Here is a 72,089-nt window from a genome sequence, read left to right as displayed (position 1 = left end):
TAATTCAGTCTGTGACTGAATCCGAGTTTTCCTTTTTCTCAAATGCACATTTAACGTCATACTTTCCTGACATAACCCATTGTATTTCTGCCCCCCATCTGAGACTGCAGCTAGTTCCCTCCTCCCACAGCGCTTTAGGAGAACGGCTTTGTTGCAGAGTCAGGCATCTTCTGAAAGGGCTGCCTGGATGCTGAGGGTAACAGCTCAATGAAGATACTTCGTGCCAGATTAGATCATCTCTATTTCATTTAGATATATGGTGCATTTGAGATGTGTTTTGCTGGCTTGTTATGCCTTCGAGTTAAGGCAGATCTTTTTGAGCACAAACAAGTCACTAACATGTTCTGAAAATAAACCCAACGTGGGCTCATCCTCCATTCAGCAGCACACTCCACAGACTTCTGTCTGGGTCATCTGAGGACTGCAGCATCTTCTTCTGAGCTGGTCTCTAGTATGAGGCATGGCCTCCATCCGAAGCAGGGCAAGGGGAGCTTTCTTGGTGGCTCCTCTTTGAGGCAAAGTGGTTGTTGTGCTGGGCCCAAGTTGAAGTTTTCACGTGCCATCAACCTCCTGGAGTGACAACTAGAGGGGTCCCTAGGAGCGCTTATTTATGTGGGAACAAAAGGTTCAGTTTTCTTATCTGGAGAAGCTCAAAGAAAGCATTTCTTGCTATTGCTGCTGTCTAGGAATCTGGGATGATGAATTCACTGAGCCCAGGAGACACTATAAACCTTAATGTACAGTTGATAAAAGGAAGAGGCAGAGCCAAGAATGACTTCTCAGAGTGTTTTCCTATTACATCCTATCACTTCTTGTCTGGCTTTATTAAGAACCAGCTGCTTTTAATTTAAGTGCTGATTTCACAGGTTTGCAAGAACATCGTCATGCCTGCTGAAAAAGGTAATAGAATGAAACATTATCAACATATCAACCCTTTTGGATATTTCCTAGCTTTTGCACCCTCAAGACTGTGGGTGGGCAGTGCTTCCCTGGATTGCCATATGCAAAAATCCCATGGCATATCAGACCTGTCATTTGAATCCTAGTGATTCCAAGAGTCTCCTGCTTGGTTCAGTACTTTGAACCAACAGACATAGCATGTGTTGGGTCCATGCAAAGTCTGCAGTTTGAAAATTTCATTTTTAGGGTAAATGATACAAGAGAAAGAAAGGATCTTATTTACAGTTGATTTCAGGAATGACTTGAAATCTGAGATCTCTGACTTCCTGTCTACCTTTCAATGCAGTAGCTGGACTCTGTTCAATAGCAAGGCTTAGAAATGTTTCAAAACCTTCTTTGTCAGGGGAAAAAGTCCAAAAACAGGAAAGACCTGTTTCAGGAAAGACTGTTGTATCACTGTAAATGGCCTCACAGAGCACCTGACCCTGACATACACTTATTTATGATAAATAATTTCCATGGCATCACTTTAACAAACATAAAAGGTCATGAACTCCTGCATTTGAAGCAAATGTGTTTGACATCTGGAATCTGGCAGAAGTTCTTCCTGTGGGATAGATTGTTTGTACAGAGCTTTATTGAATAATAATATTAAGAATGACTTACGAAATATTAGTGTAGCCTAGTAAGAAATTATTGTATTTTACAAGCCAGAGACATAATAGATCTCACAGAACTATTTTAGTTCATCTGATTCAAAAGCATGTCAAGGAACAATTGCAGTTACCAAATAAAAGTGAAAAATCTGTGTTTCAGCACTGCAGTTAGGAATAGGCTGGAAACAGAGCTCCAAATCCGTTTGGTTCATCCGAATGAAGAACGTTTATCCATTTCTGCTGCACCCCTGCTCTGATCAGGACAGGATCCTCCCCACAGAGCCGGGGCTGTATGAGATGCCCGGCCACACCAGGAGCCCTTTCCCTGCCTAAGCCCAAGCACCGCTGTCCTGCCCTGTATTTTTACCTCATCATCTCTCTGGGGGTCTCTTCAGGGTCTCAGAGCTGCCCTGTCCTGCAAAAAGATACAGAGGCCTCAGGATGAGCAGATGTTCTTCTCCCCAGGACGCAGGGGCCAGCCAGGTGTCACTCGCATGTTGGAGCAAGGGCAATATTCAAAAGGTCCTTCCTGAGAGGCACTGAGCCCAGAAATGGGGACACATTGTGAAGTGCAAAAATAATTTGTTGTTGCCAGGTGTTAAACTTTTTCCTCTATTTCCAAGTGTATCAGACTTTATTCACCTCACTTAAAGGAGCTGTGGGCAAGAAGCCATCTCACAAGTCACAACACCTGCAGACTGCCTGTCTCATGCATATGAAGAAGCCAGAAAGAATTGGTAGAAAGAGCAAATCTACAGGTTGGTAACAGACCATCTACAGAAACTGGAAGGCTGTTCTTCCATCTAAAATTACCCAGTTCAAAGTAAAAGCACTGAACTTCTAGCTGGAGCCTTGGACACATCACTCAGAGAAAGGCAAGTAGATAAAAAACAGGCCAGTGTGGCATGACACTTTAAAACATTTGAGAAATAAATAATGCTTCTGTAATATCAAGTTATGTCTGCAGAAATAACACAACTAGAAATAGAGGTTACTAGTCCACCCAGCCAATGCCTTCAATCCAGCTGCAGAGCACTTGGTGATGTTCCCAGGAAAACATGCCAGTAAATGAGACATGAAATTGGGCAAAGTCAACCTGCTGCCTGGTCCTCAGTTTGCAGCATTGGCTGCCCCACTTCCAGGGCACTCAGAATCACCGAGACATAAAGATGCTGCAGCCAAAATCAATGCTGGCATCACTGGAGACCGTAGAGAAGGGAGACACTCAGGATTAGGCATATTTAGTTTGTGCTTGGTTGTATGCATAAATGTTCAGTGAGATGAGAACATGCAGTCCCTCAGAGATCACATCCATGAACAGAATGATCTTACAACTTGATCTTACCTGAGCTGCATGGCACAGGTGTCACAGAGCCCTATTTTGAATGACAGTTTAATAGCTGCAAGCCACAGAACCTTTATTCTTCACCATATTGTCTCAACAAGTTATTTTGGGGAAACACGATTCCTGAGTCAGCAGTAACAACCGTACGTGCAAATATTTATTTGCAGGACACAGTAGCTATGCTATGTTATTTGTCCGTGTTCCCCAAGTCAAAAAGCATTTACAGTTATGATTAAGCTTTGCTTTCCATGGTGAACAAATAGCCAGGCACCTAAAGTATTTTCAGCTGTCACTATTGCTTTAACTTTTAACTCCGTAAGAACTAGATCATATGGTAGCAAGGAATTCAAGGGTGAAGGGTTAATCATTTCACAGCAACCCAGGGATTAACTTCACATTAAAAACATGTGCATTTGTGTCCAAGTGACATAATGAAGAATGTGGTGAGAGCTGCAAGGTGCACTCACTCAAGCAAGCTGGGATTTATTGAACTAGTTCCTCAAGACCTTAGTAAACGGAACAGAACATTTCTCAGGCAATGCACTGGTTGCTCCCTAAGTGCTCTCTGCTAAACTGATGTGGTGACCCTGTGAAGGAGAAAGCTTTGCATCAGCAGGCAGCTGGAAGCTCCGTGGCAGCCCTGGATTTTAGAGGGCCTTGGCAATCACTCTTCAGTGGTACATTGCAAGAAGCCTCGAAAGGAGAAATAGTGCCACTAGAGAAATGGAGATGCAAAAGTGACGGTCGCTTTGTGTTTGCATATGAGCTTTCCCTTGGGATGGTGCTTACAAAGTGCAGACCATGGGTCCTGGTGCAGTGAGAGAGCTGCAGTTCCCATGTTCCTCCCAATCAATTATCCACATGAGAAAGATGCACCTGTGTGTGGCTGGGAGCTGCCAGGTGCCTCCCTGCACAGCCCTCTGGCCCTGGCCCTGTGCAGATGGGCACAGGGTATGGTTCCACAGGGATCAGCAGCAGCACCTGCAGGCCCTGGGGCTGAGGAGCAACCAGTGCCACCGAAACAGGGCAGGAGAAGGAGAGAGTTCTGGGACACAGTTTCCCTGAGGACTGCTCAAGGAAACACAATTACTACACCAGTCTTAAGGGAAGTGCCAAGGGCCATCTCTCTGGCCACAAAATGTCCTCTTCCAGCTGTGACAGCAGTGACAGAAGAGCAAATGCAACCTCCTCCTTCTGTCTGCACTTGAAAGTCTTCTCCAAACATACCCCCGCCTCACCTACACAGCTTTCCTTTGCACCAGCTGGTGCTGAATGGAGACATCCCTGGGCATCCTGGTGTAGAAATGGATTATTCCAGTATCATGACACAAGCAAAAAGGGAAGGAGTGACCCTGTTCTGTCCTACGTGCATATCAGCACATGCCTATCACCTAAGACAAATGTGCCATATATAATAACAGCAACTCCAAAAGCCACTGCCAACAGCTAGAGGAAGAAGAATGCAGTTGGTCAAGTCTGGAACCCTCAAACTAGACCTCTAGAGCTGGATGCCAAAAGCTAAACATGAATACATTTTATTTCTTAAAACATCCATTTCCCACCGCAGTGGATGGGCAGCCCAGCAGTTCCCCAGCATCCTTGGTCAGGTCACTCATAGCAAGGCTCACCACGGGGGACTGAAGAACCAGGAGTTTTTGGTCATGGATCACAGTTCCTTTCACAGTTTTTGTGAGCAGTTCTAGAGGTTCGTTGGCTTCTGATTTTTTTAAGCTCAGCATTCCTGCCCTCAGCCACTCGTCATTGCCTTGCATGCATGCCTGCCTCATCTCAGGGATAATTTTCATTGAGCATGTGATTCAGAATTAATGCATTTGCAACACAGTGAACTGAAGCATCCTTGTGACACTGTAAATGAACAGCAGCAGTTCATTTAAGTTCAAAACAGCTATAAAATTCTTTATAAACTTTCTGAGTGGCTTGCAAATCTTAACAGAGCCAGTAAATAGCATGTTACCCACCTCTGCAGTGACTTCTTCAAGTGGTGAAATGGAGAGAAAGCAGCAGCAGGACATAAGTTCATTCACTTCCCACAAAGTGACCCAGATCCAAGCCCAGCTGCCTCTGCAATTTGCTTAAATAGGAACATTCCACCTGCAGACGGCAGAAACACCAGCACCCCATTAGGCACAGGTCATTGCCTATCGTGGGGGGTGGAAAAACCTCTCTAGTACTAAAATCACAAACTATGCCATACAGGTGGGAGTGAGAACTAGCGCCTAGTTAATGATTTATGTCCCCAGAAACCAGTTCAGTCTAAATTAGACTGTATTAACACTGCTGTGTAGCTTATTCTACAGAGCTAAGCCAAATTCTGCCCACATCCACCTGTTGGGCCTTGTCATGAACACACCTGCTGGTAAAGCAGGGTAAAACAAATGGGTGCACCCCGTGACTATGGACAAGGTTACAAGAACATTAAAGCTATGAAAGAAAACTAACATCTTCCAGCGTCTTTAGAATTAATTTTAATGTTTCTTTGAAGTTTACTGCACTACTGTATAAATTAGAGCAGTTAATGTCAATATATATAACCATATTACTGATGGTCATTAAACTTGCTTTGGAAAGGCTTATGTGACTTTGGCATGAATGCTTGCAGTGACGCTCTGATCACTGCTAAACCAGACAACAGTCAAAACAAGCTACAGTTCAATTATAATTGTTGTTGGCAATATGCTTTTCATTTTTAAAAATCTTTACAATAATCCCTACTGGCATAGTCTATGTATATTGTTCACAATTTCCAAATTGCAGAAAAATTATAAACTTATTTTCTGCTACAAATGAAGTAATGGTTGTGGGTTAAAGAGGCAGGATGAGGAGCATTGAAAACATCCATTTTAAATTGCAGTATCCCTCTTCTGATAAGAACTAAGATGACAAAATATAGTATGTTTAGCAATCCAGACAGCCTGCAAGTAAGGATTAGAGAAATAACTATTTAAATGGAAGCAGGAGGTCTGTGGAGCATCTGTCAAGCCAGGCAGTGAATCCTTGTGCCTACAACTGCACTGGTTACATGAGAAACTCACTGTATAAGGTGGGGTAAGAGAAAATGCCATACTGAATATTGATTGTTACCCAGTATCTAACACATCTGCTTGGGTAACAGCTTGGTCAGGGCAGTGGGATAAGCATAGGTTTTTGGGGAAAATGATGCTGAATGCAAATGCATAAATGCTGTTCTTCCCCCACCTGCCTTTTTTTTTTTTTTTTTACTGCAGTGACTACTAGCACTTTTCAGTGTGCCAAGCAAAGCTGAAGGTCCTGCATGCTGCAGACATTCCCTAATGGTTTTACAGTGTCCTCGTTGGTCCTTCCCTCTGGTTGCACCGGCCGTCTCCGTGGCCCTTCTGTCCACACTCCAGCGGTTCAGCTGCAGTTAGCCCTAGCAGGAAGACAAGGACGTCTGGATGTCAAGGAGTTAATCTTCACATTCCAGACTCTGTGTGGGATAGCTTCATTCCAGAGCTATTTATAGGCTACACAGGCATTTATCTTTCTAAGGAGATAATCTCCTTTATAATAGTTTGTGTTTCTGGTTGATTATTTTTGGCAATAGTGATGACATCATAACAAAAGCACTGTAGATTAATTAAATACCAAGCTCTCCTTTATTTACGTTCTGGTTCAGCTGCAATTGTTATCCATTAGAATTTCACTCCTTTAGTCTATGGATCTGACTTTGGGCAGAGCACCCACTTTGGGGTGGTAAGGCACCCTAGCCCAGAGTGCGTGCCTCTAACTGAGCCCAAATCAGAATGGCCCAGCAATTTGCAATTTTCCACATTTATGTATTTATAAGCACATCAGGAAATATTATACATATTATGAAGAAAATCCCCATTTGGCCTCATTAAGAAGTCAGTGAAGATCCCTGTCCTCCAGCTGAAGACCTGGCTCCAGGAGGTTCCCAACCGCAAGGGTGCAGGCTTGGGCTGAGCAGGCAGGCTCTGCCTGATAGCAGGAGGAGCCCAGGGGGTTCTGCAGAGCAGCTGCAGAATTGCAGCTTCAATATTTTGAAAGTTGCCCATTTTTCTGTCTCTCTTCTTTACCTGAATAGCATGGGCTGTCAAAGTACAAACGAACATTTTTAAATGATGACCTAGAGTTAGAGTTTTTGGGTATGTTGATTTGAATAACAAATCTGTGTAGTCCTGGCAGGTGTTCTGCCTCTCTGTTTGCATTTCACACTACAAAATGAGCACTTCGGCTGGAATATTTCTCAAAAACAGCTATTTCGTATGAATATTGGAGAACTGTAGAGCTGGACATTTGAATTGTGTTTGCATTACATATAGCCAGCCAGGACACACATAGCACCATCTGTTTTGAGGATTTTTGTCAAAATAACCTTTGTAGCTATGCTTTCACATATTGAATACAAAACATTTGCAGAAAGGTGCTGATGAGGTCTCCAGACATATGCACATGCATCATTTTGAACACTGGGGCGTCCTGAAGAAGGCAGCCTGATTCCTTACCTATTATAGCGATAACTCAAAGAACAGTTTCTATGATCAGTGCATTAGCCATGACTCTGAAGAACCTTGCACGTGGCCTGAGCTCCTTAAAGTGCCTGTGTTGGCCTTGGAGGAACAGGGGCATGGAATAATTCATGGAAACACACCAATGAATGGTCTGAAATACCTGAGAAAATCTTAAAAATACTGAAGTATCCAAAGATATTTTCCAGAGAAAAAGAGATGCTGCAATTGCACTACTGTTTATTGCTAGAAACTAGCTTTCAATTTTACAGCAAAAATAGTATGTCTGCTTATATTTATATCACTGACATGGGGATTCAAGTCCAGATCTGATGTGAAGTGGTTAGCAACCTCACTGACTGACATAGTGGTGACCACGTTGTACTGTCTGACTAGACTGATTACTGGGTTTGCAAACTAGAAAAACCCATTCCAAAGTGTGAGGAGACCAAGGGGGTATCACATAAGCACGTCCTGCCCAAAAAGCCCGGGGCCCTGTACCCAGTTGCAGGAGAAAAGTGATTCACCAGACCCTGAAACAGCATTTGTTACCTTCAAAATCAGAGGGCAATGGAGAGAGAAATGTGAGAAAACACTATCGAAGAAGAGCTAGGCCAGCATGTGGATGCTGTGCATGACCTTAATGAGATCATCTGACCAGGATGACCTCAATAGGCAGAATGAGAGATTTCTGAAGTGCAGGAGGGAGTTGAAAGAGATTGAAGCCTCCAAGGGATATAATAATTAAATGACATAATGACATGAAGATAAGGACTGGGCATATTTGGTAGGTGAGAGTAAGTGTTTTCTAAAAATCCCCTGGGTTCTCAACTAGGTTCCCCAACTCTTTCATCAATGTTACTGTGTCAGTATTCACTTATCTGCCTGCCACCCAAACTCTCCTTCATGTGATCTCAACAGTATTAGTTAAGTTACACAGGGGATCAGTCTGGCCAGAGGAATGCGAGATCTCATTAACCACACAAACATGTGCAGAATTTGAACTAATGAAGTCCAAAATAGATGTGACTTCTCCCTGTGCTATGAGCACTTACAAATACCATGTGCATTCCACACAAAATCATGTGAGGAAAGAGACAACCGCTGGATCAGAGATGTCCATGATGCACGTATCTCTGGACCATTGCGTTCCCCAAGACTCTGACCCCACAGCACAGGTCCTTTTGTGGGGGTAGGTTTTCTAGAGCATCCTAGAAAGCCCAGGTAAGAGCATCAGCCTGAACCTTCAAGCAGTTCACAAACTGTTTGGCACCTACTTTTGTGTTGAAGCAGTCCCAATTTGTTCAAAAATAAAAGCCGGCAAAATGTAAAGGCACCATTGTACTATTCAATTTACACTAGGTTCTAGCACAACTACTTACTATAGAAAAGATTCAGTGACATGTTTTGTGAATATGTTCGATTAGAGAATCTGAGGAACCAGAAAATTTATTGATTATATTGGCTCTGGTTGTTCTGGTCAGAGAAAAATAAGGAACTTGTGCTGATGCTAATACTGTGCTCATGAGGTGACTCTCACATGCAGTCTGGAATGAGGAGTCACGGGTAGAAGACTAAATTTTGTAAAGATTGAGCCAATAAAAGACAAATATAAGAGCAGCCTTTGATAAGGAAACAGTTCAGCTTTACATACTAAATGGATACTACACTTTTAGCGATGGGGAGCCACCAGACCCTCAGAGAAGTTTAGTTATCGCAGCCAAGCTGTTGTCAGAGAAGCATAGGTGGAAAAATGTGGAACCCAACAAATTCTCATGGAAAGAACACTGTTATTTGTATTAAAAAAAATTGATTCCCTAAAAAATATTCCAAAATCAAAGAATCCGGGACAGGATCCATTCGAATCTACAGCACTGGATTGCTCATCTATTGCCACAGATGTGCTGTAGATCTCCCTGTGCCCCTTAACCTGAACAGCAGGAATCACTGAGCTCATTTATCAGAACAGCCTCTCCTTCCCAATCGCTGAGATCTGTATCAATGACTACTGTCATTTCTGCCTTTATTTGTATTTGCTGCAATTATGGCACTGGCAGCAGGTGCTGTACAAGCACATAGTGAGAGGCAATCTCCTTCCTGAGGAATTCACCTCCATAGGGCGGACAGCTGGCAGGTGGGCAGCAGGAGACCCGGCCCTCGGATCCTGCCAGGAATTGGCTTCGTAACCTTGAGTGAGGAGCAGGTCAGGACAGCCCTGCAGCAGAGCCAGAGAGAAGCCCTCATCTGGATTTCAACAGAATATTGTCTATATAATAAAACTCCTCATGTTAGAAAACCCTAAATATGTATACATAATAAGTTAGAAGAAGGAACAGTTTTCTGACCAGCTAAAGTTGGAAATCTCTCTTTTCCTAGGGATGGCTGGCCTCAGAAGGGAACACAGACACATACAGCAGTTGCATATTTGCATTTTTAAATTTTGTCATGTAAAGACCAGACCTGCATAGTCCTTCCTTTTATTTGGTGAGAACTGCTATAATATATAAGCCTGCAACGGTCTATTAGAAACAGATCTCAGAATAGGAAATGGAGAGTTTAGATATTATAAGCTGCTGCTAATTTATTATTTGGAGATTGGCATATATTTTGGCAAAGGTAAAGTTGGCTGGAGTGATAGTGAGTGATGAAAGATGTTATGGCGGTTGAGAAGTGGCTGAATTCCTTTGTTTCCAGACTTTTCTTTTTCTAAGGCGCAGAATGTTTATATAGAAAGCGTAATATTGTTTTATAAGTATTTGCTGGACCATGCTAAAACCAAGGATTCATGCTTTACTCTTTTAACAAAGTGTTTTGCTATGGAATTCCTCTGTTTTCGGATGCTTCTAGGTTAGGGTTAAACCAGGCTGCTATGTGGGGGCCATGGGAGAGCAGCCCAGAACTGAGGAACTGTCTCATATCTCACAGAGGGCTCTCCCTCTCCAGGAGATGATGTGATGGCAGGAAGAGAGCAGACTCCTCAGCTGGGCATGCAGAAGAGATAGAGGGGCACAAAACGGGGGAAAGAAGAGCTTCTAACCACAGGGAAATCTTTTAGCCTGTTGAAGAGCTTAATGCCTTCAAAGCAAGGCCCTGCCTCTCCCTTGTCTTCTTTCTGCTCCACCAGAGCCTCCTCATTCCCCTCACCTCCCCACCACCATTTGGTGTCCACAAGCCGTTTTGGGACCCTGGTTTTAGCAGTCACTCCTCCTTTCTGGTTATCTCCATTCTTCTCTCCAAGACATGGTCTGTGATGATCCTCTCAAGAGACACATTCCTGTTTCTGATATTTTTCTTCAGTTTTTCAGATGTTAGAGACCTGAGCTAAGCTACTCACAAGACCCTTTGGCTTCCTGCACCCTTCTTGGTCCATTAAAGCTTTGAGGCAGAAAACTGTGAATAATTAAGAAATGGAAACCACTAGAGCACACCTGAATCAGAAGAGAACATTGTGTTACTGTGGGCCAAAGTATCAGGGCTTCCTCCACGCTGAGTACAAGTACAAAGAGCCCCATTGCTACTAAATCTGGGAGAAAACCACCCCCGACTAACTCATGAAACTTAGTAAGAGCAAGAGAGTCAATCTTCTGATCATGTCAGGTGGTCTGCTAGGTGAGAAAACTTTGCATCTGTAATCTTCGATTTTAAACTCTCACTTTAATGAAGATCTCATGTAACACTCTGACTGCTTTCCAGTGTCTTTGCATTATAATCACAAATTTCCTTTTCCATACAACTTTAAGTTCTACCAGTTCCCCAATCCCCCAAAAGGCCAGCAAAGATGAATATTTCTAGTATTAGCCCTGGTCTATGGCAAACAAGCCAATAAGGAAAAAAGTGGAAAGGAATAGCAGAAGAGTCAGCATCAGGAACACTTAAAAGCTATATGAGAACCTGACCCTAAAATCAGAGACCAAGCTGCCTGTTCTTTCAACAAAGTGAGGAATATACCTCCAAACTGCATAATTACTGGTGTGTATTTTTTTTTCTAAAATCCTAAAATACACACACACACATACATATTTAGCTTAGCACTATGTGGCCTCAGCTGGAATGCTTTTCCCCCTTTTGGGCACTGCACTTCAACAGAGATGTGAACCAACTGGAGAGAATCCAGATGAAAGCAAGAAAAAAAAAAAAAAGAAAAAAAAAAAAAAAAAAAAAAAAAAGATTAAAGGTCCAGAAAATGTGATGTATGAGGAAAGACCAAAAGAATTGGGTTTGTTTAGACTAGAGAGGAACAGTCTGAGAGGAGACATGACAACAGTCTTCAGACATGTTAGAGACTGCTGCAAAGGGGAATATAATAAACTGTTCTCTCCTTCTACTAGGAGTGGGCCGAGGAGCAACAGACTTAAATTACAACAGGGGAGACCCAGTTTAGACTTTAATAAAAACTTTCTATTGGTCAGAGCAGTTATACCTGAGGAGACATGACCTATGGAAACTCTGGGAACTCCATCACTGGAGGTCTGGGCACTGGCACAGCTGGTTCTTGTGCCAGAAGCATGTGCTGTACAACTATTTCAAGTCCATTTCACCTTTTTTTTCCTCCAATGTTAGGAATGTATGAGACACTATATGTAAAGAGGTGTCCTTTTGTGTGTGTGTGTTTCATTTTTGTTTTTTTTTTCTCTGAAGAAATATGGACTCAGCTGAACTCAATGGTCTTTCAACAGATTTGTTGCTGTCATTATCTACAGTTAGTCCTACTACCTCTTAACCATTGCAAACTTACAGAGGGAAAAATCCTGATAAATAAATTTTGAACATCTGAAGTTCTATCTTCTGGTCTAAAGCCATTGGACATTATTCTGCCAGTGGAAACCTGTGTCGAAGAATCTAAGTGCAAATAAACATACCACCCTAAACATTGTAAAATATAACATCCAGTGATAGATTTCTAAGTTCTCTATTATATAGAAAGATTTAATACAGTAAAGAACCCAAACATGTGACACTTTTGTTAGAAAGTAGAAGATTACATAGTACAACATGTATTTTGGAATGAATTTACAATGAATTTTAGCTATAAAATAGAATGAAAGAAAAACAGATGAAACTAAGACAAATGCAAGATGAACTGAGACAAACTGCCTGACTGATAATTCCAGAGTTACTTGGGTATATAAGTTAGCACTTCTGAGATCCCTTGTTTCAAGAAGTGGCATTTTTCTTTTGGTTTCTGCTTGTCTGTCTGCTTTCCTTTTAAAGTGAAAAGAGTAAGATTGCAAAAGCCAGCTTTTTCCTCAGTTTCTTTGGTGCTTTTTGCTAAGCAGCCTTGGAGCTACAAAGGTTCACAGTCTTTCAAACATAGACTCATACTCTAGAAATGTTTACAATGGAGAAAAAAAAAAAAAGAGTTCTTAAAATATATAACCACAGAGAGAATCATATGGGATCTGCTGACAATACATCTTTGGATGTCTGTATCCTGGCAGAGGCTGTGCACGGAGAGGCCTCCCTCCTCAGACTGGCTTAGGTCACTGGATCTGTGGTAACACTGATCTGGTTTCGAGCTGCTATATGTACTGACAGAGTTCTGCACAGGAGGAGTTAGGTCTTTTCCAATGTTTCAAGGGCACAAACTCAAGGTTTAGAACGAGTACTGTGATACGTATATCCTCAGCCGGATGACGGAGCTTCCTCTGAAGTTGATGACGGTGTTAACGGTGATCATTTCCAAGTCCAGCTGAATAGTACGGGGTCCCTTCACGGGACGGGTCATCACCAGGGTAGCACTGATCGGTCCCGTTTGCTGTGCACAAAACAAGAGGAAGCAGGTAAGATTTTCAAAAACGACTCTTGAAAACTATGATCTCTGGTCCTAAAACAGCCAAAATCACGTTGTTTTGTGTTGCACTGTTAGAAGCTACTGTAAGCTACTGTACTGGAGAGAGCTTCACCTCAGCATTCAGCTCTATTTCAGTGTTTTCTGTGAACTATCACCTTCTATGATTTCTTCTTTCTCCCTTTGGGAGCACTGCACATGAAAGAAGATGTTGTATATATAAATCTGATTGGATTTAGGATATGCATGCAGATTTAGGATGTTATATATTATATATATATATATAGGCACAAATAATAACATTTTTGACGACGTATTTTGATGAGGTATTTTGATGATTTGACGAGGTATTTTGATGTACCAAACACTGTTACCTTGAAGTAGCAAATGCTAAGGAGAGTTTATGTGAGCAGATCTTTGAGCACAGATGTTCTTGTATATTTTTCTAATGTGAATGGAACCAGAGTTTGCCTTACATTTACATGTGTTAACATTGCAAAACCTTACCCTCTGAAAAGGTTTTTATACATTACGTTAAGGTGACGGTAGGTCAGATTTTCAGAAGAGTTCAGGACCTATAATCAAGCCAGGTGCTTGAGAGGATCTGGCTTCTAGCAAGTGGACGCTCAGCTTATAAATAAATGGCCAGACCAGTGAATTATGAGTATTTATATATCAGGAGTTGTGATGTTATGGTGAAGTGTAGTCTATTGTCCAGCAAAAACGCAGAGTGGGATCCGTGTTACCACAAGTCTGGCAGAAGTTTGAGGAGGCAGCGAGACCGGGCCTAGCTCAGGAGTGCTAGCTCCATCATGGGCCACCCTGCTCCTTCCCCAGGGCACCTTCCCCTCACGCTGCTCTCAGCACAATGACTAAGCTCCACCTGCTGGCTGCGGACTTGACATGGGAACACTTCGCAAAGGGCTGTCCTGGGGCTTTTAGAATCATGGAATCATGGTTGGAAAAGGCCTTTTGAGATAGAACATCAAGTCCAACTGTAACCCTTCAACACTATGCCTGCTAAACCGTGTCCCTGAGTGCCTCATCTACATGTTTCTTGAACACTGCCAGGGATGGTGACTCCCTAAGCACCACTTCCCTGGGCAGCCTGTTCCAGTGCTTGACTACTCTTTCTGTGTAGAAATTCCTTTCAATGTCTAACATGAACCTCCCCTGGAGCTACTTATGCTGTCCTATCCATAGTTATTCTGGAGAAGAGATTGACCTTGCCTCACTACAACCTCCTTTCAGGTAGTTGTAGAGAGCAATAAGGTTTCCCCTGAGCCTCCTCCAGACTAAATAACCCCAGCTCCTCCTCAAGAGGTCTGTGCTCCAGACCCTTCATAACCTTCATTGCCCTTCTCCGGACATGTTCCAGCACCTCAGTGTCTTATAGTGAGCCCAAAACTGAATACAGTATTCAAGGTGTGGACTCACCAGCACAAACAAACGAACAAGCAAAAAGAACCCTTGATGATGATATTTTTTATTGGAGTTTTAAAAAGTGACAGACTAACCTAGATTGCAGGAAAAGGGTCAGTGGGATCACTAATGACTTGTCAAGGGGAAAGATCTTGTGAGAGGTAATGGATCATTCCTGGGAGCACTTTTTTTCCCTCAATGTAAGAAGTGCCATGGAAAAGTCTGAGCGACAGGGATGTCTCTGAAAAAACTTCTGATGAAGGATATTTTGTTTTATAAAGCACAATCTATGTAAAGTGTGGATTCTCAGAGGACAAAAATACAACAAACAAAAACAAAATCCAAAAGGTCACCTCTAAACATAGTTTTGCCTACTTTTTTGGGTTTCAGATTTTTTAATTTCCAATGCAAAGTTAAAATAAAAAATTGAGGAAAGTTGAGCCTTCAGGTGGCAAGTTCTGCTTGTTTAGTAAATAAAACAGGGTTTCGCACAACAGTTTCTCCTGAGCATGGCAAACACGGTCTATTATTAAAAGGTATAAGGGCACAGATCTTGTGTTAAAGATGTAGCTCAAGCCGTCCGTGACAAAGTGCACGTGCTGTGGGTAGGTTTTCTTCCTGAAAATGCCAACAAACCCTGCACATCAGCAGACTGCTCTGTATGCCTGCATATAAAGATGGCATTTTGAATGTTTAAATGGTATTCATTAAAGGCAGAGTTCTGCTATCAAAAAGAAATACAACTAACAAGAGGATATACCAGGTTTCCTGCACAGGCATCACTCACCCGCATGTAGAATTCCCTGCCCTCGTTCCCTGATTTGATTTGGAAGATGTAATAGGCTCCAGGGTAGCGAGTTGTTGCTTGCATCTGAAAGATGTCAGAAGGCACAGACCGCCCGGACACCATCTCCATGACTCGGTACAAGATGGTGAAGGGCTGATCTCTGCAACCAGGGTTTTCAGCTGGGCACATACAGCGACTAATAGAGAAGATTATCATAAGCAGTTAGGAAAAAACTATAATATCTAAATCTTTATATGTTAATAAGGCTACAGAAATAAATAAAAGAATTTTATTTTCTATCAAAGTTAAAGAAACTTGCAACGAATTTGATCATTTTTAATATTATCTGTACTGCACTCTGGCATACCTATATCCCCACCTTATAGTCTTTGCTAAAATATTTTGGCATCTTTAGTCTCCTTAGATCACTAAAAATTCTCCACTTTCCTTAAAGGAGCTCTGCTGTGCAGATCAGCCTTCCAGTGTACATTTCCATTCTGATAGCATTTTAAAGTGCAGTGTGTTCAAAATTGTTCATTATTGGATCAGTTTGCTTACAGATATGTTGAACATAGTAGGTCTAGCTCAGAGCCTTGTTGAATTCCACTGCGAAAGTTGGCAATTTGATCCAATTTCTTCTCTTTAAGCTTTTTCTCCATTTGGCCCAGGGATTGGTCTCTTACTTAGGGCTGCTAAATCTCCTTACAAGTCTTATGGAGGGGATCTTGTTAAAAGCACTTAGGGCTGCTAAATCTCCTTACAAGTCTTATGGAGGGGATCTTGTTAAAAGCCTTTGGAACCCTAAGCAGACTCTATCAGTCCATGTCCCTAAACCACATGCTGTCCCTAAATTGCCTGCTTCAAAGAACTTCAGTAAAGTCGTGAGACAGGATGTCCATTTCTAAAAGTCATGTTAGGGAATTATAAGCAAAAGACATACTCTTTTGCAGTATTGTTCCACAACTTCCATTAATGACACCAATTTCAGACAGTTCCTCTGGTGAGTGCCCTATAAAAAGGTTCCTGGCATTGGAAAAACCCAATTCCTTCCACAGAGAACACAGATGCAGAGACTTCATTTGGCCTTTACACTGACCACTTCCAGATGTATACCACAAATTAAACACAGTCACATCCAGATGCAAGCCAAAGCCACCAAGCACAAAGCTTAGCAATCCAGAGCTTTGATGCAAGCTGATCTGTAAGGGCTCCAGAGATTGTCTCTGAGAAATTCAGACACAGAGGCTTAAGACATTTCGGCCTCTAGCTTAAGTCCCTACCAGCTCTAAGCCAGAGGCGGCCGAGGGTGCCCACTCCTCAGGTGGCCTCATCCAGAGGACAGTATGGACACACAAATAAAGCCCTGGGAGCTCTGGATTCTTCTTCTCTTGCTTTTCCATAAAATCTCTTATTTTACCAGGCAATCTCAAGCAACTTGCTTGATTGCAAATACTACAGATAAAAATCAGTGGACTGCAATGTATGGAGAACTCTCTGAGGTTTAAATAATTTGAGTACCAGAAAGGAACATACAAAATGCAGAAGAAATATGCAAATTTTAGAAATGTGGGGTTTTTTTCACTGCAAGAATCACTGACCAAATAATTCCAAATTTAGACCGTAACAATGCTAACAACCCCATTCAGACATATCCATTCTCAAGACAGTGCAAATCAGCCCGTAGCCTTTTCAACATAATTAACCTTTAAGCAGTAGGCAACTATTCTCATTCTGCAGTAACTAGCATCTAATGTTTATAGACTACTTCTCTCACATGACCTTGTTAATACTTACAGGAAACATTCATATTAACAAACATTACCAAACAAACTGCGTTTGAGCATATATGGAGTCAACTAAGTAATGCTACTATATGTCTTATTGCATTACAAACCTTGCTGTTTTCTGTACTCTGAGTTCCCACAGTCTGAGTTCCCACACACTTGAATATCATATCATATTGTGTCATATTTTATTCTGCCTGCTGGCTTGGTAAGGAATTGCAATCGGTTATTTTTTATAAAGCTTGCTAGTGGTAAATGCAGCAGCAGCAGGTATCTATAGCTCTTTTGACACATGTTGCAAAACTGCAGTTTTGTTTATCTTACTCTAAGTATTCTTCATGCAGGTAGAATTTACTCTTGTGGCTGTGGGTGCTACTTACTTCTCATTAATTTGGAGATAAGGTTCCTCACATCTGACTGGATCTAAACATTTGTAATCTCCTTGAATATTGAAACACGTTTGCTGTGAAGTGCAGGTGAAGTTTCTGTTTTCACATTCATTGATATCTAAAACACAAGAAACAAGAGAGAGGCGAATGTGGGGAAATCCGTGCAAGACATCACCCTTAAAAACACCTTCCATGTAAATGAATTGTCCCAAATTCCTTGCACCATGTGAAGTGGCATTCTGATAACTGCATCCTGCTTTAAGATCAGTCTTTACTACATTCATTTCTGCTTATGGGAGTGCTCCCAGGTACTGAGTGCCCCACAAGTAAAAAGAAATTTGCTGCTCAATGTCTCTGGCCTCAGAGCATTTGCTAACTGAAGAGACACGTGCAAAGCAGAGTGCATCTGTGGGGTTTGCTGTGTAGCTGTTTCTTAGTAATGTCTGTCTTACTCCAGTGCCCCAAGTGACCTCAGTGGATTTATTCATGTGATGATATTCTCAGCAGAATTGCATAACTGTCCCCTACAAGTATTTCATTATGCAATGCCAAGACCAAGCATCTTAGTCCTTGAAAGCCTCTTTCCAGGCACAGGGCCTGTTTGCCAGTCCCCTCCGCGCCGCCCGGGTTTTAATCAGGGCTGGAATGTTCTTACCTTGGCAGCTTCTGCTATCGTCCAGCAGAATATAGCCCGAAGGACAGACACAGTAGTAAGAACCAGGCTCATTCATACATTCATGCTGGCAAAGGAACTCGGAGAAGCTGCATTCGTCCATGTCTGCAGTGGTGAAACAAAGCTTAGAGTCTTTGGTGCTCCAGTCAATACAACAGCCCCCCAAGCAGATCTGGACTGGGCACCTATTACCCCGACGCCAGGTTGGTGCCCCCATTTCCTCAGAGCTTTTCCTAGTGAAATACTATTTAGCTCATTCTTTGTTAAACCCTTTCCTCCAAGGGAAACCCAGGCTGCTACTAGACACAATGTATGGCACTAACACTTATTTTTCTTTTCAGAATACCTGTCACCAGTTGGCCATGTTCTTAGTTCTGTTTTACATCGGAGTCAGGGCTGCTCAAGCAACAAAGCTGCAACTGTAACTTGTAAGTAGAGATTTTGTTGGATTTTTTTTCTCTATTTTTCTGGAGAAAAACCTTCCCTTTCCCAAAGACACATGTGTCCCAGCAGAACTCCTGCAGCCAACCCTGGCTGTTTTATGTTTCTCAGCCCTTAGTCAGTTATTTCCAATGCATTCCAATAAGACTTCAAGCTCATCTCAGCTTGCATTAGACCTACCAGAATGTCTAGTCATCTTCCAGATACCCAGGAAGCTAAGCCGCTTGGCAAAGCTCTGATTAAAAGCAGAAATCCTGCTTTCTCCTCCCACCCATTTACTCATGGCCTGACCAGCCATTGTATTCTGCAGAACTGTGTTCAAGTGAGAAGAACTTCAGAGCTGCACATGGAAGCATGGCTAACTGAGGGGAAAACACATGCAAAGGCGCTACACCGAGGGAGGCTGCTGTTAATCATTTCCTTATTTCCCTGTTCAGGGGAAGAAAGAAACAAAGGCCGAAGTCCTCGCCAGGAACTCCCAGGTTCTTATTCCCAGCTCTGACATATTGACTCTCCCAGGCAAATCACTTTTACTCTTCAAACTGAATTTCCCTTTCTTCTAAATTGGGCTCCGTCCATTTATCCACTGTTTTGTACAGATGTACTGGAAAGTATTTTAAGTAAAAATATATTCAAGTGACTTTATGTCCACAACCACATTATCAGGAGAGAGATGAAAGGAACTCTGCACCTACGTAGTCCTGTTATTGTTGTGACTTGCCCCAGTAAATTCTCCGAGGAAAAAAAACATATTATTGCCAAAACAAGGACCGAGGGCTGACTCCATAAAGAGATTGAGAAATCAAACTCCTTCTCTAGGTGACCCAGCACAATGCTCCAGCACCACCAGATTCATAAAACCAATGCTTAGAAGGCACTTAACATCCTGAGTGCCCTATATTTCATACAGAACAGATGCATCTTCACTATTCCTAGACCCTTTTGGGTTTTGACAACTATCTCACCACAGGGCACAAGACGGTAGGCACTGCAGAGCACATCTAATGCACGTGGAAGAGCTTTAGGACTAGGGAAAACCCTAGGAGAGCCAAGTTCAAATCTCTGCCTCTCTGAATTATGAGAACATATCCCATCTTTAAGGTAAAAAAATTGCAAGTCCATGGATTGATCCAACAGATTAGAGAGCCTCAGCTATCTCCAATGATTGCCTAGAAAGTGAAAGAAGCAGATCCAGAGAAATTTAACCTGCTCATGACGGACATCTGCTTGTGCAGAAGCATTCAGATCTCTGTTCCAGCTTAGGCAGAACAGACTTGAATTTGATTCTCCTATTCTTGTGCCTGGCACTCTAAGTCCTTCACAACACAGACTGACCTGCTAACATCAGCACAACCTCCTCCCACAAGTGACACGGCCAAGGTGCAGCTCTTGCCTCCCAGAAAGGGCTCTCCACCCCAGGGCTGAGTGGAGGCCCTGGTCTCCCCCAGGTCTCTGGGGGCTCTCAGGCAAATAGGAGTTTCAAGCACTACCCTCTTGTCACCGTTTCTTACTGCCAATGCTTATGTTGCACTGCACTCAACCTCCTTGCTTAGGCCCCTGATGGTCTCAGAAACATCTAAAAGACCCAGGAATCCACTCAGAAGCAGAAAATCCATTTGGAAACAGAAATCTTAAGTTAGGTTAACTTAAGCTCTGAATCTTTAAGACCCTTGAGAGATTTCAATCTTAATCCTTTTGCTTGTAATAAGGAGGTTTGCAGAGAATAGCTTTGTAAGCACTAATCTATACGCATGCTGCATATCACATGTCTTCTGTCTCAAAAACAGCATGTTACATCTGTTTACTGTAAATTAAAAAACAAATATTTTCCAGTGTGTTTTTCTTCCAAGAAATATTGGCTGGGTTCTCTCATTTTATCAGGCTGTGGGAACATTAAGCACAGAAACAACTTTAACTATTTGCCTTCAATTAAAATGAAGCCATAAAATAAAAACAAAAATAAGAGAAGAAAAATAGGGACATAAACACTGAATTATCTGCTATGTGCTGAATGGATCAGCAACAGTTATGCTAAGAAACCAGGTTTTGTTTCTGAAAGGTAGCCAGAGCCAGGCAGAGGAAACCAGAGAAGGTCTCAGGCAGAAGCATTCAAGCATTAGAGCAAGAGGAATACATACATTCAACAGTGTGCTCATGATAATTTCATTAATCATGGATGAATATTTTAGAAATATTCTTATTTTTATTGCTCCCACTTCAGTACTTGAAAGCCTTTACTTATCCTTTACCATTAACTTAGAGCTTACTAATATTTAACTTATTTCTTTTAAATAATTTGCAGCTTTCCTCCATGGTGCTTTCCTGGGATTTTGCTGTCTGCTTTAACTTGAAGAAAGATCAGATTATTTGGAGTTACCTGCTGCTAACCATAGCCCAGTGCAGAAGCCTTCTTTTAAAAGCATCTACAGAAGGATACATTGGAAATAAAAAACTTAACACAATTAAAGCAATGAGTAGCTGGAGATAGTTACCGCTGCAGTTAACTCCATCAGCTTCCAGTTCGTAGCCAGGTTCACAGCGGCACAGAAAAGAGCCGTAAGTATTGACGCAGGTCTGAGTGCAAGGGTTTTCACCCGTACATTCGTTCACATCTGTGGGAAAATTATACTCAGTGTATTAATGACTTCTCCCAAAACACCGTTTTCGATTCCTTTCTGTGAAGCATTTGAAAGAGATGAGCTGTGCAGGCAGAATGGTTTGGTCTAAAAAAATTTAGCCAAGTCATTATTTATTGGAATTCAGGATGATGACTGGAAAAGGCGTACTGGAAACACAAGATTGCCTGGAATCAAAGCATTTGGGAATGCCTACACTGTGCTGGTGTTTAAGCTGACTCTTTATTAATAAAACCAGCGAAGCTCAGCTCCGCTTTAACATGACTGTTGGCTCCTGATCTCATTTCTAATGGATGAAGATGGTTACTCACAACCGAAGCACCATAAAGAAAACACACATGCTCCGATTGTAGTTAAAAAACACGCAGAACATTTGGGTATTTACGACAAAAGCTTCTGTGTTTATCATGTTATTTTGAAGCTAGATTTTTATTTTAATTTTTGTTACAAAGATCTGGAACAAAATGCAGCAAGATACACCTGAGAAAAATAGTACAATGTGGATTGAGAAACTTGGGTCTAATTTCCTGATCTGTCTGGGATTTCCTGTCTCAGGAGTCTCATAGCTTCAAAGTACTTCACAGTGCTGGTTCTTGGTAATTTCAGTGCTCAGTTTCTACATTTTAGAGGGTTTGGGCCTCTGTGCATATTTCTACTGATATACTAATCATGCCACTCCTGTGTCCCTTCTAGGTGAAGGCAAACACTTAAGTTCACACGAGGGCTACAGAAGTATCCCAGACAGACAAAATTATAAGCACTTCAAATGCAACATTAGGAGGTCATTTGTATTCCAAAAATTAAGCATGTTTTTAAGGGTTGGGACCAAAACTTCCATTTGCGGTTGATCACAGACTATACCTTGGCAAGACCTTCCATCATCATTGAGGGTAAAGCCTGGATTGCACGTACAGGAATAGGAGCCGGGGACGTTGGCACACAGCTGCTGGCAGTAGCCATAGCGACATTCATCTATGTCTACAATGAAAAGACAAAAAATAGAGTGGTCTTCATTTTCACGTGCAGATACAAAGCAACACACACACACTGAATCAGCTATACAAGTTAACACAGAAATGAGCCAACCTATTATTCACAGATGGAACAGTCAAACTTCCAGTTCTAACACATCTCTACCCAAAAGAATTTAGCAGTGTATTTTTATACAGATCTGAGGTATATCAGTGCTTATGAATCGTCTGTCATGCACGTAACGTTCTGCTTAGTGCTATTTCATCAGAAAGCTCAGGGACTGTCCCTTTTATCGTGACTCTGAGGTGCACCTGGTAGCTTGGCTCAGCCCAAGCACAACCAGCATCGTACTGCAGTTTTGTCATAATCAGGACAGAAATTCTTTTTCACCTCTGCATTTACCAAAGCTGCTTACCTAGAAGAGCAAGAAATATTTGTCTCCAAGCACTACTTCTTTTTTTGACATGATATTCTTTAATGACTTTTTCCCCAATAGGCACATTACCATTTCCATTTTATATGAATCTTTAACCAACGAACTACATGAGATAAAATGTGAAAAACAAATTTGCTGCCAAAATTAAATAACAGTCTTGGCTGAATTGTAACATTAGAAATAGATATATTTGACTGTTATAAGCAAAATAAAATGCTGTAAAATAAACAGGGCTAATTTACTGAATGACAGTACCTTAAAAATCTTCCATGAACCCAATAAATCTGATAGTACGTGCTAGAAAATGCTTGTTCCTTGCCTAGGAACTGGAATGAAAGACCTGGTGCAGTTGTCTCTTCCAAAACTTTACATTTCCTTTGGTATCAACTGGCTTTTGAATTATGCAAGCTTCTTATGGCTGCCCACAAAGCTTTGCATCCTTCTAGTAAAGGTTCTGAATACAAAGTTCTCGTTCAGATTCTCCTTACGGTGAAATCAGATTTCAGAGCAAATATTACCAAGATTCAATATCCATCCCTGTGGATCTCATGAGCTATCGTATGACAGCAGAAGACAGAATGAGGGAATGACACCTGGCCTAATTTCCAGTGATGCTGAGAATCTGCAGTTTCTATCTAATTTATTGGAAATTATGAGTGCCCCTTACCCCAAGAATCAGCTCATAAACTTTCCAACAGAGAGCTGAATTATCTGAACTAGACCTATAATCTTTATACTCATCCTAGCAGACATACTATGTTTATTTTTCTGTTAAACCTCTTTCAAATCAGTTTAGTCTGAACCAGTTCTACTGGCATAAAGTTAAGTCAGTGCAATAGAAAACTAAGTTTATTATCTCCAGTTAGTCTGCCAGAGCGAGTAAAACCCGAAGACATAGCCTTGGATGAAGCAACTTCCATCGTAAGGTCCAACACATGCAAAAATCAGAATGGCAGTATTATCCGTTGGATACACACGCGTAGTTACCTACACAAATCTCAGCAGTTCATTATTTATTAGCTAAATTGTCAGCTTCCTGTTTTGGTGTTAAATATTAAGATGGCTTTGAGAAACTGAATTCTCGAATGACCTGAACATTTACATGATGTGGTAATATCATAAAAACAACAATGCTGTGAATTTGTTGTGTAAGTAGCTACATCCGGTAATTCAAGTCTAGGTCTTTGGCCTTATTGGGGAAATTTTGCCATAGAAAAGCTCAGGAAGTCATTCTGAAAATGTCAAAAGTCTTGGAAATATTCTCGCTATATAAAATACACAAGGACACTGACACTAAGTTTTACCCCTAGAAACTTTCATTTTCCACTTCAGTCTAAGTAGCAAGATAATCCGAAGGCCAGGGTCAGCTATGGAATGTACACAAGGGGCAGGCTTGGCCCAAATCCTGCAAAAAGTGACACTGGTTTTAAGCAAATTAATGTTCCATACATTGGCACAATGCACTAATTTTAATAAATGCTTTGTGTTTTGCAGGACTATATTTCAAGTCTGCTATGTTTTGAGGATAAGGACTTTTGCTTTACAAGGCTGCTTTCTGTGAGTGGTTCACGTGGGCACTGCTGCACCAGCTATTCTTGGGCTGAATTAATTTAGAATAGAGTCTATGAGTCTGTTCTAAACATGAATTAATTTAGAATAGAGTTGTAGCACAACTCTATTCTAAGCACAGCTTAGAAAAGCACAGCCTTTCTTAACTGTGATACTACCAGTGTAACAAGACAACTTGGCTCTGAAAACCCAGCCCAGGCCTTTGATTACATTGAATGGTCTTACATTGCTTAATGCCAGCAAAAAAAACACCTCTCCAAGCCAGTGGAAAGGCATGGAAAACTGAGACTGTTTTCAACACTTAGAGACAAATGTAGTGACTCTAAACACTCTTTGCTTTTACCCCTCTGCATTGCCTTGTAATACTTTACCTCCTAATTACTTACATCAAGCACTGGGATGTTCCTGCCTTTTTTAAATAGCATAACCAGATACTCAGTTCGGAGCGAAGCCACCACATCAGCTCTCTGCTATATCCATCAAGCAGCAAAGTGCTTTAAATCCATATCCAAACCCTGAGTGCTGCTCTCAGTCCCTAAATCTGTGCTGTAACGGGGAGAACTAAGTTGGTAGCAAAGTGGCCACCGAGGCTGCTTTGCCGCTCCGCGTTCCCTCCTTGGTGCCCTCACCGAGGGCGGGTGAGCGGTGCCGCAGCTCTTCCCTGTCCCGTGGGCCCGCTAAGTGAGGGAATGGCCTGGAATGTTTTCCTGTGCTGTTTGCGGAGGGATGTTTTTTTAAACAGGGCTGAGCTAAGGGGCTGACAAGACATTGCTGCAAGGAAAATAGCAAAAAAATAACAAAACCAAAACAAAACTGCTTGGAAGCTACAGAACAGCATCCACTTCAGAATTACTTTATTTATTTTTTTCTTGTCCCGAAGCAAAAGGGTTGGGTGAATCCAGGGATTTACTAGTCTGTTTCTTGGTATCAAATACAGATGTCTTTGGGGCTGTAACTCTGTGCAAAGGACATGTCAGTTTGGGGACAGATTGGACTTTTTGTACATTTACCTGGGATTCATCTCAATTGAAAGGGGATCCTTTCAGAGTGGGAATATGGAAATCCCATGTGTAACATGGACGCTCGTCATATGGCATTCACATCTGCATTTCTGTTCCACGAGGGAGCCTAAGTGCCAAGTACTGTTGGCACTGAACAGTATAAGGCAGACATGAGTTTCCACATAGCATCAGGTTGGCTGTGTACATGACAAAGGCGCTCAAGTAAAACTAGCCTAGCTGGTCACAGGCCCACGTCCCATATTGCAAGAGGTTTCCTATTTTTGCAGATAAACTGTGAAGATATGAACCTTGGTAAACTCTTAAATCAACAACACAGTCTTGGCAATGATAGGGCACCCTTGGCAATTGGAATGACAGAAGAGATATATATTTTGTTAAACTAGTATAATCAACCACCAAAGGGCTTTTAGAGCGCATTTCTGAAGAACATACCTAAACACTGGCCTTCTAAGAGCCAGTAGCCTTCAGTGCAGGAGCAGGTGTATCCCCCTTCAGTATTTATGCAGATCTGGGTGGGGTTACACTGGTGGGAGTCTGAAGCGCATTCATCAATATCTGCAACACAAAAGTATAACAAAAAATCAGAAATGTCAACAAGAAGAGATTCTGCATGTTAAGAGATGCACAGACAACTGTAATGAGGTTGCAACATATGTAAAATGTTCCCATTCCTACCAACACTGTTATTTTTACCAACAAAAAGTTCAACTAAAATGAACCTTTACCTGAGAGAAAAAAAAAAGTATACTTCACTAGAATCAATTTCCTGAAAATAAAACTCTTCTATATATGTATTTTTTACCATCCTTATTGGAACTGATGTCTTTGCCATGTTATTAAAATCCCTTAGGATGTTTTTGCTGTGGACTTTTCTTCTTTTTTTTTTCTTTCCCTTCTTTCTATCTTTTTTTTTTTTTTATTTGCGCAGAAGACGGCATACGAGCCTACATTTATATAAGCCAGGACACTGGAACCTAACTGATTAAAATGCCTTTCAGAGTCATAAGTTCAGCTTGAATCCCTCCTTGCTCAATCTCTTCCCTGATGTTTCTGGCAGCGTATTTGCCTCTAGATGTCAGATATGGAAATTGCAAAAGATAAATTGCTTCATTTTTTTTCAGCCAACTTAGATTTCTATGTTTTATTTATTGATACCTAAACTATTTTTTATTTCAGCATACTGCGCGCTGGCCTTTGCTGAAGTACTATGTCATCTGAGTAATGCTACTCCCTTGATCCCTCCCTGATTCTTATTAATCCAAACTTTGATGGATTGTGCTTTAAAGCATCTCACAAACACACTGGGTTGGAGCATGTGGAATGATGTCTCAGTATCTGCCTGCAAGGCACCTAGCACAGCCCATGGACTGTAAAATCCTAGAAGTCCTGGAATGACGGATCCAATCAGATCCATTCCAGTGGCCTGACATATATTAAAACATAAATACACACATTCACACACATATAAAAACACATTATACATACAGAGAAAGTCTAGACTTCTTATCTTGCCAGTATCTTGTATCAGAGCAATTTATGGTGAGAGACCAAGCTGGTGTGATAACAAGAGTGGCACAATGACAGGTAATCAGTTCTGCAGGAAATCTGTTCCCAAGAATTTACTGGCTAGGGAAAAGGCTGGCAAAATGATAGGGGAAGTTGGTAAAGGGGTAAAATAACAAGTCTAGACTATATAGATTACATAGATATGTTGGTCATTTCCTCTTGCTTTTCATTTGTTGCTTTTGAGACTAGGTTAAAAAATATGGATCCTCCCTTCATACAGCATATCTCACAAAATCAGTACTGTTGGAACACAGCTAACCATACATTTCATAAGAATGATATTAATGTTTTCTAAATGAAAAAGCTTTCTATTTGTTATGTTCTCCCATTATTTTAAAAGTGGGATCTAGCCAACCCTGCTCTTTCCAGCCCACCCTGACCTTGCAGAAGGAAATATCCACTTTCCATGGTCACTGTTTGGACTTGTATTAATTGATGAGGCCCATTGGGCTCCCAAGTGAGGGTCAGATCCTCCAACCTGCTGTGGTGCCTCTTTCTTGCAGGGGTAGAAGAGCCACCCCGCATTGGAAAACAATACTTGGCTGCAGGATCGGTTTTGGTGCTTGGTCGTCATTGTAGCAGTAGGATGAGAAGTAATAAAATCACTCAGGAAAAAGACACAGGTGCTCCTTCCTTTGCTAGCTACCAGACAGACTTCTTTGCTTACATTCACTCTTCAATCTTTTGCAGAGATAGTGCCGACAGATTTCCTTTGGAAACAAAATTTATTACAACTCTTTGGAGTTTCTGCAGCCACAGGAAAACCTGATCAGCCTGTGGCTACCCACACAGCACACCCAGACTCCCCTCCTTTTACACAGCATAATACCTCACTAGCTTGATTAAGGAAGCTTTATGCAATGGAGAGGTATAAACAGCATTACTAGAAATACTTTTTTTTTGCCTGGGCTTGAATTCATACAGCCATTGTATATACAATGGTGCATATACAGTCTCTGACTGTCTTTCTCTGACGTTGGGCCTTATCATCATGCACCTTTAAACTCTGCCAACACAACCAAATTTTTTAGCAAGCAGTCTTCTCAGTTCAAATATACCATATAATTCCAGCCTGCCTTCCGCTCATGAAATGAAAGATGATGTCTATATCCTGGAAAAAAGGTCTGAGCAACAATTTATACCATTAGATACTTTTCTGGAGAAAATCAATGCAAGGAGACAGATGCCCAATCTGTTTACACAAGGGGACATACAGCAAGAAGTAATGTGGTTGTTAAAGTCAAAATTAGATATTTAACAGAGAGAAAAAGTTATTTCAACAGGGGCACAAGCTAGCCATAAAACTCAGAGAGGTTGCTTATAATGAATTCCCTGGAATTAAGTGCCAGCACAGAAACTACATTAAAACTCTCTCAGGACATTTTTGGTTGAGTAGAAAATTACAAGTGGAACCAGCAAGTCGATAATGTGAAAATCACTTCTTATTCTGATGGCACATTTATTATGTCTGTCTCATTCAAACACAAATCCTAGATGTGCACATGCTGCAGAAGTATTACTTCAAAGCTCACCCTAGTGATGGGTGATATGTAATACCAGAGTAAAAGTGGGATCCTAAATGTAAATGATACTAAACAGCATAAGAATTGCCAATAATTTTGTAGTTTCAAAGAAAAATAGGTAAGTTCATGAAATAAAAATCCTTTGAGGATTATTTGATACGAGGATAGCATCTATGGCTAAAAAGTCCCTGAGATGCAATTCTCTGGACCCTGGAAGTGTGACCCATTCTAACTTGTGTCGCAGTTTCACTGTGGAAAATTCTACAATAATTTGTCTGAGTCCCAAAGTAAGATCTAGTCAGCTGGAAAGCAGAAGAGTGACTCAAGTTGATCAAGGGAGAAAGAAACCCTAAAAAGTAAAAAATCCCACAAACATTGAAAACCTTGATACCAGGACTAGGAGTTTAATAGATCATGGTATATGGTGATTTTGGCATCAGTACTGTGAATCACCTGATGTCATTTATTGCTATTTATTACCAAATAGGCTGGTACCTACTGTGCATACCTGCACCGTGCCAGCAACCACATAGCAGGTGATGTGCTGAGAACTTACCTAATGGTAACTTGTCCTTGTTCTTCATCATCCAGTGCCCCACTACTTATTTGATGTGGGTGGGATGATGTGGATAAGAAAATGTCTTTCAAAGTCGAGGCCCTTTCCCTGATTTGTACCTAGGACTCTGCAAGGAAAGGCCTGTACCCTTGTACACAAGACCAGTCCACAATCAGGCTATCTTTATTTGAAGCGCCTCAGTTCTAACATAAATCTAACTGCACAATGAAATCTTTCAATGTCCAATTTGACAATAATTAGCAGTGTCCCTAGACTGTAATGGGAGATTCAAGACTAAGAAGTTAAAGGACTAGCCTGTGATGAGTCAAGATAGAAAAAAGAAGAGGTCACAGAGATTTCTGACTTCTAGCCCATCACACAGTCAAATATAAAATGCCTTCTATTATATTAGCACATAAGTTAAATTTTCCAGAAATTTATTGCCCCCTCTGTATTGGCTACTGAGATCTAACAAAGGATTAACTCCCATTCTGAAAAAATTATGTTCTATAGTGGACTTAAGACTCACCTGAAGGCTCTTTCAGCTAAACATTTGCTTCTTCTATGCTACTGACAGTGCTACATCCTACCCTAATGATGCAGTGAAACTCAATGCATCCACTAGTTTATGAATCAGAAAGAACTACTGACCTGGCCAGCAGCAAATTGAAAGAGTTGTTTAGCTGCCACACCTTTTCTTACCTTTAGAGACAAGACTTACAGACAACTGTAGCTGTGAAATTATTTACAAAGACAAGATGATTTTAAAGATTGTCTTAATACCTAATCATTTTGTTTAAATCCAGATTTTCCCAAGCAACAAGCGACTCTGTTTAACTTCTTAAAGGTCTCTGATTTTGCAAAAGCAGCCGTTCAGGACTTAAAACCACTTCAGAGAACCAAAGCTAGTCAGAGTGGATACCTGTTTAAATCTTTCTTGCCTGGAGTGCTTTGCCAAAACTGGCCCTGGATGTCTCAGCTCTTGATTATGCTGCCAGGTACCATCAAATTATCACCCATCTACATTTTCTCATCTATCGCTATATTTTTTGTGTTCATATTACTGCTCCCACAGGTAGTTCCAAGGGCACAATTTCATGCAGGAGTCCAGGCAGAAATTACATTTGACCTGAAGTGGAAACTATTCACTTTGTTACTTCCCAAGTGAATACAGAGAGCAACCGCCCACCCACAACACCATTCCCCACCTCCTAAGAAATAAGACCTAGAATGAACAAGGGGCATACAGCTGAAAGTCAAAAGAGTTTTAAAGATCTGAGGAGACATGGACTTTGGTTTACTGACTGAACGGTAGATCAAATAGGAGGGCTCTCCAGACTGAGTTGTCAGAAGGCCTTTCTGCGAGAGCCTGGAAATGCCCAAACTGACCACATTCCTCTCTTAGCTGAGGCCATCTGCCTTGAAAATTTATGGCTGTGGTGATTTGGTCATAATCCGAGTCTAGCAACCTTAAGGTGTGATGTTCTTTTTATTTGACTTCTTGACAGAGGTGAGGTGGCTGAGGCAACAGGCTTTCCTGTGGGGATTGGAAGGGTGGAGAGAATGGATTTTATACTTCTGGCTGGCTGGCTGGCTGTCTTCTGCAAGATGTGATGTGCTGATAGTTGTTTTTATTGGTACAGATTGTATTTTTAACGGATGGCAGGATGCCTGGTGTCTGGATAGATATCATTTACACTATCAAAATAAATGAACTAATTGTGTTTAGCATGCAAATTACTGGCTTCATGTTTTGTTATTTGTAAGGGCAAGCAGTCATGTTCACAGATTCTTTAGAATTCAGCCACGTCATACAAAAATGAATGAAATTTTCAATTCATTGCCCAAAATTCAAAAAATATTAAACAATTTAAAAGCCATGCATACATAAAATGGAGCAGCATCTCAATATAGTGAGAAAGAAAACCTGGATGTCAAACTGGAGGATGTCACCACGTCTCAACAGGGAGGCTAATTCTCATCAGAACACATGATGATCTTTTACACTGACCCTTGTCCACAAGGAATGCACAACTGAGGCCCACAATCATTTGTATTAATAATATTACAAGAAAACACGGCATAGAAAGAAAAACAACACATTAATGCATTGAAATAAGACCAGATACAGTCAATACTGGCAATACCAACAAGAATGAAACTCGAAGACCAGACACTCCAAGACAGAATTTTAAATATGGAATCGTTCTGTGTGTGTACAAGATCCTGATCTCCTGATTTCTACATCTGGGATAAGATGCAGAAGATCAGAGCTAGTAGAGTTGAAATATAAAATAGGAACAGCACTCTTATTCAAAAGCTATTCAAGTGCATTTCAAGGCAGACAAATGCAAGGTTGTATATCAAGAGTAAAATAAAGTTAGTTACGAAAATAACTAAGGTCATAAGGTCATTGAAGAGAATCATCTGAACATGAACTTTTCCTCACACAGCATTACTGAAAGAGCAGAAGTGAATGTGAGAATGCTGAGTAGAAGTTGGAAATTGTTCTTACCACTTTATATTACATTTGTAAGGCAACTACTGAAACACATTTCTGGTGTCAACCATTACAACAGAGATATTGCAGAGAGAGGAGTAAAGCCCCAAAGAAAAATGCCGAGTCAAGAAAATTTGTGTCATAGCAAGGTACTGCTATGAAATGAGAAATGCAAAATATAAATAAAGCAAATAATTTATCAGTACTACTGATTAACAATTTGAAAAAGAGTAAGGCATATGGTAGATTCTCCATTACAGTATCTCTTCTTGAAGTATGCGCTAGTAAAAATCATGGGTTTACCAGTTGCTGTGTAGGGTTCTTTGGTCCATGTTATAAAGAAAGTCAGATTACATGGTCAAAGTGGTGTCTTACAGTGTTCATTAAATAATTATGATGAAGAGAACTGAGAGAAGAACTAAGATTGTTTGTAAATTCGGGTGGGTTGAAGAGAACTAAGAGAAGAACTAAGAGATTGTTTGTAAATCCGGGTGGGTTGAGGAGGCAGAAAGCCGGCAGAGAAAGGACAGGGAGCAGAGGTGCTGAGGACATAAGATTCACTGAAGAGAGTTTCAGAAACTGTAAGCAAAGAAACTATTTGACTTTATGTTTAGAAAAAGTGGACTTTGCTCATACTCAGCATTGCATCAAAGACTACAGCAGGAAACAAGGTCCTAAAGATTAGTTAAACAGTCTAGAGACAACAATATCAGTGCTCTTCAACAAAACACTTTCCTCACAAAAGGTTACTTTTAAAAGAAGCTGTTAATTATTAATTTCATTTTCATATTTACAAGCATGTGTTTATATACCACATGACAGAAACAACGCACATGGAAAGCTTACCCAAGCAGCTCCATTCCAAAGGGATGATTCACACCTGCCACTACAGGAGCAAGGGAAACCACTGCCTTGTTAAATCCAACCACGTGCTGAAGCAGCTGGGATTTGGGGCTACGCTCATTTCTCCTCAAGCGAGGTCTTTGCTCAAGGTGCTGTGACTCTTCCACTCCCTCTGCCACAGTTCCTGCTCCTGGCAAGGCTACAATAGCCCTAGCAGAGAGCAGTTATGGATAGCGACGGACTTACCATCTTGGAGCTAGAACCACATTCTTGGCCACTTTGGCTATGAGAAGAGAAACTTTGCTTGGACTCTGTATTGAAGAGGGAAGCCAATGTGGACAGCAGATCTCCCAGACGATATGTTTTTGGCAATGCATGCTGTTTCACAGATGGATTGTTACATTTTGTTCTATTTGGAACATATTTAGCATGCATGACTTCCTCTCTTAAGTAATGAATTCTGATCATCATGCCACAGATTTCTGTTGGTCATAGTAGCTCAGACAGAGTTCCGCTCTTATGACCAACGATTGACAGAAGTGCACATGTTTTTGCCCTCATGATTGTTTAAGAGCCATTTATAAACCATATTTAAGAGACTCAATGCACTGCGGCTGAAGATGAATCTGACAAGTGGGAGAGCCTACAGCCTGCAGAGCGATTATTGAATTTTCCAAAGAGACTTTTTTTCTCCTTTCTGATAAGAGGCATTTCCTTTTGGGGTTCTGCTTCTCCTGCGTCTACATTTTAGTCCCAGTGTGGTACCAAGAGAACCCCAGGAACTCGCACGTTCTCCACACACAGCGTTCCTCCTGCAAGCTCCTTCCAGAACCTCTGTCTGCTCAAACACTAAAGCCCATTCAGTCATTTACAACCCTCAGGGCTCCATTTTAGAATAATACAAAGATTGAATGTCTATTTTTTTATGGGAATAATTACAAGTCAGGACTAAACATACGAGCTTAGTAACATAGGTATCAGTTCCAAGATTACTTGGAACATAGCACTTTCCCCAAACTTCTCCCCCATTCCTTATTTGGATATTGAGAAATAATTTCCTCAGTAGTAGATTTTTACTCAGTGAAATCACATGTTTTCTCAGAAGCTTTTTTTCTCAGGATAATTACTTTTGATAAGAAAAGGGGAGAAATAACAATGCCACATTCCTGAAGTGCAGACTGTAGCCAAATTCAAACTGCTGCTGTGTGGGGTCAATACTTTTTTCCAAGGACAACTGTCCCAGCTGAGTTTGGACACTATCCAAGACCAACTCCCTAAACACCTGTTTAATTGCATATTTCAGTGTCTGAGGACTGGGCCTTGATTGCTGAATTCGTTTTCTATCTACATCCCATGTGCATTATGTTAATGCTTGATTGCTAAACAAGGATTAAAGTGTTTTTTCACGTAGACGGTCAGCCTGGAAGTAGATGCTAAGCAGTGCGAGCCATGAATCCGTAATGCTGCTCATTCTGCCTGCTATGAAAATTGCTCAATATGTGTCACAGGTTCTAGATCCCCTGCCAGCTATCTGAGCACTTCCTTAGCTAGCACACTTTTAATATTACTCAAAGATGATAAACAACAACTTAACTGTGAAAGAGCTTTGCTTTCTGACTTTAGTTCTGCTTTTGTGACTGAAATGTACAGGACAGTGACATAGATCACAATTTGCCATTAATGTACAGGCTAAGAGTGGTGGCAGCCTCTTCCTCTTATGCTCAGAATACGACCCTCCCCGGGACACATGTTCTTTGCATCATCTTGCCTGATGAGAGACCCTCCTTCCCACCAGGTCCTAGGCACAAGAACATACCTGGCACAAGAACATACCTGGTTGCTTGGATTATTCCCAGGGCCTTTTGAGTGCCTTTGCACAAATGCCCACTTAATGTGTCTTAATTCTGAGATGAGAAGTTAGACAAACTATTGATTTCAAATCATTACTTCCAAATGAGAGCTTCGCTTAAATGTGGAAAACTCCATGCCACGTTAGAATACATAGTTGTACTAACTGGATTGATAACTGTCTGATCCAGCTTTGGCACAATTTATAAGATCCACGGTCGGTGTGTAGGGCTTGGCAAACTTCGTTATTTCCTTGCTGCATATACATTATTCAAGCCACCGTGGCATGGCAGAACAGGAGTGACCTGCAGGCACGGCGTGAAGACCTGATAGCATCCTACTGACTCCACTGAATCTGCTGAAGTGGGGGATGCCAAGCAGCTGCTGCTTACACCACTGCGGTTCCATCTTCACCAGCAGCAACCGTACTTCTCAGCTGAACAAACACTGCTAATGGTGCACTATCCGCTTCTCCAGACGACCTCTTTCATGCACTCGCATGCTACACTGGGATCTCTTGGTGTGGGAGGAAGAGGAGCCAGCGAGCACTTACTGAGGCTACTCCCAGCTGCAAGGAGGTTATGTAAGTGACAGTATTGCAAGAGAAAAGAAAAAAGAATGCAGCTAGAGCCCAGAAACACAAAGGCAACTCAGATACCAGAACATACTTCTCGCTAAAGGTCCTTACAGTTCTTCCCTTGTTGTATGACATGAAATAGTTTCATGCAAGTGCCAAACTATGCACCTTTAGAGAAAGCTTAAAACACTTCAGAGAGGAGTAGAACTATTAATGCTACAGAAGTTAACTTTTCTAAGTTGAATTTAAAAAAAAAACTCATAAAAATAATATAATATATTAAAGATATAAGAATTTTGAGCACTGTTTACAAAGTACTAAACATTTCTGTGAAATACTATTGGCTTTTCCTCTATTGAAGTCTATCAAAGACTTTTCTGTTAAGGGAACAGAGTATGAGAGAATTAGAAGAGGAGAACTCCTATTCCTGCTTTCATTCCCCGGGGAGCTTTGAGAAATCACTAGCACAAATAGTCCAGCCAGCTGGTTTAGCCAATTGGTGGTCAGTTTACATTTCCTCTAATAAGTGAACTTCTTGACCGTACATTTTAACTGAGTCATTAAGAGCTCCTTTTCCAAGTGTTTTGGCAGGCTAAAGCGGACTGTGACTGTGAATAGACCACAATAACGAGTAACGAGAACAGCCCTACTTTTAACACAGCAGAAGAAATTAGAGAATCACAGGATAGCTGGGATTGGAAGGGGCCTCTGGATATCATCTGGTCCAACACCATCATTGATCCAAATGGATCCAGAAACTAAAGCCACAATGGAAACAAAGGGATACAAACATCCACCTGCAGGGTATAGCAGGACCTTTCATTAGAAGGTTTGCTTCTTTCAGTAAAATTCAGCTATTTCTGATGTGAGACATGACAAAATCTTCAATCTTTTGCTCAAGAGTATGGTACACACAACTATGGAAATTACATGTTGGTGCCTTGAAAATACAAGATAAATTCTAGGTAGGTAAAATGTACTTACTCATAGTGAGAATTCAATTTGGTTGCTAAAATTACTTTCATAGCTTACCTTAAAAACTTTAATATATATGAAAAAAGAGGATTTGTGCATATCCGTATGATGTGTGTATACATATATATATACACACACACACACACACACATATATAAACAAGGGATCTGCATTACAGCAAACTGGAATAGTGGTAAGAGTCATCACTAACTGATCTCTCACAAAATTTCTGCTATCATCAGAAACATCTCATCCAAAAACTGGCTACATCCAAGGCTGCTTGGCTTGGGAATACAAGGAAGCTCCAGGTGGAAGGACGATGGCTGCAGTTCACCTCAGAGTTACGGAAGCCAAGATCTCATGCAGTGGGAACTGCAATGTTTCATCTTCTTTCAGGAACATAAGGCACCTCCTTTGAACCTAGCTGATAAAAACATGGAAAATAAGCCAGACACATGTAGGGTGCTTGTAGAAATGTGTGTCTGAAGAACGGGAGTGGTTTGTCTTTGCTTTAGAGCCTCTGCAGCGCTGGCTGGTTTTACATGACCTGGTCGTCACATCTCCTCTCTGCCCAGACTCAACCACAAGCTCTGCAGGCAGTGGGAGCTACCAGCTGTGCCCCTCTCCTTCCACAGGGAGGGCTTCACATCCCTGCGCGGGCAGCAAGCGCTTGCCAGCCATGTGAGGAGCTGTCTCCATCACCTGTGTGTTATGGTTGGCCTTAAGGGATCTGGGAGGCTTATTGGGGAGAACATATTTTTTTATATTTCGTTTGAGTTTCAGATCTGTTCATGCGTTGGCATGCTCCACCATAATCTCAAAAGCATCATATACCCAAGGTAATTCTTGTATAACTGTTAGGGCATTCTGGGCTCTTTTGTAAGCAAAGAATGGGTAGTGGATATAAGCCAGTGGAGAAAAAAAATCCTTCAGAATTATCCTTCGCAAATACTGGCCTAGACAGCTGTGTCCTCATTACTGTTAACAGCAAAGAGCTATGCATGTTGGGCAACATTCCTCTTTCAGTGTATACATAGCAAGCCATCTATTTATTTACTTTTGTGGTGGTAATCATTGGAAAATGCCTATAATCCCTGCTCAAGTAACTGGCTTTAACTGAGATTTGGCATCCGCCAGTTTAGAGTGATTGAGCCGCATTTGCTTGGAATTCTTCCTTGCAATGTGCCAAATATTGCCGCTGGTCAACTGGGTTCCAAACCTTCCTGGATAAATGAAAATTGTGTGGATGGGAGATGTATCTTGTTCCATTTAGCGTATGATGTGCATGTCTACTGGCACTTCTCCTGCCCTCTTTCCTTGCTCTCAGTCTGTGACTCCCTGAAAGAAGAGATCTTTCATCTCAAATGCTTTTTTCACCCATCCCTCTCCTCCCCTTTGTTTTTAAAACCACTTAATTATCTTTGATACATAAATTCAGACAAACTTGCAAGCCCTCAAAGCACATGTGCCCAGGCTCTAGAGGCAGAGAGTAGTGAATCATTTAGCCCTGGGAACAGCCAGTTCTGAGCATGACCACGGGCAGGTTCTGGACAGTCATGAACCTCCCAGACAGGCCAAGATGTGAGCCTGAAATTGTGAAAAATGAGATGTCCGTCTAATGAAAGTTCCCTAACACAAACAGGAGTCCTGGCCTCCATCTGCCAATCAGTAATTCAATCAGCTAATGAATAAGAGCAAAACCTTCCTCCTCTCTACCAACCCTGCCATAAAACAGATGTACGGATCTGGGTGGCCTAGGCCAAATGTGCTGAGTGAAACTCAGGGTTCACTTCACTGGAAAGCTGATAATAAAATCCTTCATTATTGATTATTGTTACTACTTTCTTATATCAACTTCCATCCAAAGATCTTACAGCACCTTAAAACTAGTGCTAAAATTCAAAGTCTACATAAAAAAATAGATGGGAATCTGAGGTGCAGATAAATTCAAGGTTAGATCCTAAAGGACATAGGCACCTGCACTTTAAGCACCACAATCCCAGAATCCTTGAATACTAATAAAATAGATGCTCTTCTTTCCTTACCTTCCTGAACTAACTCATATATTCATAAAAGCACCTTTGTTTAGGTCATATTCTTTAATCTCAATGGAAGTATTATCTGTAGAAATCAGAACTCCACTGCAGTCTGATGTTAAAGCTGATTTTGGGCAAGCTTTTGTTCTAAGCAAATTCAAAAGAGAACTCTTGATTTAATCTGTTTTAGTATAACACTGTATTTAATTTAAAATGTTTGTACACACAGATTACTTGTTTAGTGGCAATATTTTGTGAAACATCTGCTTAACTTATTAGAAAGTTCATTTAGGTGAGAGAACCATTTCATCATATACCATACAAACACAGCTAGAACTAGTACTGTCCCACGTAAAGATCTTTATAATAAATTTAACTTGGAAAAAAAATCAACATTTTTTTTAGCCAAAGTTTCAAATTAAATCTATCTTTTCTTCCACAAGAAATCAGAAGTCTCCAGCCAGTGCTAAAGGCTGAACACTTGACCAGTCACATTCCAAATATCTAGGACATTTCTCCCAGCTCTCTGAGATCACAGAAAAGCTCAGAAAAAAGATGCTCACACCGAACTTTCCCAAGCCAAAATGGTTCAATTTCGGGTGGCCTGGCCTGAAAAAACACATTCTGTTTAGGCAATAAAAAATACAGTAAAGAAACAAACAAAAAGGCAATGTTCCCAACCAGCTGGAAGATTTAATGTCTGTGCTTATTCCTGGAGTAAATTCCTCCTCTTACTCTCCAGAAGGCACATCCCAGGAAGCCTTCCCCATGTGAGTCTGCTTTTGGGAAAAGGCCAAATAATATTTTTCCTTTATCACAGCACTTTCCTTTCAATAGTACCTTATGACAACAAGGACTGTAGTCATACTCATTCATGCAGAAGAGCAGACCCATTGTAGAACACACCATCTCCAGCACAGAAGTATACGTAGAAAATCCTCCTAATATTTCTAATTGCATCCAAGCAAATACTGCAGACTCTGCTTAATTCAGAGGGAATCTCTTCCCAGTTTAGAGGAAGTGAATCTGTCATGGAGCAGTATTGCTGAAGTCTTTTTATATCCCAACTTTCTAGATGGCAGTTTGAGATTTTGGTGGAGCTGAACACACAGATATTTTGAAGATATCCATCCTTTACCAGCTTCAGAATACACATGATTTGCTGAGATATTACTGGAGATATTACCAAATGTCAGCTGCTAACTAGATTTACAAGTGCTCTTCAGTCTGCATTGGCTGCTATGTGTCATAGTTATCTGGGTTCAAATTTCAGATTTTCAACAGATTTTTACACTCAGATTTTCAAAATTGCATGGGGAATGTGGAGATTAAAGTTTCACTGGTTTCAATTAAAATGGTAGGCAGTGTTGCAAGTCTTATGTATCATCCTATAAAAGTTTATTATCCTCTTATGCAACTTTTCATTTAAGAATAGCTAAACTTCTTGAAAATATCAGTAGACCCAACTGCAATATTTCAGACAAAAAAAAAAATCACTGAGAATTTTACACAAGAAATGCAGTGCACTAACTGAACAACATTACACAGCTTTGCCAAACCACACCTTCAAAAAGCTGTTTTTATGGGGAAAAGCATCTCCTTCCCAAAGCCAGAACACTGCAGTCTTTTGGGAAAACTGCACAAAATGAATTAATAACTATTAATACAAAATTTGTGGTTATACCATGGCAAAGTCAACCCTACCTTCAAGTGAAATAAATCCAACCTGCTTGTGGATTAAACTCCAAAAGCAATACTTAAGTGATTTGCAAACAACAAATATATATATTGCTGCACTCTGCCTCTGAAATAAATGAGCATGGTCTGAAGATTGCTCCAGCCAGTGGCTAGTTTGGGATTCCCCAGCAGTGATCAGGAAACGAGCAGCACACTGCGGCTTTCGCCCCACACCTCCCGTCTGGCCCTCTTCCTGCACCGGGAGCCAGGAGCGGCAGCCTGGATAAGGGTTATTTTTTGTTTTGTTCTCCTTTGTCCAACATTTTAAAAATGTTTCTCAACTGCTTTAAATCTTCCTAGACTGTTGCACCAGTATAATATTGCATTATGTCACATAAACTAACACTCTGTACAGTTATAAGGGCTCTTCTTATGTTAGGTCTGAAAGTAATTCTTCTTCATTTCAACTAACTGCACCCTATTCAGGAATAATCTTATTTTTCCACCACCCATCATAAACAATTTCCTAAACAATTTCCAATCCCTGTCATCTTAACCTAAACTTTACAATATACTTAAATCTTTTACTCAGTAAATCTTTTACTCAGCATCCAAATTGAGATTTCCATAAACTTACCTATATTTATCTGACAGTACTCATGCTGAATGTCATTTGTTTTGATCTATTCTTAGTAGAATCATATTGACACACTTTCTCTGCTGTTTTTTTGCAATGAGAAGTATAAGCAATACTGCAAGAAACTGCCTAACGCTGCCGTCAACATTACTACCTTCTACTGTTCCTCACCCATTATACAGCCATGGTTTAGGTTGTATTTCAACTTACTGATGAGTTTTCAGTTCATTAATTTTTCTGCTCACACAACAGTGTTGCCTTATACCACAGGGCAGCTGCAACCGTAAGCGATGGCTGGGATGAACTGTGAGCAGGGAGGGGTTTGCTGGTGTTAAAATTGAACATGGACTTCAGAGAGTCTCTTGTCCCACCCAGTGGGCAGCACATGTGAACCAGGAGGCAGAACACAAACTACTTTGTGACCAACCTAGTGATGTGCAACTCCCATTTATCTCCTGGTAGCTTTATTTTCTTTGAAAAACTCTTTTATCTCAGTGAAGTACTAAAAGAAGCCAGACGACTAGCAGATGATGGGGTCAGAGCACGTTAATTCCACACACCACCAGGCTGTGCTTATACATCTGCACGACAGCTCTGCCCTGGGTCTGGTGTCCTAGGGACAAGACACAAGATCAATGCCAACACATCACCTTTGCCTAGAGAGTCTGGCAAAACATACCAGCATCTGGTTGGGTTTTGCTGGTAAAGGAGCCAATTCATATTTTATATATATTTTGGCTTAACATCTTGGTTGTGACATATAATCATGGCCAATTTTAGGCTGGAACCAAATGAAACAAATCTGACCCAAAAAATATAAGAGAGAGGCCAAGGAAAACGGTGACTTAAGTCCCTGAGAACACTGCCCTCTCTAGACACTGCAGGTGCTGCAGACACATGCAATGATCACCACAGACCTGAGCAGGAGGCTGATGCTTTTAAGCACCTTGAGAATAAACTTTGCAGGTAAAGAAAGATACTTCATTATATTACAGACTGAACTGTGCATGTTATGTCCAGAAAGGTAGAGAGGGAACCAACATCCCCATGGCTCTCAGCAGAACATTGGGTAAGGGCTGTTATCCACAGCCAATGGAGAAGGGAGAGAAGAACATACTTGTGAAGCCCATCACCCTTCCAGCACCACTGAGTGACATATTAATAATATTTTTTAAGCACTGGAATTGTCTAGTTGGCAGGACTGATTTGCACAACAGCTATCCCACAAGGGATAGCTCACTCAAGCCACCCTGGAGCAGACAGAGCTAGTCAGTACCTATTGGTTTTAACTGATCTGGCACTGCTGCAATCCCTGGAAGTAAGACATAATAAAGGCAAAGCATCCACAAAGCCTCACATATTAAACTGCTTTTAGCAGCGAGTCTAAGGAATCATTCAGAGACTAACAGCGGGGGTCAGAATGCTGCCCTGGCCAACACATGCCTGAGGATATGGCAGGCTGGGCACGTTAGTGCTCCTCAGAGGTGAGTCACACACAACCTTCTGCCAACGAGCTCTTGCTGACAACTGAAGTCTATGTATTATCTGGCTCAGAGCCCAGCAACCCATAACCCCCAATTCAGGGACCAAGCTTAACTGAGGCCATTAAACCAACCAAAATGTGATGAGTTAAACTCATTGCCTCGCATAGGCTTTCGTTCACTCTGCAGTTTCAAAGTGAAAAATCCAGGGAGATGGGATTCCTGGGTTCTTGCCACTTCATGTACCAAAGTATCAGATAACTCCAAGGAAGCAGGAAAACTAAAATGCATGATGAAATAGAGAGGTCAGAGTCTACAGGCACGACAGCCTTCTTGCGACTGAGCTGCTGTCTGCACATCTAACTAGACACAGATGTTGTCCCTCCTGTGCTTACGCCCCTTCTCTGCATATGATCAAACTATATTTATAATTTGACACATTCCCGTTCAGCAGACCCCCTCCACATGCCGCTCTGCTTCCCTTCTGGCTTCGAGCCTCAGTACAGAAGAAACAACAGAACTTTTAATTACTCCCCAGTAAGCAGGTGATGGCATTTCTACAGACTGAATCAGCTTCGCTCCAATCTCAAATTTGAACCAAATTCAAACACTCCTGGCTGCCACCATCTTCCACCATAGAGGAAGATGATGTGCAGGACCAGCTGCCTGTTCCTCCTGCACGCTGCACAGAAAATCCTTACCATGGTATCAGGATTCCCACGCAAGAAAAGTAGGATACCAAACCCAAAGCTTTCCTGCTCATAAATCACTTCAGCCTATTCTGGGATGGGCTTAGGTTCCACATAGATTAATCTAAATCAAATAAATTCACTGAAAGAACTTTTGCTCCAAGATCCTAAAGTCTTTACAAAGTCAGTGGGTACTATAAGCACTGGTCTAAGAGGAGACTTTGATCTCCAGTTAACTATCCAGCTACCTATCTAGCATGACTGCGGCTCAGCCAAGCTCAGTGGTGGCTCTACTGCAATTGTATTTATTTTATTTTTCCTCTACATATCACTGCAGAGAATCATGGTCAGCCAGTGATGCTCAAAAGGCACTGAGGTGCAGAATGATGAACTTGCTCTTACTGCTACACTTTGCCATACCCCAGAGTCTGCTGTTTTTCACTCCACTACACGAAGATGCCAGTTTAAGATGCCAGGTTTCTTGGCTTGCATGTTGTATTTCTTGGTTCAGTTTTGCTCATTTCTGTAAGAGTAGTAGAAGCTCTACAAATAAATGAAACACTCGCCTGTGCTTTAACCACTAGAGCATACTACTTCCACACTGCACTTAGCGAAGAATGGAAGAAGCAGTAATCCAAGCCACAGAAGGCTCAAGTTTACCTTGGTACAGGCATACACACAGCAACCTCCTCTATCAAGCCAACTCTTGCACCACAAGCGGATTCACTTCAGTGAAAACCAACATTCCCACCCTCATACTCCTTGCCTTGGTGGACATGTTTCTATAGGAATTACCCTGCTGATGGAGACTGCTACAGAGACTAGCTGAATCTTGCCTTTCCTCAGCCCCTGCCCATCCTCTGTGCCAGTGCAATAGTTTCCTGAGGGAGGAAGTAGCTCTAAGTGTTTTCAGATGGACTCTTTTTTTTTAATTCATGAATATTTTACGATCAACTCACAATTACCTTTAGGAAGACTGTTGGGGCTGTGAATAGTTTAGATGATCAGATTCAGAAGGATCAAGGCTGGGTCCAGAAAAAATATAGTTATGTTTGTCTGGAGTACAATGTGGCTTTATTCAATGGGGCAGTATAGAGCTAGACATCCTTAGTATATTGTTCTACTAAGGATGTCTATGTCTGCAATTTTACCGACCCTTCTTCATCCCCTACCATATAGCCCTCTGTCTTAATACATATAAGCACACATTGTCCAGCTCTTATCTTGTCCCATCATTACATTAGATAATCAATGGAAAGCTATTTTGAATTTTGCTAAAACATGAAATAAGCACAGCAGAACTAGGTGGTGACTGAAAAAAAACAGGATCAAATAACCACTGAAAGCTTTTGCAGCACCAGCCTTCTTGAAATGCTGATCAAGTTCTAGGACTTCTCCCTTCTTCCAACCCATATAGAAACATGGACAAAAGCATCAATGATTTCCAATTTACTGTGAACTATTAACAGTTTATTTACTAGCACTAGGCTAGTGAATAATTTCCATATATACCTAATTTTGAGCTTCAGGGTTCTAGAATTTTAAAATCAGGCCTTTTTTTCTCTCCTGTTCTATCATCTTGAGAATTTATCTATGGTACAACCCAAGAAAATAATTATTATTTCAGTTTATGTAAAGTGACTTGGAGCCCCAAAATACCCAGCAGGTTTGTCAGTGGCAGAGTCAGGAACCAAACGCAAAATCTCCTAGCCTAAGCCTTAGCCACCAACTATGTCTTCTACTTGAGATGTTCCTCAAATGTTCTGTGAAATCAGTCTTCAACAACCTTTATTTTGGTGTCTCATTTATTTGGACAGATAGCAGTGTTGCCCCAACAGGAACTGGGCATAGCCTTCAGGAACCGGCCCTCGGAAATGGCAAGAGGAATTTCCTTACAGACCAAAAGGGAAAGAAATACAAAGAGCTGGAACAAACAGGATCAAACAGGATTTAAAAAAACAAAACTAAACCCACACAATGATGGGACTATATTGCATTTCTTTTTCTCTACACAAACTCCTCCAGGACACAATCTTCTTGCTACGTTTCCCTCCTTTTCCTTCTTCCATTTCTATATTCCCAAACAGGACACCAGAAAAGTCACTACTACAAAGCAGCTCAGTTGGCAAGACACTGGATAAAGAGTTCTGGCTTCTGTCCCAGCTCAGTCATGGGCTGCTGCATGACTTAGGGAACCCATTTCACTTCCTTATATCTCATTTGCCTCCCCTCTCCCCACACACAGACATCTGTTTTCTTTATTTTCCTTGAAAACTCATCTCAGCATAGACTGTTCTGAATAAGGTTGAGCACAGGTCAGTGTGATTCCAGGCTTGGATGTGGTTTTTAGGTATGCTCGCAATATAAATAACAATGATGTAAACTCCATCCGTGTAAACAAGGTTTTGAAGGAATAAGTTTCACCTCATGAATGTGGGAATGGGGATCTGTGAGTGGAGAACACAGGAGGGCCTGGCAGTCTCTGAGAAGTGAAGGAAAAGGGAAGCAATGATCACTACATAGATCAGGCCTTGAAAAACAGTTCTCATTTATGCTTGCACAGAACATCTTTCCATTTCCTTCTTTTTCTGCTTCTTACTTTCAGTTTGTTTTAAAGATGATGCCTTTCTTTATTACTCCCTCCTCTGACCTCTTCTCTTCTTTCTCTGTCTCCATATGCACTTTGTCTTAGGCCTATATCATTTCTAACATTCACTTACCTGTCTTTTCTGTCTGGAATTCCTCCTGTTTCTCCATTGAGCCCCCTTGAAACGCTTCTCCACCCACACCATCTCCTCACATAGTCCATGTGCATTAATGGTGGAAAAAGCCAAAACAAGCACCCGCCCTTAGCAGTTCTTTCCACAATGTCCAGAAGGACCTATGTTTGAAGCATGTGTTAAAGATCATTGTAAATCAGGAAATGGTGAGGTGGAGTGCAGGGAAATAGGAAAGAACCCTCAGCTTATGAATGTACAATATGGGAACATGGACTCAAGCTCCAGTCTAATATTTGCCAACTAGACCAAGTTTCTTGAACACTGTGTATTTTGAGAGCTGTATGGTTAGAAGACAAAAAGTTCCAGAAGAGCTCCTGAGCTAGATGTTCTTTGCTATAGCTTAGAGGTGGCCTTTTATTCCATCATTATAGCTGTAAAGGATTCCCAATCGGCTTTGGTAGGAATAGGCACATTATATGTGCAGTTTAAAATCAGTGTATTTCTAAATGCAAGATACAAAGTATTCAGCAACTAAAATAAATATAAAAAAAATACTAGGCATGAGGACTCATACACACACAAGATTTTTTTAAAAAGAATTATCATAAAAATATTTCTCTGCCTGTTGCTTTGTAACCTGCTGGGCTCACATTACTGACTCTCCTGTCCTGTTAAAGGGCAGAAACACTTTTTCAAATGAAAATTGACCCCCCTTTTTTTTTTTAATCTTGTGGTTCCAACAGCAAAATCAACTCAGATTTTGCACTATTGTATAAGTAGTCAAAATGAAGCCCCAAGCAAAATAAAATTTGTCTGACTTCACAGAAGCCAAATGAATTCCCTCACCATTAAGAGCAACAACCAATTAAAAGGAAAACATCTTTCTTTCTTGAAAGCTGACTTTCTCGCATACTTTTTTGCCTGTGTGAGGAGGCAATGTACAGGCCCCATTTAAAACTAGAAAAGGCCACAGCTGCTTCTGCATCATGCCAGGTACACAGGAGTGGGCAAGAAGGTCACTGAGGGGTGTCTTGCAGAGGCACTTGTGCTTTCATAAAAGAAGTGGTGAACAGGGTGGGAAGCAGAATTTACACTGAACCCCGGCCTTTGACTTCAGCTCAGAAAGGATCAAGTCCCCTTAGAAGGAGAAGAATTGCTCTCTTTGCTAGGCTGGAACAAATTAGTCCCCAAGATGGGGGATGTTGTTTGAACCACCTGGGATGCACATTCCTCTGAGAGGAGGGAACGTGGAGCCTTGGCAGACAAGCCAGATGCCAGGCTGGGACAGAGTGACCCTCGCGCAGCCGCCTTACATTTCTGTCAGCTCTAGCAATGTGAAAAAGGAAAAAGCTTGTTAAGGCTTGTATTACTTTCAGATCGAATTTTTATCCTGTTTCACTTTGGAAGTCTCTTGTTCAAGCTCAGTGTTTCAAAGCTGTGGCTGCAAATCTCCCAGGGAAGGTTCCTGTGTTTAATAAATTGTTTTGACTAGAATTCAAAGAGAAAGTACGTAAAATGCGGCCCAGACCTGCAGCCCCATGTCTGACCAGACAAAAATGTGTACTCTGTTAAAAACTGGAGAATTCTCAGGAACATTGGCATTAGAACAGCTTTGCTGCTCCTGAAGTCAATAGCATCATCGTCTTTAATGGAAATACCTGTGACTAATTTTATTTGGAAAGAAGGTAATGGAGGGAGTTGCCAGAACACCAATATAACAAACCTGTAACTTATATAGTGGCTCAGCTACTGGATAAAATATCTTCCCATTCATTCTATCCAGCCATTCCACAACAGCATTAACCCTTGAAATGCTTCATAAGCTAAACTCCTTGTGAATGCTGACTGAAATATCATTAACATTAGCAATGGTATTAGTTTAGAATAAGATGGAGTGGTGGCTTTTGTGGTTCGGACTTCTCTGAGTGACCTGGGGAAATTCCTGTGGCTGCTTGAGGACCCTGCCAAGGATCCTTGGTACCTCGTCTCTGAGATCTTCAAGCATGAGCTCACCAGTCCCATTAACTTCACCAGAAGTCCTAGAAACAAGGTATCAGGCCATTCTACCATCTCTGCAGTGAGAAATGTAGTGTTTCTCACTGTTTCTCTTGGTGGCTACCCTTCCCATGGCAGGGCATGCGGACACAAAAATAAGTGCTTAAAGATGGTGAACATCTCCTTAAGATTTCACTAATTGAAAAACTAGATCCAAACCCTGCAGAACCTTTGGCTTTGACCAGGTCTTGTTTCCTTTAAGTTCTGTTTTTCTTCCTTTTACACGAATGTGATCCATCCATCTACCCCCAAGTGAAACCTGAGGTAGAGTTCCAAAAACTGCTTCCAGCTAACTGTGATCCTCACACAGCACTCTGTCCTTTCCATCTACTCTTGTTAACGCCTCTATTCACCAAACCTTGCCTTTCAAATAAAGTCCCGTATTTGAAAATGACAGAAGCCCTACGAGACAAAAGCATTAGCCCTCACATTTCTGCCAGCCTGGGTAAGCAACATGTATGTCCTGCAGCAGGCTCAAAGTTCCACAGTAAACTTTCCAAAATCCCCATGCTTTGATATATATGGTTTGGGTACAGCAGGACAGACATAGCAAAATCTAGGGGTTTCTTTTCTCCTTTCATTCTAACACTTATTTTCTATTAACAGCACTGTTTCCTGATTCATCAACATCAAAGTTATCAAATGAAAACATACCTGGCAGCCTCCAAATCAATAAATGACTGAGACTGATTAATTCACTAAAATCAGAAGGACTAGTTGAAATTTTTAAAGAAATGAAGAGTGCCCATGCTGTTTTTTACAGTTAGCTCATCAGTTACTCAAGGATTTCAAAATCCCGCATAGATTTTTAAATTTTACTGTGGACATCAATACTAGTGTGCTGGTTAGAAACACTTCTACCCTCTTGGAGCGTAATAAGGGCAACAATCGAAATACAGGAAAGTTTGTCCAAAAGTGGCTGAATTTAAAATCTTGACTCCATATCCCACGATGCATAACAGTCTCCTCACTAAGGATCAAATGAAGTGCATCATCTGAAACAACGTCTTGCCAGAAATCCTAGCCAACAGGGCAGAATCAGCCCAAAAGACAACTTGGTTATAGCTCTAGTTTTGTGCTGCAGCAACACTCCATAAAAAAGGGTTTGAGTCAATGGAAAACTATAATTCTCCATGGAAAACACCTACCTTCTGAATTTTGGAACTTGGTTTTTTTTTTTTAAAGAACAGTTCATTATCAAGAAACATTTTAGTAAAAACAAGTTGGATAAATAAAATAACAGATAACATCTTTAGCATTAGGACAGCTGAGACCCCAAAATGAGCAGCGGTGATATATGCTCTCTGTGGACTCTATTTAAAGCTGTGAGGTCCATCTCCTGGATTTACTCTCAGCAGTCACCAGTTATTAGTTTGATTTTCTTCTTTTTATCCCAGTTTTGCCTCAAAATATTTATTTTGGACAGTAGAATTTCCATTAATTTATTTCAGAAGATTATTCCCCAGTTCTTCCTAGTCTGACATTATTAGAAGCCACTATCTATAGCTATTAAAGTAGATGGCGTGCTAAGAGCTGTGCCCTGTGCTCTAAAGAATTTACAGTCAAGAAGACAAAGCAAAGAAAGATTATTTCTTATTTCTTATTTATAAGAAAATTTACAAGAGGAAGATTGAAGTCCGGAAACCTGGACAAGGACATATAAAGCCAAGAACTTAGTTTAAGTTTCCATAATCCCAGACTAATACTTAAAGAGTAGGGCCATACTCTCTGTTATAAACATAAAAGACAGGTTTCTGATATCCTGATAGCCACCTGTTATCAGATGGTTATTTCATAAAAAGATGACTCTTCTCATATAGATAGGTTTCCTGATTAAATAAAGAGGCTAAAATGTATTTCAGCTTACACTGAAGAATATACGAAATGTACAACTCACATGCTTTAAAGAGGTGGACAATGTGGAACAATTGTCTCCACAATGTCACACAAGCTTTAATACAAACGAAAATCTAGATTTAAGCTTCCCAGCACTTACCAGCACACTGATTGTTTTCATCCACCCGGTAACCAAAGCGACAAACCAGAGGTCTTGTCACAGTAGGGTAGTTAGGAACTGCGCCTGGTGCTGGGGGCGGTGGATAAATATTTGAATAAGGATTCAGATACGGTGATCGATACACTGGGTTTGTTCGGGGTACGCATAAATAGCCACCATTCTGGTTGACACACACCATATCTCCTCTACAGGCCTCGGGAATGGTCCGACACTCGTCGATGTCTGGAAGGAGATTGCAAAAGTTAAATCAATGAGTGCTTCTTAATGCGACCAGCCAAATATCTTCTGTTTGGGACTTTGCTAAGAATCTGATACCATCTCGGATAAGAAAAGCTAATCTTTCCATATGAGTCTCACTTTGTAGTTAGATCATATCAAAAGAGGATAAATCCCATACATACAAGTCCTACATTCTACTTTTTTTACATCAGCGTTAGAAGGCAGGGGAAGATGGGAAAGCCTGCTTTGCTATTCTCTAAATGTTCACTTTAAATACTGATTTACACATGGCTACAGCATGCTACAGCCGGTTCCTGCTAGTGGCTCTGTCCAAACCACAACATGCATATCAGGATTTCAAACACTGGTGGTTTGGTTTGCCCAGCTGTGAAACTTGGATCCTGATCTGGAACTCCCAAGCTCCCGCCCAGAGAAAAGCTTAGGGATGTTCAGATCTGGGGACCCAGTTCAGGTCTCCCTTCTTCTCATCGAGACCATTGTTGTTGAATTAAATTCAGAAAGATAAAAACGATTTAGCCAAAATGATTTTTTTTTTTTTTTTGGTTTTCAGAGCACAGAAACACTAGGCTGCAATGACAGGGTGAGCAAACTGTTGCCGTTTTTCTCCTAATTTTTAGTAACTTTAACGCAGGCAAAATATGCTGCTCTATTCATTGATAAAATGCTGCTTTATTCATTGATTAAAAAAAACAAACAAAACAACACGGCTAAGCACATGTTTCCCCTTGTTAATCAATCAGAAATTAATCAACAATTAATTTGTATTCTGGCCACCCAGCAGGCATAAACTTTATCTGTGGCCTGTAGGTAGAGGCTGTCAAAAGTGGTTAACACCGAGTCTGGTGGAGAAGGGCAAGGAAAGCAAACAACAGCTTTCATTGGCAATTGGGCCGAGCTCCCAAACACAACTGAATGCATCGTAGTTACTTGAAAAGTATGGAGAGGCAATTAGCATCTCAACAATAGCAAAGATAGGTTCATAGTTGACCTAATTACATATATATATGTCATCGGCCATGTAATGAGAACTTCTTCTCTTCAAGTAGAACGTATCAACAGCAACACAACGTTAACTCAAACTCAGGGTTCCTGAACCCCAATTTAAGTCCATGTATTCAAGTAAAATCCTACCTAAACATTGCCCAGAAGCACGGTCCAGATCAAAGCCATTACTGCATTGCTGCTAAAAACAGGAAGAAAAAGAAACACTCAGTGATTGTGAAGTAAAAGAGCTGCAGAGTCAAATAGTCATTTGGGTTATTTGCACGTGTTGCAGTTAGTTGAGCGCTATTTACTGCATCAATACGGGGGCCCTTCCCCATAGCAAAGCATGAACCTGGGACCACCAGCACACACGTGAGTCCCGTAACTCAAAAAGAGTCAACCCTCAAATGGTCACAGTGTCAGGACAGTGCTCTCTACTGGGCTAACTAAATGTGCTCCAAAATGTGCTCCGTGCTGGAGCTCTGTCTTGGAATCTTGTTCTTTTGCCAGAGCAAAGGCACTCGCTTCAAAGGTGCTACCTAACTTCAGAGTAACAGGCTCTACAGCTCCATGCATAGACAATTCAGGACATATTTTTTAACAAGTTAGATGTCTGACTGAGCTGAAACCATAGTTATAACAAGCTTAATAAAAGTAAGGCTCATTTATACCAAATTTTCTGATTTTTAGAAACATATTTATAGGGCAGAGGTATTAGGCATGCAATGTTATTGAACACGTTGCTTGTATCTTAAGATGCTGCCCTTTATCAGGGCTGGAACCTGGAGTCTTCAGCACCTAATCAGTGATCCTTGTTTCTGAAATGGTGACAATTCTGAGGGTGAATGTTTCAAAATGCACTAAAATGATCCTTTGCTCTCTGTTTTTTGACAGAGTCTCCAACTATGGAACAAGCAGTTGATGTGAGCATAGGACTCTGCCAAAAACAGGTTATTCTAATGAATGTAAACAAGAGATATCCAGAAAACACAAAGCACTGAAGTTACAGCAGAAGGATGGAGTTCATTCAAGGTTCTTTCTTATTCTTTCTCCCCGCTGCCCTTTTTTCTTTTAATTATTTTGGTAAGTGATAAATACTTATATGGGGAGAAGTCAGTGGGTAAACCACTTGTCATATGTTTGGAAATGCAATAAATTGTAGATGGGAGACAATGATGAGGCAGTGCAAGTGAGCCACTGGAGGATCTAGGGAGGGGACATGAAATGAAACACATGGTAGTACTTGCTGTGCACTTGCCATTTGCCCGTGTGAGTACACAAAACCACTGCTAAAAGTGTCAAACATGGGAGTTCTGCCTTCATTTATTTTGGCATTATGAGGTGTTTTGATATCATGCTGTAGAGGCCAAGGTATTCTGAGAGCAGAAGCTACAATCATCCTTATGTTGTAAAGAATGCACATATCTTTTCCGCTCTTCTGTACTGTGCTTCACACATCTTTCAGGGCAGCTAGCCTTATTATTTTAACAAATTCTTTTAACAAAATAATTTCCTTTTTTTTTGAGAGAGAGAATGATGATTCAGACACTGAAATTGCTGCAAAACCAGATTCAGTGGCTTTCTATAATTTCAGTCAGGCAAGGTACCAGTGATGTTGAGATGACCAGCTTCAATGTCTTTAGGAAGAATTCAATGCTATTATTTTGCTTTTAAGTGGTTTTCTACTTTGACTTTTAAATCACAGTAAAAGCTGTTTTTATAAAAATCAAAATTGAAGTGATATTATTTAAATTATAAAAGTCAAACCTTAAAACATTGCAAATATTCTCCAGGGCCATGCAAAGCATTTCCCATCTAGATCTAATGTTCACAAAAGTAGTAATAAGCAATCCGTAAACAGGAATTTATCAATGTAACACAAAAAAACCCAGCTATGTTTCAAAGCTTTTTGGCAAAGGTATTTAGAAACATGGCTCTGGACATGGAGCATATCTGGATTATCAAATAGGATCCAAACTTAACATGCCTTTGGGAGCTGTTTTTCCTAATTTAAAGTCTGCTTGGTGCCCGGGAACACAAAGAGCTAATGCTTCTGCTATTTCAAGAACTGGCCTGCTCTACTTCCTTCCATCCTCCATAGCCCTCCTCTTGAATAAAAATGGCTTGGGATAGGAATTGCAATGAAGACCGAGATGCAGTCATCAGACCAGCAGTCCAAAATAAAAGGGCTCAAGACACAATTCTGCAGGATTGCCACACACTGAAAGTGTTCGGGCAGTAAGTGTTCAAAACATGGGTGTTCCCCACCCCAGAACTGAGCTGTGCCTGCTCCTGTAGGACAACTTTTTCTATTTACTTTCTCAGAAGTGCTCAGTTCAGAGGCAGAATCAGCTTTTTCAGTGAGGTCCAGGTTTCTACAGGGATATTTTGCTGAGCTGGCAAGGATAAGTCAATAAACTCATTCCACGTTCAACTCCAGGATCCTGTTGGCTCTAAGTCCTCCCTCTAAACCCATAGACCACATAGCTTCCTTTTCATGAAAGTCCCAGACCACAGAGTTTCCTATTCACCTGCTAGCCAGACAAGTCTCATGCCTATAGTACTTCAGTATAAAACAGTTCACAGATCTCTACAGGCACCTCTCACCTGTGCTTTTCCAGGGCTCGAGAGGCAGACGGCCAATGTGAAAGCAGTCAGTATCCTGTAATATGCATAGAAAATAGGCTGAAAACCTTTTCAGATCCAGGCATGTTACACAGAATTAAATATACAAGAAAATAATCTCTAATGACACTTCAGTGCATTCCAGAATTTTGTTAATGTAAATTTGACCTCTGAAGAGGGAATATAAAAACTGTGGGCAAGATTGAGACCTCAAAGTCACAAATTTCACTATGGTTTAAGCAAGTAAGCTGAGAATCAAACTGTACATGTCTTAACTAATCTGTTCATGACATCCCATGTGGCAGGTGTTCAATGAACAAGCACCTCATGTTCCATAAGCATTTTTGCCCCTCTCTCAAAGGATACCTTTCCTTTGAGAAAATCAACTTTTTTCATGCACATTATGCACATTTTAGAGATTGGTAAACCAGAGCAGAGGCCCTGCCTAAGCTCACAATGCAACGCATTGGCAGGGCTGCAGACATGTCGCGCAGGAGGTCCTGAATCCAAGCCAGTTGCTCTAACCGCTAAACCGCATTTCATCCCCCAGAGACTACGCTTGAGATTGATCCATTTTTTAGGGCCAGATTCTGTCCCTTTACTCAATCTTGAGTAATATTTTGCTCTACAAGTAGACACACGATGCCAGGTCATCAGCTACTAGAAGCTGCTCTCTTCAATGGAGCCATCCCCAGTTATATCATTTCAGGACTGGTGGAACTCAGTGGGTTTCTTCACTGCAGCCGACGGAGCAGCAGGATCCCTCGCTAGCAGCTCTATGCATGTGTAGAATTCTTTACCCAGCCCATCAAATTCTCTGGTCAACCTAGTCCCCCAAATATCTGCTAATGGCCAGAAAATTGTGAAAGAACAATATGAAGCGTGCTTATTTTCTCTGTACTATGGATTTCAGTGCCTTGTTGATGTCTTATATAGAATTTCTTCTCAATACAATTAAACCCACATTCTGCTTATCTTGGATTCTAGTTCTGAATAGCAATTGTATACAATATATTTCCCACAAAACCAGTACAGGAAGCAAGGGATATTTTAGGTAGCCTTAGTTCTGCTACCCAACCGAGCTGCCAATTTTCTCTCTTAAGGCTGCCTCCGGTTTCCAGTGCAAACTGAGCTGCTGAACAAGATCTACAAATGTATTAGCCAAAACTCCTCACAAACCCTAACTGGCACATCTGAATACTACTGTGTTTTTAATGTGGAGGAGGGCACAAGCTCTGAAAAGCAAACACAGTCTCTAAAATGGTTGTTCACAGTCCTGTGGGGACAGACTGTGCTTCTCTGGCCCCTTCAGAGTGACAAGGACAGATCAGTTTCACGAGGGCTCTTCTTGGAATCAGATGCAAAGCATTCAAAGTACAGTATTATGCATTTAGGCTTACACTTGCTTTATTAATTCCTTGAACCTTTTTGAAGTTTTTTTTTTTTTTTTTTAAAGCATGCACTGGGTAAAACGGCTGCATACTCACTTTGTGTATAGCAAGAACAGCACTAGAAGGAAATAAAACAGGTTATAGCTGAATGTTAACATACCTAGCAATAGGGCTACATTTTACAGTACTGTAGAGCAGTATATGCTAGGAAAAGCCCCTATAAACTTAGTTCAAACAAACTCATGCTTTTGTACACAGCTTTTAGTTTCAGCTGTTATGAGATGATGTATTCTTTCCTCTTGGTTTGTGGGAGGGTGACCTTATTGCCTCATATGTGTTCTGTCTGCAACCACCATCACAATTTGCCCATTACTTCTCATCTCAGATCCCCTTGAGAATTATTAACAGACACACAGCACAGCCTATCAACAATATTTTCCGCTGGTCACAGTAGCTTGCCTAGCAGGCAAAATATTTTAAATTAGTAATTAACTCCTGCAGTAGTAAGTAATTAACTTTAAATCAATTACTGTAGCCAGTGGGATCATTTGCTGTGGCAATTCAGCAGTCCTGCAGATGTTGGGGCTCCTAAAGCGCAGAATAAAAGCACAGATCAAGGAGGAAATCGTTACAGACAGCACGGCTTTTCAAACAGACAGTTCGTCTTTCCCCACCTCTGACCATTAAGATGCCTTCTCTTTGCAAATAGCTTTAGCAAGTGGACTGGCAAAATGAATCCTTGCCGCAGATATTTTCCACGAGTAGGTTTCCCCTTCAGTAAGTAGAGAAGTTTCATGCACGGCACTTACCTTTTTAATCCTTGCATGTCCAAAACTGTTGAGGAAAGGTGGAAAAAAAACAGAGTCTGCGCTGACGAATAACTAGAAAGTGTTTCCAAACATTACCCTCTGCTAGCACTTCAGTTCCTCCGTCATTTATAGTCCAAAGAATGAAATAACAAGTAATGGAGAAGATCGGGAGTCTGTACCTCCTCAGACACTGGAGAGAATACAGAGAAAGCACCTGGTTTTGCTTAGTTCTCTTCTGTAATTCAGCATTAAACCAATTGGAGGAGGAATGTTAAAAATGAACACTTCATTTTCTAAGTATGTTAAACAATGCAAATGGGGGCCTCAGCCTGGGGACAGCTGGTTTAGATTACAAAGCTCACCAACTGGCTAGACTCCTCACAACAACCTCGAGGAGCCTGCCAGGATAAAACACTAACAGCTTGAAGGAAAGCCTCTCCTGCTGCAAACCTCACAGCTAAATGTGCCTCGGAGCAGAGAGCACCGTTATTGGACAGAAACGCTTATCAAGGGACTGGAGAAGGGAAGGGATTGTTTTCCTTGTTCTGAGAACAAAAAAAAAGTCCAGTTTTTCTGGGGCCCTCTAGCCAGTGCCTTGGACGATGAATATGCAAGGCTTGGTGCTCCATGCCAAGGGCATTCTGAGGAAAGCGCTGGCCCTCGGGAGGGGAATAACTCGAATTCATGACCATCGCAACGACGGGAACTATAGGGCTCGGGGATTATTTGAAAGCAGGAATAAACAAATTAAACATGCAAAGGAAAACAAATGCTTTGTCCAAAAACACTGACTCTTCTTAAGCCGACACTTAAGGGAGCAGCTTGCGAAATGGAATATTTCTCAGGAAAAGCATATATTGCAGATCTCTAGTTATGACTGAAGAGGAAGGAAATAAAGTACTTTTTCAGGTGTTTTGCAATTTTGCTACAGGCAAAGCTTTAGTAGGTCAGGCAGGACATTTATTAGATGTGAGAGGCAAGCAATCAGGTGCTGCAAAGATTATACTCGGACCAAGAATGAATACTGAACTTCAGTATAGACATAAAATGAAGGCTCTGAATTTCTTGGAGTTTTCTATCTGAAGAAGCTCTTTTCTCCTAAAGTGAAAGGTCCAGCATGAGATATATTTTTATCATACAGCTCTACAAGTGGAGAAACAGATGTTATTACAGATATTCATAAAAGTGGCCCCTAAGCACAGGTACCCAGCCTTAGACTCAAAGATTCAGCTGTTTCAAGGCTGCTGAACACCAAGCTACGTTGATGCTAATAGGAAATGCCAGACCTCAGTACCTCAATAACTGGCTGCAATCGTCCAAGTGATTTTTCAGAAATGACAGCACCAGAAGCTCCGTTCCATTTTGATGATCTGTCTCTTAGTGACTTGCTTACATCACTTGCACTGCATGGAAAACTGAACTTTCTCCTGGAATTCTCTGAACCACATCACTACCTCTGCTGATAAACAAGAACTGAATCACTTGTTTTTAAGCAGACTTCCCAAAAGCTTAAGAAATCCAGCAAAAGAGACTTCCAAAGCAGTTAATCGGGCAGGCAGTGAGAGAAGAGTTTTGTCACGGATCAGAAAAGAGATAAGAGATGGAAAGTAAAGACTGGGCAAATTTTATTGTGGAAAGGAATAGCAACGAGCTGTCTCACGGTCCCATAGTAGCTCCAACACTAGCAACCTTGAAGTAGAAATCCTTCCTGTACTTCAGGTTTGAGAAGGTGATCTTAAACTATAAGGAATGAGCTGATCAGATGTTTTGAATATCCATATTTTTGTGTGAAGAGGTTGCTCTACATACGTGCTGATACTTTACTTGTTGAGCACCATCATATATCAAAATCACTGTAAACATGCCAAAAAACACTGCATGGATGCAGCTCCCAAGTCTGCGCCCAAATAATTGCCTCCAGCTCAAGAATTCTTATTCATCAGCCAACTGGCAGTCATGCTCCAGTACTGAAGACAGGAGGTAAACCCAGACATGACCACCTAAGCAGCTCCTTCAGAAGGGATACTGCAAAAATGTTTTGATTTTTCCTGTCTCCATCTGACACAAAGAGTGGATAATAACCCAGCGTATTAAAAGTGTACTAAACAATTTGGGTTAGTTTAGAATGTGATAATTTCCCCCTCCCCTAAATGAAAGGATTTGATGTTATAGCTAAGTGGAATTTCTGCTATACTTTGTGATTGTGATCGTAATGAGATAAAGCACCTCCTCCTTGTAGCTCTCTCTGATATGAAGAGTTGCACAACTAAAGATATTTGTGGTACACAAAAGCTCTTTTGTTCACTCTTTAAAAACATGGACAATTCAACATATCTTTCAACGTCATCTTGTGACACCTTCACCTTTTGTGCTTAGGATGGTGGCTAGACTTCAAGTTCAGCAGCTCTTTCACTTTAACTGTTAGCAACTTCCCTGTGTTCTAAAATAGGTTGCCTTGACTTTCTCCTTCACCTTTGTGAAGAGAGAGAATAATTCTCAGCTCAAAATGGAGTTAAGGAACTGAAGATGTTCTTAGAAGTTTGCTTTGTGCATAACTGGAGTCTAATTATGTTCAAGACCTGGATTTTTACAATTATATAATAAATAACCATAAGGTGGGACAACTTATGAAACATAACCTTCTCTCTAACCTCTTTGGACCAGAGGAGAGAATGCATGAAGTACCTCAGGCTCCTGCAGATAATGCAAGAGAATGAGTTAACAGGGACCCTCAGCCCTGGAGAACATGATATAGCAGCTCCCGAATCTAAAAGGAGAGCTGTACTTAGATCAGGGAACTCATAAGAGTTAATTACACCCAACACTTTTGAACAAAAGTCTGCTTCACAAGAACAAGTCCTCACCTACTAATTTTTATAACACCTCATCTCCTTTTTAAATTCTGTCTGATATTTTACTTACACCTTCCAGAATGGCATCTTTTAAATACTCTTTCTAGATATTCTCGCCCTTTTTTAAAGTTTTCCCTCTCTGAACATTCCCAGGGACATTGTCAAACTGAGGAAGCAGAGTTAAATTACATATGCATATGGTGATCATTGTTCGAGCCCAAAGTTATAGACAATCACAGACATCATCTTATACATCATCTTGCACAGACAAGCAGACCCAAATTCACTAAAAGACTTAGCCATTAAGTGACCCTTTAGGGGCCTATGTCCCAAATGCAGATGCTTAAAACATCCATTTCGTTGCCACCAACTCTTATGAGGGTCAGATTTTCTACCCCCAAAAAATGGTAAAACACTTATAACTGCTGGATGTTTGCAGAAACAATTGTGTTTTGCCCTCACTGCAGCTCCAGGAGATTCACATGCATGGCTTTCTCCAGACTCTAGAAATCCATCTAAGGGTTGTTGCAGATTGCCAACAACTTAAGCTTTTTTCAGTTAGTTCAGCATCTTTTCTCCCTTTTTTATGCTTCTTTTAGTCCATGTAGGCAATTTGCTTTGTTCATATCCAGAGCAAAACATCACCCTCTGAAACACCAGGCATCTTCTGCCTTTCAATTAAAGAACTTCAGGTTCAAAACAACCCTAAGCAAGTTGGTGGAAGCACCATCTCCCCACGGGGAGGCTTGAGTGTTCACAAGTACGGGCACTGTTTTTGTGAGCGCACCTGCCAGAACCCTGCTGCTGCATCCAGAGCAGAAAGATACTTGACATCAGCCCTCTCTTCAGAGCTTCTCTCCTTCCAAGCAGTGGAAAACATTCACTTTTGAAACATGTTTTTCATTCTTATAGGTATACACATAAGGAAAGACTCTTGGCTTCTTTTTCCCATAAAACAATCAGCAAGGCTGTCTACATTTTTGGTTCCTTTCCTTATGTTTCTCAGGGCTATATGCCTATATAACTTGATTTTAGAAAAATTCAATGGCATCAAAAATTTGCCTGTGAGGAAAGGACTAATTTGGACTCTTTTGACTGCTTTCCTAACCCAGGAAGACATTTTTTAAGCTAATTATTTTGGATATTTACTGTTCAGTGACTGGTCTTTTATGTAAGATGTATAGTAAATTCATGTTTTTAAAAGCATGATTCTCAAAACCATTATTAAAAATTGTTTCTCTAAGATTTTTTTTTTTGGAAGCATATTCCCACAGCAGAAATTACATAATTTCATAGTTTACCAGGTAATTTGGGGCATTCTAAAAGTTAAGCATATTGCTTAGAAATAAATTCTCTATAAAATTATAATAATTGGCAATATAGAAATATATTGGAAATTGGAATTATTGGAATAAATACAATAAATTTGTTTTCAGGTTTATTAATCAAGCCTTTCTGCAGCAATGGGGAAGCCAATGAGGCAGCAGTGAAGAATCCTCTAAGGATTTCCACTGGGCAAGCGGGTGCTACTGGTGTTTGCTTAGTTCTTCTGTGCATCTGCTGCAGTAAGTTGCATCCTTCTCCAAGAATGCAAGCACTGTCCAGATCGAGTTTCTTGGATCTACTGGGCTTTGCTTTGACTTGTGCTGGTGGTCACAGCATGAGGATTTCAGAAGAACCTGGAGTTGCTCCTGCTGAAGCAGCCTGGGTGTTCAGAGCAGCTCCATGTCCATTCTGGTCCTGTTGGATCCAGAAACACAAGCATCAGTAAAACAGGTGGATAAAGCAAACAGTTCCCATGTTGCTCATGGTTAAAGAGAGCAAAACTCAAGAAGCTGAAGTTGTGTCAAAGGAGGAAAATAGAAAAGAGCCCAAATTCTGACAGGTTACTTGCAAGATTACAAGAAAGCAGGCCAAGAAAGGGTTTGAGAAATGATTGCAAGAGGCATAAGAGCTAATAATAAATTCTTTTGCAGACACATCAAGAGCAGGAAAACTGCCAAACAGTCTGCAAAGCCAACAAATGAACAAGGTATAAAAATAGTGCTTAGAAAAGATAAAATCACACCAGAAAACTAAGTGATTCTTCTTCATCTACATTTACTAACGAGACTTCAGGAAGCTTCCATAGTGGAATTTTTAAAAAAATGATACATGGGAGAATCTGCTTAAAATTAAAATACCAGCAGAAAAGGTTGTAGAACAAATCAACAAAATGAATTGTAACAATTAATCAGGACTCATTTGACATTTAGAAATTAAGTGTCGTAACTGAATTAAATGTGAAGGTATGAAACAGCTGAATTATTTACTGTAAGGGTAACTGCTCAGGAAATTGCCTTAGTGCCAAAAGAACAGACAATACCAAGTAAGATACTGGTTTTTAAAAGCTTTCCATGCACCACTTAATAAAATTCAGAACAGTAATCACTACATGAAGAAAAAATGGTAAAGTTAAAACTAAAAATTGAATTATTGAGCCCCAGTCTGCTGTAAGCTGAGGAAAAATTATTGTGACTATCATAACAGGAAGCCATATCTCTCAAATCCACTGGAGCTTTCTGAAGGAGTAGAGGAGTATGAAGACAACAGAGGTCCAGACAATATAATCCATTAAGATTTCCAAAAAACATTGAAAAACATTCATCTTGTCAAATGCGGCTAAAGAAACCAAGTTGCCATGCAGTAAGAGGGAGATTTTGTGTGGGCAAGTAATAGGAGAAATTCTAGAGTTGCAAAAGTTCTATTAAAAAAACCCCAACTTATTACTCAGAAATGATCAAAACAGTATTCAGTATTTTAGGAATGGTTAAAGAATTAAAACTATAAAACACCACAATGTGATGACTGAGCATGTGATGTTTGATGCCCACAACACTGTGAGTACTTCTGGTTCCCTTACTATGAAAGGGATTCAGCAGGATGGGCCCTGATCGTCACCAGGAGCGTGCTGAAGCCACTCACCAGCACCCTGACTTGTTCCTGGCCAGTCGGTCTGGGTTTCTGGAGCTTCTATCGCATAGGAAGCTTGGGCCTCTCCATGCTCTCCTCAACTTCCATGCAGCCGTAGGCACTATAGCCCAGCTTTGGAGCTCCGAACCTGAGGGACACAGAGCACAAGGGCTTAAGGCTGGTCACTTAGTCATACACTTTCACAGAGACCGTCCTTATCAAGCAGGTGTCTTAGCCTATCATTGCTCTGTTGAAGCCCCATAGAGGCCCACCACCTGTGCAACCTTTGCCTGCAGGTGGCACTCGCTAAGCCCGTGATGTGGAGTGCTCTGCAGACAGAACGCTATGCAGAGTCTGGGTTTGGGTCCAGATAGATCTGGCAAGCCTAGTTATGACTCATTCCTTTTATTTAGAGTGCTGTACTCCTCAAATTCTTGCAGTTTCAAAATAAGCCTCCTCTAAGTTAACTGAAAACTCTTAAACATCTGCTGCTTCTCCTATTGTCAAAAATAAGGCAATCTTCTGTTTGTCTTCATTTTTATTGGCACCCCCTACTTGAGCACATAGAGCAAAGTGCAGTCTAAATATTTTCCAACTGTATTTCCAGACAAAGTTTCAGTTTTGATGGATGTTTTTCAGTGCTCCAGTCTTCCACTCAAGTTATTTCCTTTGCTATCTTTTTGCTCCCGATACAATTCACTGTTGGATCCATGGCATTCCAAATAAACCAAAATATACAGACGAATCAGAACCAGCTCAGTCATTCCTTTAAAATCAGAAACTACCGTTTGATTATGAACAACAGCTTCTCTTGAGAAAGCGCTTTAATACCCTTTACAGAAAACTGTTGCAAGAGACAGGCAAAGGTTTTCACACAGCTGTCAGTTGTACAATCCCCATTCTCACATGGTGGGCTCTCCTGCCCGAGCAGCGGGATGCCCAATCCTTCATCACCCTTCCTATGGGCAATTTCGCACACACCTGCATCTAAAAGCATCCAGACTCCCTCTGTGGTGCTTACAGATTCTCAAGAAAACCTTTGCAGCTCACACCTTTTGCATAGTTTCCACCATGCATTCTGTACTGTTCTCATTTGGGAACTCTTACCCAGCTACACATACCTGCTTGAAACTCCCACCTCTTGCTGTTTTATTTACATCCAGTTGCCATTAAGTTACTTAAGCTAAATATACTTTCATTCACAGTGTAATATTCAGGGAATATTATTGTGAATATAATAATATTCACAGTCAGTATTCAGGGACCATGTGGACTTGGAGTACCTAAAAGGTCCATTTTATTTAGTGATGTAAAACCGGTTGCCTCTGCCAAACCTCATACAGGTTTCTGCCCCGCTGCACTCTCAGACCATATCTCTGGCTGGTACCCAAAGGTCAAATTCTCAAAACCTTATCATCTATTTAGCTTCATATTCCCTAACTTAGGAAAGTATGAAGTATTTTAAGTCTTGGCTTCCCGTTCTCAGAGGGTTATGTTTGGAAGAACTTCCCGCTCTAGAAAGTCATGAGCTACCACTGGTCTGCTTTCACTGTGTCAAGTTTAAGCACCTGACTTTGCTGGGCAGTGTCTTTATGAAGGCATTCATAAAGTGTGATCTATTATATCACGCAAGCAAAGAAATGCACAGCATTTTGTGTTATGTAGTTCTCTTCCCTGGCTCCTGGGACTACTAAATATTCCACTAACAAACACTAGATATGAAATGGCTGTGCTACAGTGATGGATAATAAATAGCTACCATTTTATAACAATATAAAAGAAATACTGCCTAGCTGCCTCAAATCTATAAAATCTTTTTGGTCTGTGCCCAAAGTCTGGCCATATACTAATGTCTTGCAATTTGATGGTGTGAAACATGGGCTGCATTTGAGGTTGCAAATGAAAAACTTATGGTTTAACCGCATAGAACTACTGCCAGGATTTCCCTTACCTTAATGTTACTGGATCACATTCAAACTGCATCCAGACAGCTCTCAGAAGGTTTATATTTCTTTTACATAAAAGGAAAGAGTCACGTTTTAGGTTGTTGGTAGGGTAAGTTTCAGACTTGCTATTATAACAAACCAAAAAGATAATGTTGCGTATCTCAGGCACTACTCATCAGCTCAGTAGCCAGTGCTCTGACAGCGCTTGTTGAAATAGTCTGCATGGCAAAAGGTTTCTAAGTCACTACGTTCTGTCAATCATCGTCAAGAGCCTCTAATAAGAGTTAGCCTTAGCTCAAATACTGTTGCCTTTTCGAGTAATCAGACTAAGAGTTTTTGCACTGACAAAAAGTCAGTTCCAAGCACTTGAAAACCAAAGAGTGAGCCATGAAGAAATGCTGTTTTTCAGTCCATTGTCAAACAGTGGGTAGAGAACTTCATATAAATTATCTTATTACACTTCTCATCATTTGCATACATGCAAAACCCTTCTACTGCTGCCACGCGTAGCAGCCATGATAGGCGCTGATCACGGAGACTGCCTTCTTAGCAACAAAAACCATCTTAAGCCTAATACATATCAGTAAGAGCATTAAAATGTTTAATTTTCATAATTTTCAGATGTACTTCTCTGGGGATAAGCAGAAGACAACAGTCTGTCTCACACTTTTCAGTAGTAATAGAAGATATTTACATGCATTTTGTCAGTACTTTTTTTTTGGTACTTTAGTGAGTTTTAAAAATGGTAGAAGATATGCTTAAAGAACCTAGAAACCTAGATAAGAGTAAAGCCTTTTCACCTTTTCCCTTATAATTTTAAGAATAACAACATTTCAGAATTACAATTTGTACAAATTTAGAACCATTTTGAGGTCTGTCTCATGTGATTTAACTCTTCCACAACACAAGAGTTTACAACTCTGTGAAGCTGAGGTTTTGATGAGAAAGAAAAAAAAGAAACAGAAACAAATGAACCTCCCCACACCACACCCTCAAATATTCCCACAAAATCCTTTTCAATTTGCTATTAATCATCTTCTTCAGAAGAAAAACAATATTTTGTACACACAAGATGACAGTGGTTATTTACACTTTTCTCAAATACTCACAAATACCTTAGTACATCCCGAAACACATCTCTTCATCTTGATTACCAAAGACCACCATTATTTGCTTCAGAAACAATTTTTTTTCCTATCAGATGCACGTTTTAGCTTCAACATAGTAATGCAAAAGCTAGCAAGTATTTTGTCTTCCCATTTCTGTTCAAGAAGTACCTAAATATTTTTTCCCCCTCCAGCAGATTGGGTTAATCCTGCGCAATCCTTGCACGCACAGGAAGCCCATCTCAGGACTTGTATGTGACACCTATTCAAACACACACCCCACACAAATATTCAGTTTTGTGACCACAACAGCCATGCCAGTGGCGAGAGTAAGACACTCCTAAGCATTTGTAAATATTGTAAATTCATCTTGGAGGAAAATATTGCTGTGGCAATAGGAAAGAGAACTGGCAGAACTAGACATTAAAAACAGTAGGACCTCCTTTTTGGAGCAACTTTCCACATGAACATGAGCTTTGAGCTGCGACAAAGCTGCATCACGTTTCTTCAAATAGGTTTTTGTATATGATTCTCAGTAAGTGAGGAAAAGTACAGAAGAACTTAAATAGAAATGGCTCCAGACAGCAGAAAGGCTGTTTTCCATCTGCTTCCTTAGAAGGGTTGTGGAACATTGTTGGTGTTACTGCGAATATTTGCAGTAATATTTATTAGTTGATCACCAGGGACTAAGAAGCATAATCTCTTCACAGGCAGTTTGCATGGACTGCCAGAAACATGTGTCCAAATGTTTTTAATTTTAACATCTAATCTGCGAGGAACTGTTTAATGGGAAACTTAACACAGGGGTGGAGAAAGATTAATTCACTATCAGCACTCAAGGATGACGTATAACATCTGTAAGCACTTAAAGAAATTAGATTTAACCAACAGTATCACAAGCTCAAAAAAATAAGGTGAAGAATGACCTCAAATTACTTAAATGTGGGCATTTACTGATGATAAATGCCCCTTTTATGTATGAAACAGTTGTCAGTTATCTTCTAATAATTATTTCCTACAAGGAAAACAAGTCTTTAATCACTTGATACAATTTTCTTCTGCTTGGCACAGTATCTGACAAGTCTCAGCAACTTGGCTCAACTCCCAACATGGAATAAATTTGCTTAAATTGGTCTTTTAACAGATCATCTAATACAACTAGCTAGCAAACTAAAGGCATATTTTCTACACACTTACACTGATAGTGTGGATTAACAACTAATTGTTACAAAATGTATTTCAGAGTTAAATCTATGAAGCTCTTAGATATGAAATTAAAGCATACTCTTATTTAAGTATGTGACAAATGCATACAATAGTCCAAGAGCATTGCTATAAACACTGCTGTAAATATGCCCTGTACAACGGTAGCTATTTATTCCTTTATTTTTATTACATATTGCCAAGTGATATGCATCATTTTGGTTGCCATATTTAAGCTTTGCAAGACTCCAGATAAATTCATCAATATATAATAGCACAACACAGCACAAAACAAGAGAACAAAACTTTTTCTTACTTTAAGAATTATGAGGCTAATAATTCTAATAAATTATTCTCTAAGAAATATTAGAAATTTTCCATATGAGAGAAAAATACTCAAGGCAAACTCCAAAACTTACTGGAAGAGATCAAATATAAAACATACATGTTTCTAATTTCCCAAGCCTCATCACTAGCACCCTCATATGTGTATTATATATATATATATATATGCATACACGCTTCCTTTGCTTTTAAAAATCATAGTCAAAAAGTGTATTGACACAGACTACTCTGGTTTGTAGGTATAGAAAAAGTAAAAGATTTTCTATTTGAAAGAATTTCTGAAGCTGTTATCACTGGTATTTCCATGTTGAACTAAAGATTCTCCATATTAAGCATGCTTAAAAGTTTTTTCTAGTCAATGACATGAAGAGTAAATTTTATTCTAGGCAGGGCTCATCCCTTATTGCAAATATTTGGGAGAAAAGGACAGATTTACATGTTTGATTAAACAAAAAAAGTATTTATAGGATGATAAAGTTGCAATAAAATCATGAAAAATAGGACTAACAAGACATCAAGGCTCATAATCACAAAACTCTCAGTAAGTTTGTGATAATGCAAAATACTTACACTATTTTCCATTCTGTTTCTGAAGCTTAAACAGTCACTACTCTGCATTTCCTTTTCCAGGTAACCTGCCTTAGTAATATTAATGAAAAACTTTTATCAAAAACATGAATAAGAAGCAACAAAATGCATATTGAAAGCTATCACCTGGCTTAGTAATGACCAGTGTAGAAACAAGTTGTTTAGCATGTAATAAATTACAGCTGTAATTTTAATTGATTTAATGCAAGAGATTTTAATTTAAAAAAATCAACGCTAAGTTACAGAGAACAGCTAGTAGTTTTTCTGTTTGCACAGAATTGAGGATGAACAAAGAACAGAAAGTAAGAGAATCCAAGTAGAAGAACAGAACATCTTAGCACTCCTTTTTCCTTCACCTCAACTTTGGAACCCATATTCCCTATTACAATCCTGTTACCTTTCCATAAGCAGCCGCCCATTAGGTCAAAGCTAGGAGGGACCACGCACTCTTCTTGTTTGCAAGTTTAAGGTGAAAGAACATCTGATAATGGAAAATTTTAAAACTACACTTTCTTATAATGCACAGTTAACATTCGCCCCAACCACTAATAGGATAATCTAAATGACGTACATACTTAGAGGTGGGAAACTCTCAGAACAAATAGTTACAAATAATTGTCCAATATAAAGTAAATACAGGAAAATAAAAGGGAAAAAATCCATCCATCTTTCAATAAAAACAGTCTTGATAGTCACTTATGACAGTCTGTGAAACAGTCTTTAAAAAAGGAAAAAACAGAGAGAATCAAGGCAGTAAAAATGTGGCTTTTTTTTTTTTTTTTTCCAGCAGGAAAGCGGTGACTGGAACACAGAACACATGTGATTCCTAACAAAGGAACAAAACCCACCAATGCAGCTGGGGAATAAGGGCAGGAACCTCTCAGCCGTGGTATCTTCTCTGCAGGCCAAAGGGAACATTGGGAACATCCTAGGACGTAAGGATAGAGCTCCTCATACTGCTTCTATAGAGGATTTTCTCCCTCTTCCGTAAGGGGTTCTACTGTTAACTCTGAGGTTCACGACTTTTGTTTGCTCTTTAAGATTTTCCCTCCAAACACAGACACAAATGCCTAAACGTGGTCCCACTCTCATAACTTACTGTGTAATGGAGCAGATACACTGCATTCTGAAACAAACAGTCCCAATATGTTTTATTTATTAGCATTTATAAAGCTTCCTGGAAGAGAGACATGTATATATGAAGTATTATTGTAATTAAAGAAAAAAAACGCATAAAGCCTTTATACAGATCTGGTTAGTTAGCTTATTCAGAGGATGGTAATCAGCACAAATCCATTTGTAGTTTGTAATAGCTAAGCCACAAATTTAGAGAGCTAAATATTTTTGTGCTTCAGCTCACCAAAATGCAATTTTATTTTGAAGCAGCTGCATATCCTAGAGAGACCTGACTTCAGGAAAGAAGACACTGCACAAACAGCATCTGATTTCAGTCTTCTTTATATCTGTTACTGAAAGAGGGTACCATTGTGGTCCAGTAGTTCAAATGAAGACATGTATCTGGAATATCTAACTGAAATAGCTTCAGCAGAAGTAATTTTAAGTTCTCACCACATTTACAATTTAGTGTAGCATTTGCTTTGGTTTACCGCATGTGCCTGATAGTTCTTCAGAAATCAAAAGGCCAAATCATTCTTTTCTATAATGGAATATAGAAAGAAAAAAATATCAAGATTCAATAAGGCCAATGAAATTCCAAATCTGCATAAAGTTTCCATGAAATATTAACATATGGAAAAAGTAGATTCAAGGTAAACTGAGCAATTAAAGTAAGTGTGGCTAGATTTCAAGGCAACAAAAGAAACTTCATTATATGATCTGTACATAAATAAATGTAAAGATTTCTTTTCTTATTTTAGTAGATTCTGTACAAGATTCAGTGATGAATTTTATTTAAATATAACTCTTACAACCATATAATCTAGGTTCTTAATAAAATGAAAAGTAAAAGTTGACAGTTCTAATATAGAACTTGCACAACAGTTATCTTTTAACACTGACTAAACAAGGAATGGCATATAAAAAGTTTTAGATACATTTTCAAATGAAGACATTTAATCTCAGATTCACTATTTTTGTAAGATGAATTTTATCCTTTAGTATGCAACTTAATCCTTTATCTGCCACACAAAGTATACAATTTATCACAGCAAAATTTACAGAATAATTGACTCAGGCCTTGGTCTTGCAAAGACCTATTTACACATCTGGGGAAAGCAACTGTTGTCCTTACTTTTAAGTTCTATACATATGTTCAAGCTTTCAGCCCATATCTGAATCTACAAAATCCTACAAGATAAAATGTCTCTTAAATATACAACTTAGACCCATTACATTACACCATCTGCATACAGGTGAACCTATTTTTGCCAAGTTCTCCACTGATGATTCTGCACCACATGGACGCTGGTAGAAAATGAAACACATTCCAGCAGTTAACTCCCTGGTGCTGGTGGGTTGCATTGCTGAAAACAGCTGTTAAGCTGGAGGAAGGGGAGTGGGCTGGAGAGAATCAAGTTCTAGAGATTAGCAGGCCTCAAACTGCTACAAAATGTGATCTATCCTGTAAGTTAGAGGCATGTCTTAATATAAGTAGCTGTTAATTAAGAAACTCTGTTTTGGAAAACTGCCGTTCCTCAATACTCACATATGCTCACAGCCTCTTTAGAACTTGTATCATGAATTTAACATATCAAAAAAAGATCAATTTTGATGGTTTTTTTTCCGAACTACCACACTTCAACAGCTAATCACTTCAATGCAATAACAGACCTCAACATCAAAGAGTTGAAGTTGCCCATGGATAACTGAAACAATGTGCTGTAAGATTAAGGTCTGTAAATCCTTCAGTTTGTCTTGCAGCTCGACAAACAAGCAAGATTTTTTTTCACCCCACTTTAAAATCTAACCCACAACCGTAATCAATACCTGCTATGCAGCCAGCAGGTACTCACGCCATCGTTAGAATTTCCAAAGCGCTGGTTAATTCATAATGAAAAGAAAAACAAAGTAAAATTGCAAACAAGTACACAAATTTTTACAAAAAGGCCTCTTTGTGGTATATTATATACAACATAGTGTCCTCATTTTTCTTAAAGTGCTAATGTCATTATCTTGGCTTCAAGATCATCTACTGTTTCAGAAGGTCTTTTAGTACAGCACCAGCACTGGCATCTGGGGACACTGGCAGTGGTGTAAAAGTGGGGAGAGCATCAGAAATGGGCTTCATAAGCAGATGTCCAGAGCTACCAGCAGGTGTTATGAGAGGCACTGCTGCAGATCGAGGTGCTAAAAATGGGTTTGTATCTGGTCTTCTGCTGGTTCCGGAGACAGCAGAATCTGAAATATATAAAATACATATGTAAATACACACACACAAAATAATACTATTCTGTTAGACTCCTACAAGTCTACCCAATTTCAGAGTATCTGTGATAAAAAACTGCAACTGCATTTTAGTTTTGCAATATGGAAATTAAATCTTGAACTGGACTGCAGACACTCAAACTTCCATTCGCTCTACCTTTCCTCATCCTGAATCTTGTCTGCCACTACTTCCTCTGCCTAAAATTGATTTATTAAAAACAAAAAACACACACACACTGCTTTCAGAGATAAGTTGATATTTTACATGAGACAGTTTTGCTTTATACATCCAACCATTTTAAGCATCTTTTAATATTAATACTTCATACAAGTATCTAAATATTTGTCTGTATCAGCTTACACATGTTAAAGAGTCTTAGTTGAAACAAGATTTTGCAAATGAATGGGACATTAAGTGTGTGTTTAACGGCACATAAAAAAGGTAACAATCTGTATCAAATTGAAATTGGATCTTACACTACTCAAGTGCACAGTTCTTTACAGGATCAGCAGTAGAGCCAAAATTCATTCATTTCCACATAAGAGCAACTTCTTTAAAAAAAAGTCAAAGATACAGCTTAGAAATAGATTTCAGATCAAGCTATGTACTCCACTCATTTCACTCCTCTCCAAGTGCGCAGGTTCTGTATGTCAGAGAGGCATTACAACGCTGTCATTACTTATCTTTTTCACTCACAGACCCAGGCTGATCAAGAGGGTATGTTGAAAATCAGGTCTGGGGGCACTGCTAGACCGTATGGAGAGCTCTGCACAGCATCTGTTTTGATCTACCAGGCACTGTTAAAAAGCCGCTCTAAATTGAGAGACTATGTTCATTCCAAAGTTCTGTTTTGAGGGTTTAGGAAGCAGGGAAAAGAAAAAAAGAGAAAAAAAAACAGAAGAAAATAGTGGTAGCACACAATCAAATTTAGAGTTCTCAGGTGAGGAAGTGTATATTATCTGAATCCTTCTCAAAATTGCATATAAATTTTCAAATTCTTCTTCAAACATTACCGTGTATTTGACTGCTGGGTGGAGTACCACTAGCTTTACTGGTTCCTAAAGGTTTCATATCTTGAACAGAGAGCTTTGGTGGAGGAAGGCTTGGACAAGACTCTGTCTCAAGGAATTTCACAAACAATTCTGAAAAAGACTGCAAGAGATGACCAGTTAATATATTTGTACCTGTTTTTCAGAGCGTCACCAAGTTAAAAAGCTATCAACAGGCTCCAAAGCATTTTCTGCTAGTATTTAAAGTAGTGTAGCAACAATGAATCATTTCCAAATTGTGAAGTTTTTGGGTTTTTTTGGTGAATGGCATCTACGTGCAGTTGATAAACTCCAGGGGTAACACATACTTCCACCATGTTTTCATTATTGATTGCTTCAAGGTTAATTTCAAACCAATTGTTTCAAGAATTTGATGTGGCAAGTGACACCATTTCCTGTGTCTGTGCTCAAACCAAATATCCCCACCACATTTAAAGAAAACACCAGTTTCCTTTAAATATGTCCTTGTATTTGACAAAAGCATGTTGAATAAAGGAAACATGGACTAATAAGGTGTCAGCGACAAAACATAATATTTTGCTCAGAAGAGCTAATGCTATACACAAAAAAAGAAAATTAATGCTTTTGTATGGCTGCAGTTAATAAGATCACAATCTTTTAGTGACTTAATGGTCTGTATTATTTTAGTGATCAAAAAAAAAAAAAGGAACACAGTAACACAGTCAATAAAGTTTGATGTTATGGTCTTCTGTACTGCTGACTGCTTGAAAACTTCCGAAGTCCTACATGTTTTTGACCTCTAGCATTGTTATTTGCAAGATAAAAATCCCTACTGGAAGAGGTCAGTGGTCTATGCAGCCAGTACAACAATGATCATATTTTGACATTAGCTCAACATTTAGATCTGTGCAGTTTTCAAAGCCTTCCTATTAAAAAAAAAAAAAAAAGCCAAAATAATTGTACGAAAACAAACGAAATAAAATACTGTAAAAATCACTAGATTTTGATCAACATAATAATGAAACAGACATCCAGCATTCACATGCAATTTGCTTAATTTTCCACTCAAACATAAAGAATGCATGATTAACCCTTACACTGTTGAAAATGGACTGCTGAGTTGGTCTCAAAGGTGTAGTAGGGACACTTTTTGATCCACCTCCTCCTCCAAGCCAGCTAGTCACCCATCTGGTAACTCCTCTTTGGTCTTCACATAGCAACTAAATAGTTAAAAATACCAAAACAAAAACAGAACAGCAGATATAATATAAGCTCAACGTGGTCTTTTTTATTCACAATAACGGATGTGGAAAGACAAGCTAATCCTATGGATAAACTAACAACCTTTACCTGTTGGCAAAGCTTTTCTTTCTGCCTCTCTGAAAAACTAAGAGTCTGATGTCCTGACTATTTAAAAATATAAAACATTCTTCACAAAACCTAGTAGCACCTACTGTCATAACATTTTCTTTTAAGCATATTGCAAATGAAAAAGGAAGCCTGGTTTTCAGGAAAATATTACCTGATCAAGTTCTTCTTTTTTTATTCCCAAGATACTTCCCATTAGCCTTAATACTTCAGGACGCTTCTTTTTTGGAGTATGAAAGTGTCCAACAAAGAGATTT

The 72,089-nt window shown here is 40.2% G+C and overlaps 3 protein-coding genes across 4 annotated transcripts in view; all 3 read right to left on the bottom strand.

The window, feature by feature from the left end:
• Positions 1 to 4,928, bottom strand: part of TC2N (tandem C2 domains, nuclear) — a 35,597-nt gene extending 30,669 nt beyond the window's left edge. For both annotated transcript variants that reach the window (XM_026046840.1, XM_026046847.1), the window contains exon 1: positions 4,881 to 4,928. The gene's annotated coding sequence lies outside the window, so the exon portion shown is untranslated. The remainder of the gene's footprint in view (positions 1 to 4,880) is intronic.
• A 7,281-nt stretch (positions 4,929 to 12,209) lies between these two features.
• FBLN5 (fibulin 5) lies at positions 12,210 to 55,522 on the bottom strand. Its single transcript, XM_026046679.1, has 11 exons — positions 55,078 to 55,522; positions 52,860 to 52,914; positions 50,400 to 50,451; positions 49,008 to 49,250; positions 25,761 to 25,883; positions 22,191 to 22,307; positions 21,186 to 21,305; positions 18,235 to 18,357; positions 17,571 to 17,697; positions 15,407 to 15,602; positions 12,210 to 13,164 (listed from the first exon to the last, which is right to left on the bottom strand). Exons 1-11 carry the CDS (start codon positions 55,092 to 55,094, stop codon positions 13,003 to 13,005), a joined length of 1,335 nt encoding a protein of 444 aa, XP_025902464.1. The 5' UTR covers positions 55,095 to 55,522; the 3' UTR covers positions 12,210 to 13,002.
• An 11,738-nt stretch (positions 55,523 to 67,260) lies between these two features.
• The window catches only part of TRIP11 (thyroid hormone receptor interactor 11), a 27,683-nt gene continuing 22,854 nt past the window's right edge, over positions 67,261 to 72,089 (bottom strand). Inside the window, exons 18-21 of the mRNA XM_026046349.1 lie at positions 71,987 to 72,089; positions 71,562 to 71,684; positions 70,468 to 70,606; positions 67,261 to 69,426 (exon numbers count right to left, since the gene is read on the bottom strand). The exon at positions 71,987 to 72,089 is cut by the window's right edge and continues 12 nt beyond it. Coding sequence (XP_025902134.1) covers positions 69,218 to 69,426; positions 70,468 to 70,606; positions 71,562 to 71,684; positions 71,987 to 72,089 — 574 coding nt within the window. The 3' untranslated portion in view covers positions 67,261 to 69,217. The remainder of the gene's footprint in view (positions 69,427 to 70,467; positions 70,607 to 71,561; positions 71,685 to 71,986) is intronic.

This window comes from Nothoprocta perdicaria, unplaced genomic scaffold (genome assembly GCF_003342845.1).
Source record: "Nothoprocta perdicaria isolate Ctin4 unplaced genomic scaffold, notPer1 scaffold_108, whole genome shotgun sequence".
In the NCBI taxonomy this organism is placed as follows: domain Eukaryota; kingdom Metazoa; phylum Chordata; class Aves; order Tinamiformes; family Tinamidae; genus Nothoprocta; species Nothoprocta perdicaria.
The sequence above is the reverse complement of the archived record's forward strand: the minus strand, read 5'-3'. Positions and strand labels throughout refer to the sequence as shown.

What these genes read in the sequence shown, in the direction of transcription:
- FBLN5 (XM_026046679.1), bottom strand. An exon ending in CTTAGAAGGCCAGTGTTTAG is followed by an intron (nt 22,308 to 25,760) that starts GTATGTTCTTCA and finishes TTTTCATTGTAG; the next exon opens with ACATAGATGAATGTCGCTAT. An exon ending in GCAGGGAATTCTACATGCGG is followed by an intron (nt 13,165 to 15,406) that starts GTGAGTGATGCC and finishes TTTTGTGCACAG; the next exon opens with CAAACGGGACCGATCAGTGC.